Raw genomic sequence first — 72089 nt, forward strand, 5'->3', positions numbered from 1 at the left:
TGGGCAGTGTATCAGTGATGTCAAATAAGACAACAAATACAAATGTTTCTATGATTTGGACGTATTCTCTCATCTCATCAAAGCACGAGTACAATAACTGCAGCTATAAAGTGAAGCCATCATATTATTCATGATTCCTTTCATATCAACTATTTTATAATGTGGTCAACATCATTACATGAACGTAGGACCATTTAAAGTTGAACTGGAAATGTTTCCTCCAGTGAAGGATCAAAAACAAACAGTACAACAGTACTATTACATCAAAATAGTTCTGATCCACCACTGAAACAATGATTTCTCATGATATCGATGTTTATATTTGTTCATAGAAAAAAAATTCTGCACAAAATCGATATTTTGAGATTTTTTTTTATTTCAAACATTAAAAGTATGACAGAGTAAGAATAATGCAAAAATCCTGTGACTTCATATTTTTCTCATCATGAATGTTTTGACATTTTGTGCAGCTTCATTAAATAAAGTGATTGTTAAAAAATGATCTGAATGTAACAGGATCAGGTGGGAACTGTTTTCAGATTAATGTTATAGTATGAAGAAAGAATCCCACAGCTATTCCAGATGTTTGATCCTGAGGTAAACAAATAAGGAGGAGGGAGGTATACTGGTCCCATCTTTGGATAACAGGTGAATGTGACGATAACCTAAGAACACAAAAGGAAACAATTAGGAGGCAACGAGGTATATTTATACACACCGACAGATGAGAGACAAAATACTGCAAATGTCATGATATGGTTCTACTAGTGAGGGTTTTTCACCACATCTTTCAGACTCTTATTGTATTATGTAAAATAAACTGGTTCCCAGTAGTCCAGTTCCTTGGAATCGTTGGTCTGCCTGCCTATTGATCCCGCTTATCTGTTCCACTCTCACTACAATCAGCTGATTTGTGTGTCAGAGGAGGAAAATAGTGGTACAGTGTGGATATGGAAATGACTTATTATTGCACAAAAGGACGAGAGCACGACGGTAAAGTGCAAACTGCATCCAGGACAGAAAGAAATGTGTTATGTTGCTAACACAATCTTCTCTGTGCAAGCATCTGCACAGCATGCTAACACTAGGTTAGCTTTAACATCAGTCTGAGTTCTTGGCTCAGTGAATGGCGACTCAACCCAGCAGCCAGACCCTAAACTTCAACAGGTAACAAAAGCAGTGATGAGCCGTCAGGCTAAATACTAAGAGAAAGATCACATGTGTGTCCTCACACGTAGGGATGTGTGTATGTGGTGTGTAACTGTAGCCTCAGGTTCACATTGTTAAATGGTAATTATGAGACATTTCAGGTTATTTTATAGAGAAACGCCAAAGTAGCAGTTCTCCAGGGAGTAATTAATTAATGTACTCCATTACAAAAGTGTTCTGTGTAATGTGTGTAATATATGACCGTTTCTGAATAATGACCGCAACACTGACCACAAACATTTGCGCCCACATCATGCAGTAAGTTTGCATAAAGAATATAATGTGTTTGATGCTTCTTAGCAATGGTGATGACTCTCAAGGAGGAGCACATGAAAACCCAATGAGAACATTGGGGGGGGGGTTGTATCCTTGTAGGGTCTAGCTCACAATATTAACCACCTTGAGACAACTGTTGTTGTGATTTGGCGCTATACAAATAAAAATGAACTGAACTGATGGACTGGACGTTGTTTTAAATGTTAATGTGAATATGAAGTTTAAAGAAGAAACTGATCCGTACCTTGCTGCATGCAGCTCAGAGGGAGTGTGTACTGGCCCACAAAGTCATTCTTAGATGTCTTGTCATAGTCTTCCACTACAAAGCGCACCATGGCCAGCTCAGGTGTGTGAATGGTGAAATGCAGAGTGTCATACCACATGGGGTTAAACCCTGTGAAAAGGATGAACTGCTCAGCACCAGCGCTCAGACAGGGTCTAATATATCACATTTAAAATGGTTTCTGATGAAGTTAAACATAAGTGCAATAAAGAAGGCCTGTAATCACTCATCTACCTGCTTTCCTGTTCTTTACATGACTACTGCCGTACCACGCTGTCAGTGTCAATGCTGACATCATTACTAGTCTAATCTGAGCCAATCAGCCTCCGCTTTGCACGGTTTAAATCTGTGCTCTCCGTCATTCTCCCTTTAAGACCCACCTCTTCCCCATCTCCACCTCAGACACCTCAGCCAGAGCTCCTGGGGGGTCCGGTCCTAAACCTACCACGGCTGGGTTTCCATTCTGCCACGATGGGTAATCGCAGTCTAACTTTTCTATCTCTATAAATAATGTCCAATTCTTCCAAGTGATCTCTCCTTATCAAACTGAAGTCAGTGTGAGTATGTACCGTTGTTCTCAATATGTCTCGTCTCTTGCTTGGCCTGGTCCATAGGAACTCCATGGACCTCCACTCTGACCAGAGGATCCACTATAGAGTCTTCTTTGATGTTGACTTTGGGTAACTGCTGACCACTGATCACCTTCGTTGCATTTAATGAAAACACACATTTTGTTCAGCGTGTTAAAGACCTCACTTTTAAAGAGATCCATCGATTTTTTAATGAAAATATATATAAAAAATCTCTCTTTCACCTGTACGGTGAGGACAACAGGATGGTAGTGATCCCGTTTTTGAGGCATCTCAGGGTCAAACCTTACGTCCGCCTCTCTCATGAAGCTGGGCTTCAACACATAGCCACAGCAGCCGTTCTGACTAAAAAGTCCATCGTTCACATCCATCCCCTCCCCTGCTGTCTGGAAGTTTAAAGCAACTGAGTGGAAGAGGAGAAAAATCATTTTTTGTGGGGATTTTGGGGAAAGGTTTGGGTCTGTTCAGTTCTGATTAAGTGCATGATGTGCTGGGCCACTTGGCATTTTGTTGTTTTATTATTAAAGCTGCACAGATTTTAGCTTCAGCCAGGATCATTCAGTATAATAAGTGGTGACATTATGTGGACAGATATTATTTATGTTTTATTTGAAGGAAAAATATTTGTTTCATCTTAAAGTAATTTTAATTGTCCTTTCTGGATCTCCTTCCTCATCTCTCACTGACATTTGAATTTAAATGAATAAAAAGTGTTTTACGAAAGTCTCCTTACATTTGTATCAGTTTCTTCCTGGGACGCCCAACTGTCACTTTTTGTTTGTCAGCAGGCTTAGTTGTGAATTTAATTATATTAATATAATATAATTATATTAATTATGAAAAAACTGAACAAAAATGTGGAAAAAATAATTATTATATCCAAGCATATTTGTTAGAACTCAGAAAATCACAGTTTTTGTGTAAATAATAATAATAATAATAATAATTCAATACAATTATTTGTATAATTGTATAAGATAAATAAAGGGTTCATTTTGCAAAGCTGAGTTTCTACTATGGAAACTTAATGACCATTGACGCACAAACAATACTTTAGACTGTGCTGAGCCTGCTGACCAACCCTGTTTCTAACCCTTCAAACACGTCATCAGTACGTCATTATAAAAAGCTGGAAAAGTGCATCTTTGTAAATGTACACACAGAACTCAGATGGTGGCTGCTGCTAAACATAGTGTTAAAATAAGGACAATACCGACTTTCTGCTTTAGTTTTGCTTCAGAAAAGATCTAAAGACGCTGAAAGGAGCCTGATTTAGGGGATTCCTGCCAGCAAACCTGGTATTTCTGTATTTTACCTGGACTACCATGAAAATAAAACTCCTAACCATTCCAAATTAAGAGTGAAATTATATCATCAAGCAAAACATATCACAGTGAGAAGTGAGGCATTAATGTAAATGATCTGAGAGCAGCGTTGAAAAATGCTTGATATAGACTTAAATCTGTCTTATTGTTGCATCACCAATTTGGCAACCAGCATTCCACATTTCCTGAGGATTAAAATTGGAAGAGTCTGTTCGAAAACCACTGGGATAAACTCTGCTCAGCTGCCGTGAGTTATGGTGCACAAATTCAGCCCCTGAAATAGATATCAGAAAAGTTACACTCTCGTGTGGTCAAAAACAAAATCTGTATCAGAAAACAAGCATGTGAGTGAACTAACCGGCGTCTCTAAGGTGTTTCCGGGCTTTAGACTCTGTGAAAGAAGCCACCTCATAGAACTTGGAGTGAATACGTGAGTGTTTGAAGCTAGTGAAATGGACACTTTTGCAGTAAACAACACAGTCCGACAGCTCCTTAGAGAGGCGTTGCTTTGACTTCTGTGAAAAACACAAAGGACAAATGAAGTAAGACACTGAATGAAGGCATATATAGTCGTTGCTATGCAGACGATACCCCGTTATATGAAACCAGAAACCTATCACAAATCAGTCAATTGAAATATATAGCATTCTTAAAGCCGTGGGTAAACTGTAGTTTTCTAAATTCAGACAAAAGTTCTTATTGTTCTTGGCCTTAAAAATCTTAGCAACCTGATGTGTAACCAGATGCTAACTGTGGATGACCTTACCTTAGCCTCGAGGAACACTGTGAGGAACCTTGGAGTCATTTTGATCAGGATATCCTTCAGTGCACATATTAAACAAAAATGTAGGACTGCTTTCCATCTCCATCATCTGTTTAGTTGCTAGTTTTGCAATAGGTTGGGGTCCTCATTATTACACAAAATTAGAAGCATCTCCAAGTGTTGCTGAAAAAGTAGTTCATGCATTTGCTACTTCTAGGCTGGAGTCCTATAATTACTTTATTATCAGACTGTTTTAAAATCATAATTAAAATCAGCCTAAAAGTTGATCCTTAACACTCCAGTGAGAGTAATAACTACGTCTAGAAAGAATCACCATATTTCTCTGATGTCAGTTTCTTTTCAGGGGAACTACATGTATGTGAATGAGAGGGAAACGGGTCGAAAGGTGAGCATCAAGGACAAAAAACGGGGAAGATAGGTGAATTTAAATACCTGGGGTCACCCATTCATAGAAACGCACAGAGCACAATAGAGATGAAGAGAGTGCAGGAAGGGTGGAGTGAGTGGAGACAGGTGTCAGGGGTAACGTGTGAAAGAAGAACAACAGCAGGAGTGGAAGGGACCGTTTAAGATGGATATACTAAATAAAGGATTTTAAATATGGAGTTGGCAGGCAGGAGGAAAACAGGAAGACCGCAGAGAAGATTGATGGATGTAGTGAAAGAGGATATGCAGAGGCTTGGAATGACAGGAGGGTGACAGGGATACGGTGAGATGTAAGGAGATGATCGGCTGTAGTAACTCCTAAGAGGAGCAGCCTTTTAGGGGAAGAAGCTACTTCTCCTTGTTGGCATCTGTAAAGTTCATTTAAGATTATTTTCCTCCCAAACTAAATCTTGAATAATGACTCTAAAACACTGTATTATCCAAATAAAGCACCCTAGGAAAAACTGATGCAGGCTTATTTGTTTGTAGAAGTAGAATGGGAGGCGGAGCCTTCAGCTATCAAACACCTCTCCTGTGGAACCGGTTACAATTTGGGAGAAAAACACAACTGCTACATTAAAGAAAACTTAGAACAGGATAGGCTGATCCTGAACCATCTGTTTGTTATGCTGCTAAAGGTTGCTTTATCCTTGTCTATTTTCTTACCCATCTTCTCTTTGCCGAGCCTGGTTCTGCTGGAGGTCTCTTTGTTTTAAAAGGGAGTTCTTCCTTCCCACTGTCACCAAATGCTTGTTTAACAGGGATCATGATTGCTGGGTTTTCTCTCTTGCATTATTAAATACTATGTTTCAGTAAAAACCAGTCAATATTCATTCCTTCATCCTCCACGCTCATGAACAGTGCCCAGTCTCAGGTGGATACTCCTGCTACATGAGGCCTAGCTGGTTGAGGTCTAAGCATCCCCCCCAAGCATATTTCTTCCCAGATAATTAATGCCCCAACACAAAACATCTCATGCTGAACGACGTTACAGGCTACATGACTTTTGGGCTTCCCCTGACCCTTTCATGTCTGTCACTTGTGCTCAGGGTGAACCTGCTCTCGTCTGTGACTCTGTGAAGTCTGTTTCTGATTGTATGGTCAGAGGCAGGTCCAGCACCTCCTGCCCAGCTGTCCTACAGTAACTGCTGTCTCCTCGAATTTCCTCCATGCTCTTGAGACTGTGCAGGGAGTGAAAAACTGGTGAAAGAAGAAAAAAAAAACAAAATCCAGAAAAGATGATGTGGAAAAATGTGTTGCCTCCACCTGTGAAACGTTTCCTGTTTTGGGGTTGTTTCATTGCTGCTCCTCTGGTGCACTTGTTGTTAATTTTATTAACACCAAAGCAGCAGAAAATGAAGCAAGCTCCTGTGCTACTTAACTACCAGGTCAGTATCCCAACAGTTTAACTGACTTGATGCTATACTTTTTTAAATAGTGCTCCTTTTCATCTTTTTCTTTTTTCTTTTTTCTGGAGTAGTGAATATCATGGGGAAAACGAAAGAGGTCTGAGAACAGTGAGTTGTTCATGCTCATCAAGCTTGAAAAGGCTTACAGAAGCATCTCTAAGGACAGTTAATAAACTGCATTAATGAATGGATAAATGGTAAATGGACTGCTTCTTATTTTGCGCTTTTCTACCCTACCTGAGCACCTCAAGCTATTTATATAACATGCCTCATTCATTCATTCACACTCACTCATACAAGCATTTTTTCAGTTGCTTTTTCTATGTAGGTGATTTCTATCTACTGTTACTCTTCTAACAAAAGCCTAGCTCCATCTGTGAAATATGGTGAAGGCAGTTTCATGGTTTCAGCTTTGCTGTACCCCAGCCACTACGTCTCAGCATCAAAGACAGAACAAAACAATGTTGAATTACAACCACTTCAATTTCTTACATAAAAGCTGTCTGACAAAGCAAAGCAGGCTAAACGATCTCAAAAACAACATATCAAGTCATCATTTAAAGAAGCTATAAACTATAGAACAGAAAACGATAAAACAAAGTAATCGAGACCAACAGTCTGGAAAAGCTTACAAACCCACTGCTAAGACTCCGAGCCTCCAGTGAACCATGGTAAAAGCCATTATCCACAAAGAGCGTAAACTGGAACAGAGGTGAACCCTCGCAGGCCTACAACAATTATTCCAAGAGTGCATCAGCGACTCATCCTGGAGGTCACAGAACCCAGAACAATATCCAGAGAACTGCCCCTCTACTTCCCACTGTTAACACAGTTAAAGGTAAGTGTTCATGAATAAGAAAGACTGGGCAAGAATGGCATTCAGGAGTTCCAAGACGAAAACCACAGGTGACCAATAACACAAAGGCTCATTGGCCAATAAAACAACTTAACGATCGCCAAGACTTATGTGGACTGATGAGACAAAAGCTGAATTTTTTGGAAGGTTTCTATCTCATTCCATCTGGTATGAAACTAACACAGCATTTCATAAAAAGAACATCATACCAACAGTCAAACGTGATGATAGTGATATGGTCTGAGCCTGAATAGGTGTAAATGATGGATCATGTAATCCAGCCAATATTTGTCCTGGTTGTGAGAACTGGAATCGGATCCCTCTGATTGACTTACAGACTTTTAAGGATGACCAAATCTGGATATTTGGTACTCTAACTGAGATGCAACGAAAACGCTAAAAAAAATGACAAACAGATGGCAGCAAAAATTTGCTTTCTTAAATCTGCACACTACCGAAGTTTTAGAACACCCCAATCTTTCCAGTTATTTATTGCAATTCAGGTCGTTTCCCGTCCAATGAATAAATTGAAATGGTACAAAGGTAAGTGGTGAACTGCCAGACGTTAAAAAAAGGTAAGTTTAGTTCTTACCTTTGCTTTAGGGCAAAGTGGGGTGATTTGAGCCAGCGGGGAAGTTGTGCCACCCCTGTTTCTAGGGAACCATAGAAGAAATTGGTCATGTGACCACACATTTTTGCAGAGCCAGCCATTTCACTCATCCTGCAAAGAAGAGAGCCTCATTGTAGCTCAGAGTAGCTCACAAGAGATTTATAGTTTCATTCCACTTAACAACAACATTGACTGTGAGAGTTCAGACACCCAGAATGATGATGATTGTGACAGGAATCTATCTGCTGGGAGTTTGCCATGATTTGCTGGTGGCTAATTGCCAATGTTTTCAAAGTATATTTTGAAATGTTTGAGTGTCATGCACCACTCTTTTGAAAAAAATGATGTTTGGCTTCAATTATTGTGGTCTAAATGTGCAGCAGGGCCCCAAAGCAGAGTTGGATAATGTTTTGCATAGTGATGTTTAGGTTGAAGCCTAACATCAGGAAAAACCTCTAGCACTACCTGCCTATGATCATTGATTTTACACTCAAAGCAGCACGGTGCTGTAATTTTTGCCTCACAGCAAGAACGTCCTGAGCTTGATTCCACCCTCAGGCCAAGGCCCTTCTGTGTGGAGTTTGCATGTTCTCCTCATGTTTGCATGGGTTCCCTCTGGGTACTCCAGCTTCCTCCCACAGTCCAAAGACATGCAGTTAGTGGGGTTATGTTAATTGGAAACACTAAATTGCCCATAGGTGTGAATGTGAGTGTGAATGTTTGTCTCTTTGTGTTAGGCCTGCGACTGACTGGCGACCTGTCCAGGGCGTACCCTGCCTCTCGCCCTAAGACAGCTCCAGCACCCCCACAACCCTAACAAGGATAAAGAGAGAATAGATGGATGCAAGTTTCATCAGTACTTTCATCAGTAAATGTAGGGTGCAATGCCAACTCAACCACAGCCCGGTACTCTGTCTCATTCACCCTCACTGATGAATCCAATCACCGCAGAGTCATCAGAAAACTTCTGAAGATGGAGGTCTCTGTGCAGTAGCTGAAGTCTGTGGTGTAGAGGGTGAAGAGGGAGGGGGAGAGGACAGTCCTTGTTGCTGATCACCTTGTCAGGCACACAATGTTGAAGACACATATTGTAGTCAGCAATGCAGGCCACGGAAAAGGCATCCACCTGCATCGCTGTCAGCTTATCACCCAAGAGGGTCGGGCTGGTGGTGTTCAATACACTGGACAAAAACATGACACTCACAGTGGTCACCAGCTGGTTCAGCTGGGTGTAGATTGAGCCTCCTTAGCTCGAGGAGACTAAATTGGATCCTGATGTGGTCTGACTATGGGTCGGGGCTGGTCCAGGATGAGTCTTTCCAGGGTCTTCATGACGTGGAAAGTGGGGGCCACTGGGATGTGGCGTATTTGGTACAGGAATCAGGCATGACATCTTCCACAGCACTGGGACACTGTGCAGACTCATCATGAACACTTTGTGAAAGACTCCACAAAGCTGGGGTGCACAGGCCTGGAGGACTCACCCCGTCTGGTCCAGCAGACTTGCCTGATTGGAGTCTTCTCATTAGTCTCTGAACCTGGCCATGAGTAAAAGTGACAGGTGGGGGAGGGGTGTCAGGACTCTCACAGGAAGCTATGGTACAATATGGAGAGAGAGGGAGAGACACTGGAGTGGCTGTGGATTGCTGGCTGACTGCAGTATTGAATCTGTTGAAAAATACATCCAACTCATTTGCTCATGCTGTTCTGAGTTTCCACTCCAGCTTTCTCCAGTACTTGTCCTTAGCCTCTCTGATCGTGCCCTTCAAAAACATCTGAACCATCCTCACCTGCTCTCTATTGTCCATTGTTACACGGCTTGTCATCTGGGTAACAATGGACTTGGTACAGAAGTTTATGTAGTCAGTGATACTGTCAGTGGGCCCATTGATTTCCTCACCATAAGAGGAGCCATTTTGCCCCACCCATGTCTGAAACCATTAAAATATGTAAATTACCTCTAGACTTGACATGTCCACAAAGTGTCAGTAATTTTTGAGTATGTTAATGCCCCCCAGGAATAACACGTCCTATGCCAACTGGGTGGTGATGGAAAATACCATCTGACCAAATGGTGATGATTATCATGATCGTGTGTGACACCAGCAGTTAAAATTTCATATAGATTGAATGATGTTTACAACCTGCTCCGTATTTCCTGTTCCCACTAGGCGGCACTCTAACTACTGCTGACAGTGGGTATATTAATCTGTTTGGGGCTGCTCTCTCATCATGACTGTTAAGTTTGGTAGAGACTGGACAAGTTACCACAGTTTCATGCCTCATGCAACTGGCCTTTGGGATATGGCTCCAAGAAACCTTTTTCTACATCACGTCACTCCATAATATGGCCCATGCCCTGAAAATACAGGTAATCATGATAAAAGATGGGGAAAAATAGTTTGTTTTTTCAGATATTACTTAGAGCCAGCCTAATGGGTCTAGGACTGTGAATGATTCTCTATGTCTGTTTGAGCCCTGTAACAGAGTGGTAATCTATCCAGGGTGTGCACTGGCTTTTGTCAAAAGTCAGCTGGCAGAGGCTATTCAGTTGGATCATTACACAGAGAAGTCACATTGCAGCATTGGGTTTGACCAATGAACTGGCTCCGTATTAACATCAGCGCACTTTTATTTCAGCCCTGAACACATGATAGGGTAACTCCTTGTGATGCAAAGAATCCTGTCACAGATACAGCAGGCACGGTGAAACCCTGAACTGTGTAAGTGATACTTGACCACAACACCAAGCAAAATGAGGTGTGCTGCCAACTAACCTGCAAGGTACCACCGCTTGTTTTCACTGCTCCACCAGCCTTCAGAGAATCCCTCACTACCACCACAGTACAGTATTAGTAAGAGCACACACTATCACTGCAAGGCTGGCTTTACCGCTGCTGACCATATGGACAGGACTCTCTTTGTGGGGTTTCATGCTTCTCAGATACTTCACAAAAACGTGAGTTTAAGTGCCCTTTGCTCGATTCATGTCCAAGCATTCACCTTTACATATTACAACGCTGTCAAAATGGGCCCAGCTAGTGAATTAGAAAAATGTATATACTGTTTATACTGATGCCAATTAGAACCTAAAATTTCAAATCTATCACCTGTTGGCACTGATTGGACAGGCACCTATCTAACACTTGTAAAACTTCTTTTGTCCTTCACTTGTCTACTTTCCTGTTTGTTTTTAATAACACGCCGCTGAGACATGCCAGGTTTGGGGCTAAAAGTTCTCTGGGAGTAATTACATTTGTACAAAAATTGTGTTGTTTTTTTTTACATTCATGATAGATTCAAGAAAAAATGGCACAAAGCATATGTTTTTACAACAACAGGGTGCCTAAAATTACCATTTTAATTTGTCTGCAGTGTGCAAACAAAATACTCATTCATCACGTGAGTTAGGTGCCCTTTTTATGCTTGAATTTAATTTTAATTTTTTGCTGTTTATAGACTTCAGTTCAGCATTCAATACAATCCTCCCCTCACAACTCATCAGGAAACTGACAGACCTGGGCATCAGTTCCCTCATCTGCAAATGGTTACTGGACTTCCTGACCAACATGTCCGGCTGGATAACCGCTGCTCACCTACAATCACAATGAACACCGGTGTACCACAAGGCTGTGTGATGAGCCCTTTCCTCTACTCCCTCTTCACCCATGACTACAGGGAGGAGGTGGATCGTCTGGCTGAGTGGTGCGACACCAACAACCTGCTGCTCAAAACCGAGAAGACCAAGGAGCTCATCGTGGACTACAGGAGGAATGCTGACCCACATCCACCCATCTACATTAAAGGGACGGCTGTGGAGCGTGTGAGCAGCTTCAAGTTCCTGGGAGTCCACATCTCTGAGGATCTCACCTGGACGACCAACTGCTCCAAGCTGGTCAAGCAGGCTCACCAGCGCCTCTTCTTCTTGAGGACTCTGAGGAAGAACCACCTGTCCTCAGACATCCTGGTGAACTTCTACCGCTGCAGCATCGAGAGCATCCTGACCAACGGTGTAACAGTCTGGTATGGGAACTGCTCTGCCTCGGACCGGAAGGCGTTGCAGAGGGTCGTGGAAACTGCCCAGAGCATCGCAAGAGCACCACTTCCTGCCATACAAGACAGGAAGTGATGACTGAAAAGGGCTGGGAAAATCATCAAAGACCCCAGTCACCCATCACATGGACTCTTCACCCTCCTGCCCTCTGGGAGGCGCTACAGGAGCCTCCGGACTAAGACCACCAGGTACCGGAACAGCTTCTTCCCCACAGCTGTCAGACTCCTGAACTCTGCCTCCTGACCCACATTAAACTCATGGACTGGACATACACACACCCACAACCACCTATAACTGAACACACACACACAATGGACAAAACAAACAAATGACCGACTGTACCCTCATACACACAATAATAACATGGACTGAACCACCACTCACAACCACCAGCACTTTATATAATAACTGTACTGTATCCATATATCTCAATGATCTCAACTGCACTACTGTAACTGCTGTATAGACAATCATACTGTGCAAGACAATAATTATAGTTCTACACTGTTTATTAATTCTCGCAATTGTATATCTATAATTTGCTATAGCTTTTCATATTTATGACCAAACGTATAACCTGTTCATATCCTGTACATAGCTTGTACACTCACTACACATATAGTATATTCATAACATACCTTCATACCGTGTACATTGTAACACATCTATAATAGATCTATATTCTGTAATATATCTCTATGTCATGGCTAAAACACTTCTGGATGGATGCAAACTACATTTCGTTGCCTTGTACCTGTGACATGTGCAATGACAATAAAGTTGAAATATATTCTATTCTATTCTATTCTATTCTATTCTATTATATTCTATGCTACTGCATGGCAGACCCAGCAACAAGGGCAGAATGAGCAAATGAAGGGACTGTCACATGCAAACACAAGAACAAAACTGACGTGAGTGTACTTGCCAACTGTTTGCAGCACAAATGATCTCTTACAGAAATCCTCACGGCCGAGGCCGAACCCGACAACCAGAATCAAATGCAGATCACACAGAGGCACGGACGAGTGTAATATGTGGGGATATGTACAGGGGCACGGGGCAGGAAACATGGAGGCTTGAAGACACTGGCTTAACCTGAGAAACATTAAACACCGGATGAATCCGAAGGGTGGGACGCAGTGAAAGCCTGAGAGCCGTTGGACTGAGAACCCTTTCCACCTGAAATGGGCCAATGAAGCGGGGTGCCAGCATACGAGCGGTTGTGCGGAGTGGGATGTCTTTGGCTGCCAGCCACACCTGTTGTCCTGGAGCATACACGGGAGCTGGTGTCCGCCGCTGGTTGGCATAGTGACGCTGGCGGGATACCGTCCGTAAAAAAGTGTCACGAGTCCAAGTCCAGGCCCGACGGCAACGCTGAAGATGGTGTTGAACGGAGGGCACGGCTAGCTCTGCGTCCTGCTCAGGAAATAATGGAGGCTGATATCCGATAGAGGCCTCGAATGGAGAAACACCTGTAGCAGAGGAAACCAGTGAATTGTGTGCATATTCAATCCATGGTAAGTGAGAGCACCAGGATGCAGGATTATTCGAAGTGACACAGCGGAGTGTAGTTTCCAGTTCCTGATTAAGACGTTCTGTTTGCCCGTTAGTTTGCGGGTGATAACCTGAACTTAAACAGGCCTTTGCTGGCGATACAGAAAGCTCTCCACTCTTGGGAGGAAAATTGTGGACCTCTATCGGAAACAATTTCAGCTGGGATGCCATGGAGTCTGAAAACGTGTTCCACTAAGAGCTTGGCCGTTTCAGATGCGGTGGGGAGTTTTTGTAGCGCTATTAAATGTGCAGCTTTGGAGAAGCGGTCTATGACGGAGAGTATCACGGTCTTTCCCATGGAAGGCGGGAGTCCTGTAACAAAGTCAAGGGCTATGTGAGACCAAGGTCTATGTGGGGGTTGATAAGGGTTGTAAAAGCCCAGCAGGTCGCTGATTACGGGACTTATTTATGGCGCAGACGGTGCATGCTGCCACATATTCCTTAACGTCTTTATCTAGCGTCTCCCACCAAAAATGCCTTTTAAGCAAGGAGGCAGTCCTACCTCTTCCAGGGTGACATGCAAATCGGGCGGTATGGATCCATTCCAATACCTTCGCCCGGGCTGCCTTGGGAACAAACCGCCGGTTTTTTTTAAAACGACCAAAAAATAGTGACTAACAGGCTTGTCGAGCATTTAGTCTCTTTGCGTTACGTAGATAAGTTAAATTTTTGTGGTCAGTCCAAACAACAAAAGGCTGCTCAGTGCCCTCCAACAGATGTCGCCACTCCTCCAAGGTGAGTTTCACTGCTAGCAGCTCTCTGTCTCCCACATCATAATTTCTCTCGGCTGGGGTAAGTCAGCGTGAGAAGTATGCACAAGGTTGTAGTTTTAAGGACGGGCCTGCTCTCTGTGACAAAATCTGAGGCATCTACTTCAACAATGAATTGTTTGTTTGGATCAGCCTGGATTAGGATAGGTGCTGTAGCGAAAAGGTGTTTGAGTTTTTTGAAGGCGGTGTCTGCTTCAGGTGAACACGTAAAAGGGCACTTTGTGGAGGTGAGTCGTGTTCGGGGAAAAACAAACGTCTGAGCGTCTGTAAAAGTTCGTGAACCCCAAGAAGCTCTGCAGCTGTTTGCGTGTAGTGGGTTCTGGCCATTCTGTTACTGCTTTGACCTTAGCGGGGTCTGTCTTCACCTGCCCTCCTGCCAACACATATCCCAAGGATGTGACTGTTTGTGAATGGAATTCACATTTCTCAGCTTTGACAAATAGTTTGTTTTCCAGAAGCCGCTGAAGTACGGCACGAACATGGGCATGGTGCTCCTCAAGATTCTTGGAAAAGATTAGGATGTCATCAAGGTAAACAAACACAAATCTGTCTATGAAGTCCCCGAGGACGTCGTTTACCAGAGCCTGAAACACTGCAGGTGCATTTGCAAGACCAAAAGGCATAACTAGATATTCGAAATGTCCAAGATGTGTGTTAAATGCCGTTTTCCACTCATCCCCCTCTCTAATGCGAACTAGATGATATGCGTTTCGACGGTCCAAAACTGTTGCTTCCTGTGGTATGTCAAAAGCAGAGGTAATGAGTGGCAGTGGATATTTGTTCTTTACTGTGATGTCATTTAGACCGTGGAAATCTATGCATGGCCGGAGTGACCCATCCTTCTTTCCCAGAAAAAAGAAGCCTGCCGCAACTGGAGATGATGAGGGTCTGATGATACCAGTAGCAAGGGAGTCCTGGATGTATCTCTCCATAGCGAAGCGTTCAGGCTTGGATATATTATTAAGTCAGCTAGTTGGCAAGGGTGCGCCGGGGAGCAAATCTATTGCACAATCATATGGCCTGTGAGGGGGCAGTGACTGAGCTTTGCTTTTATTAAACACTTCACGTAAGTCATGGTAAATGGTGGGGACGCCTGTGAGGTCGGGTGACCTCTCACTCAAGGGAGTGGCCTCATTGGGCCTGGGCACACGTGCGGAGGTCAGACAGTTTGAATGGCAAAATAGACTCCAGCTTATCACCTTCTATCCCTCCCAGTCCAGGTGGGGATTGTGGAGTTTTAACCAAGGAAAGCCTAGAGTGAGGGGCGAGTCTGCTGAAGGGAGAACATAAAAGGTGACGTTCTCTCTGTGATTACCTGAGGCGACTAAAGTGACGGGTTTGGTGATGTGAGAGATCTGGGAGAAAATCGGATTATTTAATGCACACGCTGGAATGGCCTGCTCCAGTCGAGTCAGTGGAATTCCTAACTGTGTGGCAAGACCTGTGTCGACTAAATTCTGCTCAGAACCGGAGTCCACTAATGCCTGCAGGGAATGGAGAGCTTGATTACTTTCTAGAGCGACTGTCAGCACCAGTCTGGGTTTCCTGGTGAAGTGTGAACCGCCCACCCGTACCCCCGAAACTACAGGCGGGTCGCTCCATCTCTTCCTGAGGCAGGATGCGACTAAATGCTCCTGCGAGCCACAATAAAAACAGGCACGAGAGCTCAATCTCCTCTCTCTTTCCTCTGGAGATAACCGAGAGTGGTAACCCTGAATGGGTTCGGGCTTAATGTCCACGACGGAGGTGGACGTTCTGGCATCCAGAGGCTGAGAGACCATAAGCATGGGCGCCAGCGAACGCAGCGGGGTGCGGGGAAGCGAGTACTGTGATTCGCGGCTTCTCTCCCTCTCTCTTTCCTGCAACCGGTTGTCAATGCGGAGAGTGAGAGAGGCCAGCTCCTCAAAGGAAGCAGGCTCATCACGGGTAGCAAGCTGATCCTTAATAGCATCACTTAATGACTGCAGGAATACTCCCTGCAGTACTCGCCCTGACCAACCAGCCTCAGTGGCGGCAGAACCCGACAACCAGACTCAAATGCAGATCACACAGAGGCACGGACGAGTGTGATAAACAGAACTTTATTTCCTAGGGCCTGACAAATACTGTGAACTATGAGGAATAACATGGGACTTCAATTACGGTGGTAAACAGGAGTGACGCTAAACTATGAGAAATACTAGACTTACGAAAGCACCAGAGAATTGTGACGAGGGGAAACATGACCTGGAGGCTCTGAACACTAGAATGAGAGGAGACAAGTTTTAGTGATCGAGTCTGTAAATGAACCATAAAGAAACATTCTTACTTTGGCAGGTGGAGGAATGGCAAGGAAGGAGTGAGTGGTCCGAGTGAGCAGTTTTTGGTCTCCAGGAGATGGTGGTCCGATTGAGTACTGTGACAGGAGGGCAGGCAGGTGAGTGAATCCGAGAGGTGCTGTGACGCAAAGAGCTGCCAAGCACAAACCAGCTTCCGGATGAAAGTGTGTATTGCCAGGAGATGGAGGTGGCAGACAACAGGATAGTGTGGTTAGCTGAAGACTTGGCGAAGAGGAGTGGTGAGCGCTGGTCTTAAGTACTGGCAGCTCAATTGCCAGCAGGTGTGGAGACATGCAGGAAAGCAGCGACTCCGCCCTGGGGTGGAACTGTGACTGAGTGGAAAAACCCCAGCACTCACCCAGACCACGACACCGTGATGTTGCCAGACCTTTGCTGCTGCAAGCCTCCACAATCCGGTGGGATATCCTCTGATTAGACAGAGCTTTACAGAGATGGCTGGATTAGCAAGAGCAATCAAATAAATATATAATTTGAGTGTGGTCAATATAGGTATGAAGCGCATACACCAGACACAAACTGTGTTGGGAAGGTTACTTTTAAAATGTATTCCACTGCAGATTACAGATTACATGCCCCAAAATCTATTTTGCAATGTATTCCGTTATGTTACTCAATGAGAGTAACGTATTATGAATACTTTGGATTACTTAATATATTATCATGCTTTTTACAACTACATGAATGTACTACTGCTGTTATTACTATCACTGAAGGCTACTCACCATACCAATACCCAGTAGCGGCTTTTGATATGGGCAACATGGGCGGTTGCCTAGGGCGGCATCGTGGTGGGGGCGGCATCACAGGCATTGGCAAAAAAAAAGTTGCTCGTACTCATGCTGCCCTGACATCATGTCAGCAAACTTTGGGGATGTCATAGGCACCGATCGGTTTTCTATCGCCCATTTGCTGGGAGTAAGGGCGCCCTCCGTTTGCGAGGTGCGCCTGCTGCACAGGGAGGAGAGGGCGGGGCGGCGGGGATTCTCTGGCTGGCTGGAGCAGCATCTAATAACAAACTCGCAAAATAAAAACAAAATACAAACAAAACAACAAACACGAAAACACCAGACATCATGATACAGACTTATAATTTGCACCGATGTTTTTTCGAAATTCTGTACACGAAAAGTGAGCGCGAGAGCCCTCGGTGCGCCTGCTCGCTGCTGAAGTCAAAGTCAACTTTATTGTCATCTCCGCTACAGTCCAGTATATAGAGAGACGAGACGACGAGGCTCCAGTTACAGCAGTGCAAGTAAACAAACAATAAATATAAGAAGAGTAAAAAAATAAATACACACTTTAGGACTCGGGGTAAAGGATCAATAACAATTTAAAATTTATAATTTACAGTTTGATGATTTAAAGTCTCACACACAACCTGTCGAAAGGGGCGGGGCCGGCTGCTTCCAAATAGAGCACATTTCATTCATAATGTTGTAAATCCAAGCCCATTATGGATTCATGATTTCATTCCTGGGTTGTGTGAAATCCCAGAAATACAGCCTAGACAAAGTGAATCTGTGAACTGAGGTGTAGGTTTATTAGGTTATGTTGCGGGGATCCTCGGGTTGGGGGCTGGGTGTTCATACTTATTAAAACCAATGGAAGATGGTCAGTGTTGCTTTTTGGTAATCTCAGTCTCTCAGTGAACGTGCTCCTGTGCCCAGCCAGCACGTCATGGAGTAGCTGGGAGGAATTATCCATGACATCCAAAAACAGTCAGTGATCACTGTCGGCCTCTCTTGGTTTTTATTACCGCTAACCATTTTTAAGCTCAGTTTATAAAACCTTGTCATGTAACTACAGCCCAGCCCATGCAGCAGTATATGAATGACTAACCTCGTGTTGTGGATGGATTATCTCAGTTGTTCTCCTGACTGAAGTTTGGTCTGTTTACAGCATCCTGCCATGTGATTGTATTTGTCTCTAACCATCAGGAACCCTCACGTTAACTTTTATCGAGTGGAAAAAAGTTAGCGTTCATCCTCCAGCTTCACTGTGCTTATGTTATGCTAAGATAGCTGTGTCGCTAGCGATCTCGTAGCGCATCATTATATGCTTCCCAACAAGCTCATCTTGTAACCGGAAGGTTTATGGTTCGATCCCCAGCTCTGTCTGTCCTGGTCGTTGTGTCCCTGGGCAAGACACTTCACCTACCGCCTACTGGTGATGGCCAGAGGGGCCGATGGCGCGATATGGCAGCCTCCCTTCTGTCAGTCTGCCCCAGGGCAGCTGTGGCTACACCTGTAGCTGCCTCCACCAGTGTGTGAATGTGAGAGTGAATGAGTAGTCGAATTGTAAAGCGCCTTGAGGGTCTCGAAAAGCGCTATATAAATGCAATCCATTATTATTATTATTATTATTATTATTATTATTATATACCAGCTAGCCCAACTTCAGTAACCCTACAAATGTCACTGCTGTTTAGTTTTCTGTCTTCATTTATGTTGGAATAGCAGATAGAAGATAGCAGAGCTGTACATCTTAATTTGTTTCAGAAATCTCTCGGTCAGGACATGGTATATTATATTTAGATGGAAGCTAGCGAGCTAACTTCCTGCTAACTTCTAACTCCGTTAAATTTAATAAATTCTGTTTTCATGGATGCCTGGATGTTAAACTTAATTGTTACACCTGGTAAAGTAGCAACGCTGATCATTTTATTACAGATGAAAGGATTTAGACAGTTTTTAACTCCCTGTGATGCCCCAGTGATCGTGTGACCTGCAGCGGAGTTTGGGCCCAGGAACGGCTAATGACGACAGACTTAAGGACCGGATAGGATGGTCATTTGTTTCCTGGCTTTTGGAGTCTCAGTCAAAGGCGTATCCTTCAACTGAAGCTGGAGTTGCTCCTGATACATCTACTGGAGTTTGAAGCAATGACAGTAACGTATTCTGAATACTTTGGATTACTTAATATATTATCATGCTGTTTACAACAACGTGAATGTACTATTGCTGTGTGATTTATTACTGTTACTGAAGGTCCGCGACTCCGAACTGTAGTAAAGGGACCTCTGACTAATACGGCGGGGTCCCTGTCGGCTCGTAGCCAAAAAATAGCTTTACTTTGTTGTGTGGGTCAACTTTTCTTGCGAGAGACAGAGAGAGGCGTTGAAAGACTGCTCCAACGGAACTTATTGTTTTCGGAGGAAAACACGAACACGGTGTACAGTCGAGTCTTAATAGCTTACTTACAACTGGGCTCGTCAGGCTCTCTTCTTGGCTGCAGTGGTTATTATTATATTTACATGCTTCCAGCTCCCGTTTTTGCTCGATGACAACTCGTACCTTTCCACTCCCCTTTTTCTCCCTCCTCGCGCTCACAGACCCATAACGTGTATGGCAGTGCATTCTCCCTGCAACACGGACTACACTTTATCTAAATGTTAGAGAAGGCACTCAGGTATAGGAAAAAGCTTGCATGAATATGCGTGTCATTGGGTGAATGACACTTGTTGTAAAAATTACTTTTCAAAACATCAACCCTAGAAAAGGACAACATGCTAATCCTGGCAAACACTTGCTATTCATAAGCATGAAGGCCCTTGGTGGACGGAGCCCTTGCACTTTGGTTGCAGACATCTTATGATCACATTTGACCTCTAAAAAGACAAGACAGAAAAAGCACATTCGGATTGAAAGGGAGTGTCCCCCCGTTGCTCTATGTAACCACCGTTGGACTGTCTTTTCTTAAATTAGAACTGAACAGAAACATCTCTAGAGCTAGAAAAGTGTCTAGCAGCTCTAAACAGCTGATATGGAGCTTGCATTGTGCTGTGCCATCACATATCACATTTTGAAAATTTCCCTGGCCAGTTGCATTCAAAAGTCACCAAACTTTATTGATCCCCATGGGGAAATTCCTCTCTGCATTTAACCCATTCACTCAGTGAATCAGTGGGCAGCCATTGGGCGCCTGGGGAGCAGTGTGTAGGGATGCTACCTTGCTCAGGGGCACCTCAGGGTAGCCATTCAGTGGATTCGAACCCCCGACCTTCCAATCATGGTGGTGTTTATTTCCTCCCATAGTAATGCTGCTGCCTTGTCTTCCACAGGAGTGTTTGTTAATGGGAGGAAACATGGTGGCCTGACCCAGAACTGTAACCATTAACCTTGAGACAGTTCTCGCTGCCCACGGTGGGTGAGGGGTTGTCACTCCCTAATACATCTAGAGACAAAGAAGATTTGCAAATGCTATTTGATCTATTTAACTATTTAAATAATATGCAAATATAATACTGTCATATACTGGGATTTTTCCAGTGTTTTCTCCAGCCACCAAGTCCAGTCTCTGTTTTTCACCTCCCTGCGGGGCCATTTTCGTCCAGGCCCAGACAGATCTGCAGTTCATCTTCTGGACTCAATCGCAGGGATTTAAGGAGCAGCTTGAGCTGCCATTCTGTGCCAGATTTTCTGCTACTCTTTAGTGGTAACTTGGCTTCTCTATGTAATTTCTTAGATCTTTTGACTTCTCGTGGCTAATGATATTCTCTCCCTGTTTCCAGTCTGTCTCAGTTTGGGTCCAGGTTATATCACTTACCTGCTTGGTTCACCTGTTCACTCAACACTGCTCTTCTCTCCGCCGCACTGGTCTAAGCTCGGTCACTGTTTCATTACTCACCTGTCTGCCCTCCTGGACCCTGTCTCCCGCTGGAATCGGAGAGAGCGATTGTTGGAGCTGAGAGAGTCTAGCAGTTGCTTCTCCTCCCTGAAAATCACTCTACTCTGCTCAAGTAAGCAAAGTCCACCACCTCCAATCAGTGTAACTGGAAGGTTTTCCCCTGGACCAGTGACACCAACTCTATTTCCCTCTCTCCTTGTGAGCCCCCTCCTTGTGAATCCTGTTCTGTTTCCCTGGGTGGGTCTGCCTTTGAGTTCCATTGAGTGCTCATGGCTGTTTCAGCCTTGTGACAAACTTGTGTGAGGTGTTTGACACTTAGGAAATGAAAAACAGGAAGAAACCTCTGGCAGAACCAGGCTCAGGAAGGACTGTCATCTGCTTTGACCGATTGGGTTAAGAAGACAGGATAAAGACATGATGTGGAAGAGAGACAGAGATTAATATGATACAGTGCAGAGAGGTCTATTAATACATAGTGAGTGAGAAAGGTGACTGAAGAAGAAACACCCAGTGCATCATGGGAATCCCCCAGCAGCCTACACCTATTGCAGCATAACTAAGGGAGGATTCAGGGTCACCTGATCCAGCCCTAACTATATGCTTTAGCAAACAGGAAAGTTTGAAGCCTAATCTTAATAGTACACAGGGTATCTGTCATCCAAATCCAGACTGGGAGCAGGCTCCAGAGAAGAGTGCTCGGAAAGCTGAAGCCACTGCCTCCCATTCCCATCAAAGTCATCTGTTTGAGTGGTACAATGGCGGGTGACGGATGCAATTGGGAGAGGGTAAATTATTATATATAGCATATGTATTAATAGGGTTACACCCATGCACCCATGCCTTGGGAAACCGCAGGTGGGAAGCAAATACAATGTGGACAAAATTGGTGTTAGCACGTAATGCTGTGGAACTCCAGTTTGTCCATGTAAACAGGGAACCTTCTTCACACAATAAGGTTAATTATGGAGTCTATTATTCCATAACTGGTTGGAATCATATATAGATATGTCACTAAAAGTTCACAGATTTTAGCAAGGCTATCTCTCTGCTTACTGTAACTTCTCCCAAGGACTACTTCTGATAAGACTCATGGTTCCACCAGCATTTGACTTCCTCAGGAAACAGTTTTCAATGCAAGCGATTTATCGTAGAGATCAAAACAAATGATCTTGAGTAAATCCCGTGACCTCTCCTCCCATCTCTCGTGTAATGAATGGTTGGAACACTTAACTTCATTTTGAAAAAAGGTGAAACCCCACCTTTCTAGAGGATGACTTTCAGTGATCCCTGGGAGGATCTCCAAGGAGGGCAAAGATTATCAAGGAAGTAATAATTATAGACCTTTAATATTCATTAAATGGTTACATTCTTCAATGATTGGTTTGAAGTTGATGTTGATTTATGCTGGTAGATTTATTTTTCCATGAGGAGTATCTAATATAGTCTTGAACTAGATGCTACAGAAAAGCTGTTAAATAACTTAGACTAAACAATTTTAGCTCCAAGTCCTAGCTAAAATATAGTAAATTCAGTCTTTACAAGATTTTATTTAATCAAAGGGAGTGCTTCTGTTTTGAAGTTAGCTTAATCTAGTAATGGTTTTTATTCATAGACCATGGTCCATTTCCTGATTTGCCTTGAGGTTTTATCATCAGTATAAAATTGACTACTAGAGTTTATCCTGACAGGGTGGGCCATTTATATGGATACACCGTAATAACATGGGGATGGTTGGTGATATTAAAGTCCTGTTTGTGGCACATTAGTATATGTGAGGGGGCAAACTCCTCAAGATGGGTGGTGACCATGGTGGCCATTTAGAAGTCGGCCATCTTGGATATAACTTTTGTTTTTTCAATAGGAAGAGGGTCATGTGACACATCACACTTATTGGTAATGTCACAAGAAACACAATGGTGTGCTTGGTTTCAACGTAACTTTATTCTTTCATGAGTTATTTACAAGTTTCTCTTTGTTCACAGCCATTGACATGTCGAAGAGGTTAACACGTGAGGAGCTGATCGAAATTGTGTTGATATCTGGCGAACACAGTAACCGGGTCATTGCAGCAGATTTCAATGCAAGACACCCTACGAGACCACCCATCTCCCATGCTACAGTTAGCAAACTGCTTGCTAAGTTTCGTGAAACTGGTTCAGTGTTGGATTTGCCAAAATGTGGATGCAAGAAAACTGTCAGTAATGAAGAAACATCAGTGGCTGTCCTAGCTTCATTCAGCAAGAGCCCACAGCGACTCGCCACATGTCACTGGAGAGTGGCATTAGTCGAACATCCCTTCGGCCGATATTAGCTACTCACAAATGGCACCCTTACAAACTCCAGCTACTGTAGCATCTCAACGAGGATGACCCAGATTGGTGCACAGAATTTGCAGAATGGGCAAAACAAAAACTGGAACAGGACCCTCAGTTCACGCAGAAGATTTTGTTCAGTGATGAGGCAAACTTTTATGTGAATGGTGAAGTTAACAAACAAAACCACCGCTATTGGTCTGACACTAACCCACATTGGATGCATCCCTCCAAGACTGCTGGAACAACAAAAGTGATGGTTTGGTGTGGTATATGGGGCACAACGATAGTGGGTCCATTCTTCATCAATGGAAACCTCAAGGCCACTGGATATTTGAAATTGCTACATGATGATGTGTTTCCCTCTTTATGCACTGAAGCTGGCACGTTCCCTGAGTTTTTCCAGCAAGATGGTGCACCACCACATTATGGGTGCCAGGTCCGAGCATCACTAGATGAACAGTTTCCTGGAAAGTGGATTGGTCGTCGTGGGCCAGTTGAATGGCCCCCAAGGTCTCCCGATCTGACCCCTTAGACTTTTATCTTTGGGGTCATCTGAAGGCAACTGTCTATGGTGTGAAGATACGAGATGTGCAGCACCTGAAACTACGGATACTGGATGCCTGTGCTGGCATTTCTCCTGCGGTGTTGCTATCAGTGTGTGAAGAGTGGGAGAAGAGGGTTGCATTGACAATCCAACACAATGGGCAGCACATTGCACACATTTTATAAGTGCTCAGAAACTTGTAAATAACTCATGAAAGAATAAAGTTACGTTGAAACCAAGCACAACATTGTTTTACGGTGTATCCATATAAATGGCCCACCCTGTAGATCAGACTGGATCATCAGCACATGCACAGTGGGTTGTCTGAGAGTTGTGAGACTGTGTCAATCATCTAGACCCACCTTGAGTCTGCAATGGATACTCTCATGGTGTGGGTGATCTTCATCAATTTCAGCTGCCTCATCTTCATCGCTGACCTCCCCATTCAGAGAATCTTCCACCATCCCACTTAAACTCTGCTCTAAACCACCATCTTTCTTCGCCTTCACAAGAATCTTCCCCTTAAGATCCTAACATAGGGGTCAAAAAGTCATCTTTAACATATACCATAGGTGTTCGGGGTTTCTTTGAATTTAGCATTCTAGTAGTTGATAATTTGCATTTCTATCAAATGATATGGCATTAGAGTTGGACAACAGATTACTGCCCTCACCTCAGGAGAGGGCAGTCTGATGGGGGCCTTGCCATCCAGTATAGTTTTCAACAACCTGTCACCAAGAATGTGGTTTAGATGATGTGCCATAACTCTCTGTTGTTCAACACTGCAGTGGTTCTCAATGGACAGGATGACTGGATATTGTGATACCTGAATGGGGGAGAGGAGGAGGAAGAGAGATGGAGGGAGTGAGTACCTTTTGTAATTGAAGACTGGAAACAGTTACAGTGAAATGGTAAAAATAGTAAATGGCCTTTATTTGTATAGCGCTTTACTAGTCCCTAAGGACCCCAAAGCGCTTTACACATCCAGTCATCCACCCATTCACACACTGGTGATGGCAGCTACATTGTAGCCACAGCCACCCTGGGGCGCACTGACAGAGGCGAGGCTGCCGGACACTGGTGCCACCGGGCCCTCTGACCACCACCAGTAGGCAACGGGTGAAGTTCCTTTTCTGACAATGTGTTTACAGCTGTGTTACTTTTATGCCAGATGTAATGGGACACATGCCTTCCAATAAGTTCAACTTTTCTTCTCGTTATTCCTCAGAATATTTTCCCAAAAGTCTTGGGCATCATCAAGATGTTTTCTGGGAAACCTGAGACTAGCCTTTAAGTTCCTTTTGCTCAGCAGTGGTTTTTGTCTTGGAACTCTGTGTCAAGGTCTGGCTGTGTGGCAGCCAGGATGAGGACCCAAACGCAGGACTCTGGAGACAAAACCTGAACTTAAGCAGCTTTATTGCCGATAACTACAAACTACAAACTAAAAATACAAAACACTAAACTCTTGGCATAGTAGCTAGACACTAGAAAGCAAAGCATGGAGCACACAGCACAGGGGTAACATGACCAGAGGACTACCTGAAGACTGATGATGTGATGAGGAGCAAATACAAACTGAGGACTTAAATACACTGGATAACGAGAGGATGGGCAACAGGTGGTAACACAGGTCATAACAGACAGAGGAGACAAAGGAAGAAATATAAGGAGAGTAACATGGGAACAGGTAAGGGAGACGAAACAGAGACATGGCTAAGAAACAAAGAGAGAGGGAGCGAGAGACACAACAGGCCAGGGAGACTAAGGAGTGCGCTAAAGACAGAACACAGAGACAAAGACTGTGGGAAATGAGAACAAGACTGACATACACAGGAAACAAAGGGAAAGGAAAACACTCAGGGAACTAGACCAGAACCACAAGGGATAAACACAATCAGAAAATCTCAAACACATAAGAAAACTGAACTAGGAAATATAAGCTACCCTAGGAATACGACAATAATGAATAACCAAGATTCAAAAGTCTTCAAATGCAAAACACTGGGTAAAAACCCAGGACCGGGGTCTTTGTGACCTCTTCGCCATTTGTGGATAATGGCTCTCACTGTGGTTCACTGTACTCCCACAGCTTTAAAAATGGCCTTATAAGGCCATAATAAAGCCATATAATGGTTTTCCAGACTGAGAGATCTCCATAAATGTGTTTCATATTAATTCCTGAATTTCCTTGGATCACATCATGATGTCTGGCTTTTAAAGGTTCTATTGGTCTACCCCACTTTGTCAGGCAGGTCCTGTATAGTGACTTGTTGAATAAGAACAGGTGTTGGCAGTAATCAGGTCTGCGTAGAGAAACTGAACTCAGCTCTCCAAAGATGTCAGTTTATGTTAAAACGAGGGAGGGTCAGTCATTTTCACACAGGGCCACGCAGATTTGTTTTCTTTCCTCTTAATAATAAACACCCTCATTTAGAAACTACAGTTTGTGTGTACTTGTGTTATCTTTATCTAAAATTTAAATTTACTTGATTATCTAAAACATTTAAATATGACAAGCATGTAAAAAAATTGGAAATCAGGAATTGGAAAGACACTTTTTCACACCACTGTATGATAACAGAAAACTTAAATGTCTGCACATCATCTCGGGTTGTGCCTGACTGGCTGTAAGACCAGCAGATGGATGGGCAATATTGAGTTTCCAACAAATATGAAATTTGGAATTAGATTCCTTTCATGTCAATTCAACAACCCATGCGTATAGAATTCAGCAGCCTTGCATACAAAGAAGCCATCATGCATGGGACAGTGTCTGCTTTGCACACGCTGCTATACTCTTAGCTCTGGGTAGCTCCCCAACTGGGTCTAGACTGGGTCTAGAGAGTATTTTAAATTCAGGGAATTTAAAATAGAAAGTAGCTCGTCCACAGAAGGACTGGTAGCTCCCCTTACGATAAGGGTTCAGATCGCGCGAACAGGTGTGAAATGTGTGTGTTTAGTTAGTTAGTTTGTTTGCTTGTTTTAATCAATTTTAAATAATGCTTTTTATTTGTTTTGGTTTCTAATGTCTCTGTAAAGCACTTTGAATCACCTTGTTGTTGAATTGTGCTATACAAATAAATTTGCCTTGCCTTGCCTTGCCTCACAGATAGCTCTCTGCACCTTCTGCTTGTATGAATAAACTTACTTTTGACTGTCTGGAGGCAGAGCCCAAAGGAAGACGAGGTCTAATATGATTGGTCACTTTGATAGACATTTAAGGTTACATTAAACTGAATTATACTGTGGCAGCAACAGAAACCATCTTTTAAACTGTATTTGTTTACAATTTGAAAAATGAGATTTGCCAAATGAACTATTAACAATTATTGTTTGCTGTGCAGTAGTGGTAATACTGACAACTGTCACTGGGTTACTTTACTGTTGAAGAAATATTTTAAACCAGAGGCTTCTAAGGCAAGTTCTGAAGCCACTGCACTGCTGTCCCATTAATCTGTTATACAGTATAACATACAGTGGCTTGAAAAGTATTCGGCCCCCTTGAACTTTCCCACATTTTGTCACATTACAGCCACAAACATGAATCAGTTTTATTGGAATTCCAGGTGAAAGACCAACACAAAGTGGTGCACACGTGAGAAGTGGAACGAACATCATACATGATTCCAAACATTTTTACAAATAAATAACTGCAAAGTGGGGTGTGCGTATGTCCTGTGCGCCAGTGATTGTGGAGTGGCTCCCACAGACAGCCCACTGCAGCCTCTTAATGAGTTCAGAGTCACCATGGGTTACATTCTCCATGTAGCTTACTGTGCAGCTCTCTCTTTCAGCACGGAGGGATGTCTCTCTAATATCCAAAGGACAGGGAGGTAATGAATATTAGTAAGGAGTAAAGCCATGTGAGTGGTCTGGAAACAAACAAAGGTTGGTTTATGACTGTGATGACGGGGATGTATATGTGCAGGCAGGGCCTCACATGTGCCATTACAGGTCATCTGCTTTAAAGGTATGAGTAGATGTTTCTTCAGCCAGGACACATGGGGGTGTGATATCCTATACTAAATACATTGTACGTTGTTCTGTTTCTCAGGGAGCAGAGGTTTTAGGCAAAGCATTCTGCTTAAGCTGTAGGACAGCCATCAACCAAAACACTGCTATTCCCTTATAAAAGTGTAAAATAACCCACTCAGGTGATCCTACCTTGAAGGCATAGTTTCCAACTGCACTAACCACATCCTTGAAAAGTATCTTGGAGGTGAAAGTGTGTCCATGATATACAATGGGCTCTCCATTGGCACCATCCCAGCAGTCTACTTCAACACATCGGCAGCCACGATTCAGAGCTCTGAAGAACAAGGACAAATACAATCTTTCCTTTATTATTGATTCTGTTCTGGTTCACAGAAAGGTAAAAAATACAATGGCCATGAATATATCCTTCATCTTCTTCTTCTTCTTCTTCCTTCGATTGCTCCTACAGTGGATCATCTGCCTCCGTGTCACTTTATTTTTAGTATCCTCCACTGTCACACCAACCCTTTATATGTCCGTCACTACATCCCTGAACTTCCTCTGAGGTCTTCCTGTGTTCCCCCTTCCAAGCAGATCCATAATCATAATCCTTTGTCTAATATATCCACCATCTCTCCTCTGCACAAACCATTTCAACCTTGCTTCTCTAACTTTGTCTCCAAACTCCTCTACATGAACTATCCCTCTAATACACTCATTTTTTTTAAATGTCAGTGCCACTTTTTCCAAACCATACATCATAGTCTGTCTCACTATGATCTTGTACACCTTCCCTTTCACTCTTGCTGCTATCCCTGTGTCACACATCATCCCTAACACTTCTCTCCACCCAGACAACCCTGCCTACACTCACTCGACCCCGTCTGCCTTTTATTCACACATTCTGGATTCTGTATTGCTTCTACTGACTTTCTGACAGGATCCTGTGTGAAAAAAATCATTGCACCCCCCTTGTTATAACATAAATTAATGGTGGTGTATTATATCTTTGGAAAGCAGAGTTCAATTTCTCTAGCCACACCGAGACCTGATTACTGCCACCACCTGTTCTCAATCAAGAAATCACTTAAATAGGATTTGTCTGACAAAGTAGAGTAGGCCAAAAGATCCTCAAAATCTAGTACAGCGATGAAGATGTTAGAAAGACCCAAGAGAAACATCCAAAGACCTGAATGCCTCGCTTGGTTGAGGTCAGTGTTCGTGACTCCACCTTGAGAGATCCTTCATGGCAGAGTTCAAAAACCACTGCTGAGCAAAAGGAGCATCTCAGTTATGCCTGAAAATATCTTGATGATCCCCAAGTCCTTTGGGAATATACTCTGAGCTGACGAGACAAAAGTTTAACTTTTTGGAAGGTGTGTGTCCCATATCGACATCCAGTGTAAAAGTAACACAGCATTTCAGAAAATGAACATCATACCAACAGTAAAATATGGTGGTGGTAGTGTGTTGGTCTGGGGCTCTTTTGCTGCCTGCCAGGACCTGGAAAACCTGCTGTGGTAAATGGAACCATGAATTCTCCCTTCTAGCAAAACATCCTGAAGAAGAATGTTCAGCCATCTGTTTGTGACCTCAAGCTGAAGGACACTTGGGTTCGGCAGCAGGACAGTGATTCAAAGCACAGTTGATCTTGCAATGGCTTAAGAAAAACACACTGAACACTTTAGAGGGGCCTAGTGAAAGTGCTGCCCTGAATCTGATTGAGATGCTGGCAACAGGTTCTAATCCCAACGCATTATATACCGATTGTGACAAATCGTCGCTATTTTAGGCATTGGGAGTGCAAAGTCGTCTGCATTTTATGCATTGGGAAGGGCAGCGGGCTGTTGGGAATGAGAGCGGGTTGGAATGAATCTATACATGTGCTTTACGTGTGAAATGAAAATAATAAACCTAACAAAGTATTATGTACCTAAAATCTGTTGGAATTATTTGCAATCGCCATATTGACTATATGGGTTTCTTGGTCTGCAGTGAACATGCTTCCTCTGCCCCAGCATCTGGTCAGCTAGCAATTCTGTAAAGTAACAGTTTCAGTATTGTTACATCTATGGTATTGTTGTGTTCCTCATTAGCATACGGCAGTGCTACAAGTCTTAGTGCAAAGTGACTGTACTAACGATGCTCATTTCGAAATGTCCTTATGATGCTTGCTGCAGTGTAGCGGCTCGAGTTAGGCTGAACCCATTGGCCAGCTTCCCTCAGGGTCACTCCATGGTTGATTACATGGTCCACTATTGTAGCTCTGATGTCATCAGCAATTCTATTTCTTATTCTTCTTACCCTTCCTCTTCCCCCTCCTCATCCTCGTCCTTGTACTCTAGCTTCACCTCCTTGTCCTTGTTGTCCTCTTCGTCCTACTTCACGTCCTCTTCCTCGGCCTCCTCTAATTCTCACTCTTCTCACTCTTCCTGCTCCCTCCATTGTACTCCACACGGACAGCTTACCTGTAGCTTATTTATAGTGCGTAGGCTGATTGCAAAGTGAACTAATTATCTAACACAGTTTTCACATGAGACAGTGTGCCAGACAATTGGCAAAATACTGTAAATAACAGCCATAAATGTGTATAGTTTTGCTAGGAGTGTGTTGATTATTTGGAAACTGAGTGCAAAGCAGTGTTTGTGCTTTTAGTTTTGCAAACTCAGTGAGTGGTTTTGCTATAAATATTAATAGTTTTAGAAATTGTGCTATAAGAATCACAGTTAAGGTTTAAGCATTCAGAGAAAACTGTAATGCTTCAATCTTAAATATGATCAACCTATCTCTAATAACCAGCTATGTACCACAGGCCTTCAAGCTGGCTGTAGTTAAACCTTTACTTAAAAATCATCTCTAGACCCAGCAGTCTTAGCTAATTATAGGCCAATCTCCAACCTTCCTTTCATATCAAACATCCTTGAAAGAGTAGTTGTCAAACAGCTAACAGATCATCTGCAGAGGAATGGTTTATTTGAAGAGTTTCAGCCAGCCTGAGGTTAATTATGGAGTTCCACAGGGTTCAGTGCTAGGACCAGTTCTGTTTACATTATACATGCTTCCCTTAGGCAGTATCATTAGAAGACATAGCATACATTTACACTGCTATGCAGATGACACCCAGCTCTATCTGTCCATGAAGCCAGATAACACACACCAATGAGTTAAACTGCAGGAATGTCTTAAAGACATAAAGACCTGGATGGCCGCTAACTTTCTGCTTCTTAATTCAGATAAAACTGAGGTTATTGTACTTGGCCCTGAAAATCTTAGAAATATGGTATCTAAGCAGATTCTTACTCTGGATGGCATTACATTGGCCTCCAGTAACACTGTGAGGAACCTTGGAGTCATTTTTGACCAGGACATGTCCTTCAACGCACATATTAAACAAATATGTAAGACTGCTTTCTTCCATTTGTGCAACATCTCTAAAGTTAGAAATATCCTGTCTCAGAGTGACGCTGAAAAACTAGTTCATGCATTTATTACTTCCAGGCTGGACGACTGTAACTCATTATTATCAGGAAGTCCTAAAAACTCCCTGAAAAGCCTTCAGCTAATCCAAAATGCTGCAGCAAGAGTCCTGACAGGGACTAGAAAGAGAGCAGATTTCTCCTGTTTTGGCTTCCTGTTAAATCCAGAATTCAAAATCATGCTCCTCACATACAAGGTCTTAAATAATCAGGCCCCATCTTATCTTAATGACCTTGTAGTACCATTAGGTTATGGCGTTATTTTTGTGCCACTATTCTGAGCGCACGTAAAAAGAATTTGCAAGTACAAGTGTTGCATTTTGAGGAGAAATTTATTTTGAGCGAAGAAAAGCTAAACCTGAGCGAACAAAATTTATTGCTGCATGCAAAAAATTTATTTCAGTGTTTGCTATTATCCATATACACAGACAATAGCAGCCCCTCTCGCTCAGATCTCTGCAGACCTGCTCGCAGTGTGTCGCTCGCACTCTCAACATCTCTGCCCCTGCTCGTTCAACTCTTTATGCACACCGTACAGAAAACCAACAAAACCAACCAATCACAGACTTGGATGCAAAAAAACCTGATTGGCTGTTTTGGTCTCCAATCAGCTCGCAAGCTACTGTAGCCAAACCCAGGCAAATATCCCAGAATGCTTTTTGTCCAAAACTCAAACAAGGCAGTTGCGGAGGAACGCAGAGTGGCGGAGTTTGAAATATTACTCTTTCTGGGTCACAAAACAAATTTTTAAGATATTTTCACATCAAATCCCCTGATGAAAAATGTTCTGTTCTTATTTAAACAGCTGACTTTGAATTTAATCTAACATTAAAAAAAATATTTAAATTAAGGAGGAAACATTTTCATAATATCTTAATGACCTTGTAGTACCATATCACCCTATTAGAGCACGTCGCTCTCGCTCTGCAGGCCTACTTGTTGTTCCTAGAGTATTTAAAAGTAGAATGGGAGGCAGAGCCTTCAGTTTTCAGGCCCCTCTTCTGTGGAACCAGCTTCCAGTTTGGATTCAGGAGACAGACACTATCTCTACTTTCAAGATTAGGCTTCAAACTTTCCTTTTTGCTAAAGCATATAGTTAGGGCTGGACCAGGTGACCCTGAATCCTCCCTTAGTTATGCTGCAATAGACGTAGGCTGCCGGGGATTCCCATGATGCATTGAGTTTTTCCTTTCAGTCACCTTCCTCACTCACTATGTGTTAACAGACCTCTCTGCATTGAATCATATCTGTTATTAACCTCTGTCTCTCTTCCACAGCATGTCTTTATCCTGTCTTCCTTCTCTCACCCCAACCGGTTGCAGCAGATGGCCCCGCCCCTCCCTGAGCCTGGTTCTGCTGGAGGTTTCTTCCTGTTAAAAGGGAGTTTTTCCTTCCCACTGTCGCCAAAGTGCTTGCTCATAGGGGGTCATATGATTGTTGGGTTTTTCTCTGTATCTATTAGTGTACGATCTACTGTGCAATATAAAACGCCTTGAGGCGACTGTTGTTGTGATTTGGCGCTATATAAATAAAATTGAATTGAATATTGATTTCCAAAATAAGACTATTAGCAAATCCTTCATGGTATCCCTTGTATTATTCTAATATTTTCATTGATACATTTAATGGATGAGAAATAATCACTTAAAAATAACATGATGTCAAGGCCCTCTCTTTATTTTATTAAACTCAGCGGAGTATAGTGATAAGAATGTTTTCCAGTTAGAAAAGCTAGTCTAGTTAGACAAGCGAGTGCCCACAGTTGCAAAAACGAGTTTTTACCAGCTATGCCAAATTTCCAAGGCAAAGCCCTATATTCCACATAAAGACTTTGAAAAGCTTATCCACGCCTTCATTAGTTCTAGATTGGACTATTGCAACTCGCTATATTTCGGCCTCCAATTCTCTCTCCTCCAACGCTTGCAATTAGTTCAAAATGCCGCAGCACACCTCTTAACTGGCTCCAGAAGGCATGATCACATCACCCCTGTTCTAGCCAATCTACACTGGCTCCCCATCAAATACCGTATCGTTTTTAAAATCCTTTTGTATACTTTTAGAATTTTAAATAACCTGGCACCAAGTTACCTAACTGACCTCATCGACTTGTATAGCCCCATAAGAGCATTTAGATCCTCTAACCAACTGCTCTTAGTGCAACCAAGGCTCCGCTGAAAGACTAGAGTTAGACTTAAATCGCGCTTAAAAACTCACTTGTTTAATCTAGCCTTTTAAGCACATTAGTTCGGACTTCCACCTGGTCTGCATTTGTGCTACATAACTGTAACTGTTTTTGTTGTCTTTTGTTGTAACCTCCATTCCGGCACTTGTGTGAAGCACTTTTATGGACACTGGTCCTTTTTAAATGTGCTATAGAAATAAACATTGATTGATTGATTGATTGATTGGGAAGAAAATTCTGAAATCAATTAAATCATTGTCTACTTACTTTTAAAATTTAGAATTTTACATTTAAATTTAAAAAGTAGACGTTGTGGGAAGCATTAAGCCACTTTGCTCTGTTTTAAGTGTCGTAAATAGAATTGAATTGAATTGCCCTTTATTTCCATTGCACATGTAAAATGAAATTATGGGTGCTCCACACCAACTGTGGATAAATAAAACATAAATAGTAAGACAGCAGGTATAAATAACAAACAGGAGAAATATTTACAATCAAGACGAATCTATTAAAAACAATAGAAAAGGAACACATTGGAGAACAGGTTGCAAAGTGCTTGAAAGTAGAGCAAAGGACTTGGTCTGAGTAGTCTGTGTGTGATTGGCCTTAGTGATGAGAGTTACTCAGACCATGGCTCATATTGATGAGGTGGGTGGGCAGGGGTGGGCGAGGAAAGTGTTTGCTGATAGTGTTTGACCCCTGTGTACCAAACACCATAGCAGTAGGAGAGAACGCTTTCCATCGAGGAGTCGTAGAAGGCCAGTTGCATCTTCCAGTACAGGTTATTCTCCCTGAGGACACAGAGGAAGTGAATCCGCTGCTGGGCCTTCTTTACCGGGGCGATGGTGTTTGTGAAGCCATTCTCCATTTGTAAGGTGGGGAGTGGACCTGCCTGTGCCTCCCAAAGTTCATGAGAAGTTGTTTCAGGTCCTCCCTGGACGACCTGCTTGTGGTGTGCTTGTGTGCTCTCTCCCTTTTTTCCTTCTCCCCGCCCTCTGGGTCTGCTTCCGGGAGAGTGAGAGTGTGGTGACCCCTGACCCGGAAGTGTCTCCGCTCAGCAGCCAACACACCTGTACCTAATCTTCAACCCAGCTGTCACTAATCAGCCCCCATTTTGGGTTGAGGTAACGGTGTGTCTGGATGGCAGTCGACGCTGGTTTGTACTCGTAAGTAAAGTGTGCTCGTTATTGGTGATGTAGCTTTAGCTGGTTAACCTGCTCATCTGTTGTTGTCGCTTGTCTTTTAGGAAGAAAAGTACAGGGAGGAGGGTTGGAGAGAAGAAGCTTGCTAGGATTACCACTGGGGAGACTCACCTGCACCACTACTGGGAATTTGGAGAAAAGCACTGTTGGACTATTGCACTTCTTTTCATGTTTAAGACCGTTTTTTTGGGACTGTAAATAAACTCACTGTCTGCTTTGCATCCAGAGCTTCACGACTGAGTCTGTATTTCCCATTACCCGTGATAGGATGTTCAGTTTTTGGTTATTTTCTGAGCACCAAGGGGACAAGTTCTCCAACAGAAACCTGGACTCTCCGTAGCAAGTGTCCAGTTACCAAGACCCTCTGAAGGTCTACTAGAAGATGTGGCCTGGCTCCAAAATGAACAGCTACAAGAAGAAGTGCCCTCCATGGAGAAGGAGACAAGAAGCCAAGATCAAGCCATAATGGAGGTAAGTTAGCCAACTATCGGAGCTGTAGAAAGGTGCGATGATAAAAGAGGTACCTAAGAAGTGCTGTTCATAACTGAAGCCTTGGAAACTCCCAACCAAAGTACTCTTAGTGGCCGAGCACACTTAAAGGAAAGAGGAACAATTGTTTTGACTGACCAACGCGTTTCGGCTTGTGGCCTTCATCAGGGTCATAGTAACACATAGTAGAAGTGTGCTTCAGAAAACAGAAAAACTTCAAATGAACCAATCACATCTTCATAGATAAATCAGCTGACATATAACAGGTTGGTATTGGTTAATTGGTTAAGTCACGCCCAAGTAAATACTGGCCTAGATCATTAATGATGAAGACGGGGGGAGGAGGAGGAGGTGACATAATCCCCACCTGTCTTAAAATAATACATGCATGAAATACATAAGAAGAATACAAATACACAAAAATTATTACAAAGGAAAGCATTTAATTATTAATGATCTAGTCCAGTATTTACTTGTGCGTGACTTAAGCAAACCAAAATAATCAAAATTGATGATAATCCAACTCTGGACTACGAATACGAACTGATAAATCTCAACCTGATGAATTAGCTGTGAGCAACCATGTTTTGGCTTACTGTGCAATTTTACAAACCCCTACTCTTTCAAGGTACTACTCTCTAGAAGTATCTCTGGACAAGCTAGCATATTGCAGACACGCTTGTTAGAAGGAGTGGTTCACTAGCTACCCCAGCTCTTCATGTGCAACATATTTTAGAATAATGTTGGGGTGAATTTGATCAAAGCATGGTAATTTTAAGCCAGTACTGCTACCTGATGTATCCCTCCACACTGCTTTGTCCTCTGAGCTGGTCCTCCATCAGGTAGGTGTTGTGGGACGATGAGATGAAATAATGACAGAGTGGCTGAGTCATGTCCTGAAAGATCCCCCTCCGCTGTGGGTTAAAAATGGAGCCTTCAGCTGAGCCGAGGTACATCAAAAAGCCATCAAATGTCATGGCATTCATGCGCTTGGCTGGAATGACAGTAAGATGGTGTCAATGTCTTTTAACGTAATGTGCTAACTGTACCATAAAATCTCATGAGGGAATAGACTGATCCTAATGTCATAAAAATTAAATTCAAACAAAACATCAAGATGCAGTGTATTCTTTACAATGTGTGCACCTTTGTCCGAGGGTTCATAGCACTCAATGAGCTGCTTAGCATGCAGTTGGATATCATCCCCCTCAAGCTGTTCCTCTCTAAGGAAGTCCTCCAGGTTGCTTTGGGATAGCTTCTGACCATCAACAGAGTATTCCTGAAATACCTTCAGTACATCCTCTCGCTGAGTCAACATCTTGTAGAAGAGCACAAACTCATCATTCTCCAGGGTACCTGATTGGGACTTATCAGCCATCTGAGACAAGAGGCAAAAAATGTGTACTGTAGCCAGGTGGACAGATGCATCAAAGTGTAAGATCTTGTTGAGAAATAAATATATATTCTTAATGCTTATTTGCTGATTAGATTGTTTTATGAGAGGCCCAGACTTCAGTGTAAAACTAGGTCGCAGGCTGACAGGAAACTGCATGCTTTTGCAAAAATAGGAGCTGCAGGCCGAAAGTGAAACTAAGTGTTTGATCGAAACTTAAAGTGTGTGTGACGTCTAGATGAAGTATATAAACAACCAAGCTTCCTGTTTTTGCCTGAGACTTGAGCTGGCGTTGCTGTGTGTGCCTAGTCTCCATATTCTGGAATATGTCAAATTAAAGATCTTTTGAGTTAGACCACTTTGAGCCGTGTCTTTCTTGTTCGTTGAAGAATACAAAGAACTGGATTTAATAATCTCCTAATCCTAGTACCAAGAAAATTACAACAGAACCCAAACAACCTTAATACTGAATATTTAAATCACAGGAATGTGTATACTTTGTTAGTATACACATTTAGTACAGGTCTCTCACTGTAAAAAGGTGGTGAGCATGATGTTCATTCATGTCCACATTCATCATCTTCAGCAGGTCTTGCACTTCCTTAAAGTTCATCCTGCCATCATTGTTCTTGTCTGCCTTTTTGAACCATTCACCAATCCATCTGAGTACAACAATCAAGGAACTTTCTAATAAAACTTTTTTTTGCTACAGTAATGGTACAATGGTCACTGTAAAGATAGACAGACAGACAGATACCTTATTGATCTCACAAGGGAAATTGTTACCTAACAGCATCATGACAAAGAATAAAAATAGTAAAGTCACAATAAACACCACAATTAAAAGAGTCACAGGGGCCTGGTAAGGGCTTATACTATGACAAAGTGCAGTATGTATATCTATCTATCTATCTATCTATCTATCTATCTATCTATCTATCTATCTAGATAGATAGATAGATAGATAGATAGATAGATAGATAGATAGATAGATAGATAGATAGATAGATAGATAGATAGATAGATAGATAGATAGATAGATAGATAGATATCCCAAGGTCAAAATGGGAGACGCCCCCAAGGGTGGTGGAGAATGACCGAGCTAAGATCCTGTGGGACTTCCAGATACAGACGGACAAAATGGTGGTGGCTAACCAACCGGACATAGTGGTGGTAGACAAACAGAAGAAGACGGCCGTAGTGATCGATGTAGCGGTTCCGAGTGACAGCAATATCAGGAAGAAGGAACACGAGAAGCTGGAGAAATACCAAGGGCTCAGAGAAGAGCTCGAGAGGATGTGGAGGGTGAAGGTAACGGTGGTCCCCGTGGTAATCGGAGCACTAGGTGCGGTGACTCCCAAGCTAGGCGAGTGGCTCCAGCAGATCCCGGGAATAACATCGGAGATCTCTGTCCAGAAGAGCGCAGTCCTGGGAACAGCTAAGATACTGCGCAGGACCCTCAAGCTCCCAGGCCTCTGGTAGAGGACCCGAGCTTGAAGGATAAACCGCCCGCAGGGGCGTGCTGGGTGTTTTTTTTTTATATATATATATATGTACAGTACCTCTATTGCTTAAGCCACTGCACTGAGCAGCGGTCACAAGGTGGTTGGTGTCTGTCGTGGTGGTAACCCCCGAACCAAATGGTGGACACCAGAGGTGAAGGGAGCCACCAGGCTGAAGAAGGCTTGGCTAGCCTGTGGTACTGTGGAGACAGCTGATAGATACTGACAGGCCAAGCGGAACGTGGCTCAGGCAGTGGTTGAAGCAAAAACTTGGGTGTGGGAGGAGCTTGGAGAAGCCATGGAAAATAATTTTGGACTGCCTTGAAGAGATTCTGGCAAACTGTCAGGCGACTCAGAAAAGGAAAGTGGTGCTCTACCTGCACTGTGTATAGTGCGGGTCGAGCACTGCTGACTTTGACTGAGAAAATTGTAGGAAGGAATACTTTGAGGACCTCCTTAATCCCACTGGCACATCTTCCGTGGAGGTGGAGTCTGGGAACGAGGGGGGCAACTCGCTTATCTCCAGGGGTGAAGTCACTAAGGTAGCTAAACAACTCCTTGGTGGCATGGCCCTTTGGGTGGATGAGTTCCTAAATGATCTGGATGTTGTAGGGCTGTCTTGGTTGACATGCCTCTTCAGTGTTGTGTGGAGCTCAGGGGCGGTACATCTGGATCGGCAGACTGGTGTGGTGGAAAGGAAAGTCCTTGGATACAGGAGGAACAATGTGTTTTTTGTCCTGGTCGTGGAACACTGGATCAGCTCTTTATCCTCTTGAGGATACTTGAGGGTGCATAGGAGTTTACCCAACCAGTTTAAATGTTGTTTGTGGATTTGGGGAAGGCATTCAACCATGTCCCTCGGAGTGTCCTGTGGGAGGTGCTTCAGGAGTATGGGCCATTCAATCCTTACACAACTGTTGCAAGAGCTTGGTCCACATAGCCGGCAATAAGTCAGACTCATTTCAGGTGGTTGATGGACTCCGCCAGGGCTGCCCTTTGTCACCGATTCTGTCTGTAATTTTTAGGCCATGGTCCTCAGCTGGAAAAGGGTCCCCACTCCGGGTCAGTATCTTGGGGTCTTGCTCACGAGTGACAGGAGCAGGAGATGGATTGGTGGTGCGGCTGCAGTGATGCAGATGCTGTACTGGTCCATCGTGGTAAAGAGAGCACTGAGTGTAAAAGCGAAGCTCTCAATTTACCTGTCGATCTATGTCCCTACCCTCACCTATGGTCATGAGCTGTGGGCAGTGACCGAAAGAACGAGAACATGGATACAAGTGGCAGAAATAAGCTTGGCCGATCGCTCCCTTAGAGATAGGATATAGGAGGAGGAGTTCAGCCATCTGTGACGGTCTCAAAGTAGAGCTGCTGCTGCTCCTCTACATTGAAAAGGTGGTTTGGGCATTTGAAAATGATGCCTCCTGGGTGAAGTGTTCTGGGCATGTCCAACCCGGAGAAAGCCCCGGGGCAAACCCAGGACATGCTGGAGGGATTATATCTCTTTGAGGAGGTGGCCGGGGAGAGGGAGGTCTGGGCTTCTCTTTTTAGGCTGCTGCCCCCCTGACCTGGGCCCAGATAAGCAGAAGAAGATGGATGGATGGATGGATGGATGGATGGTGATAAAAATTAAAGAAAGGTAGAAATGAAGTTAGTTAAAAACAGTAAAAGTAAGACTGATAATTTGTAAGAGAGATGTGCAAATTGCATGAAGGTATAAATACAAAAATAAGTTTGGGATCTTATGTGTGACAATGTGGTAGTACAGGTAAAGCAAAGCCGGGAGCACTGAAGGTGGATTCAAGTACATCCATGGTGTAAATATGAAGAGAAATGGAGTAGTACTCTTGAGTATATGAGTAATACTATGGCGATGACAAGACTGTCAGAAAGAATCACAAGTTTGAAACAGGCCACCTGTTCCAGTTTGCCAAAAGGCACCTGAAGGACTCCTTGTGGGACACCACATGCCAGAGAGGCTGAGGAAGGTAGCCTCAAGGGCCGGTGTCCTGCAGGTTTTAGATCTCACCCTGGGTCTGCACACCTGAATCAAATGATTAGTTCATTACCAGGCCTCTGGAGAACTGCAAGACATGTTGAGGAGGTAATGTAGCCATTTGAATCAGCTGTGTTGGATCATGGACACATCTAAAAACTGCAGGACACCGGCCCTCGAGGCCTGGAGTTGGGGACCCCTGGTCTACTATATCAAAAGCAGCAGTCAGAGCAGGTCAAGGAGAAACTACTGCTGACCAATAAGGACATTAAAGGCTCACCTCAGTTTTGCCAGAAAACATCTTGATGATCCACAAGACTTTTGGGAATATATTCTCTGGACTGATGAGACAAAAGCAGAACTTTTTGGAAGGTGTTTGTCCCCATTATATCTGGGGTAAAAGTAACACAGTTGTAACACACCTTTTAAGAAAATGAACATCATATTAACAGTAAAAAAATGGTGATGGTGGTCTGGGGCTGTTTTGCTGCCTCAGGACGTGGAAAACTTTCTGTGGTAAATGAAACCATGAATTCTGCTGTCAAATAAAACATCCTAAAGGAGAATGTCCGGTCATCTGTTCATGACGTCAAGCTGAAGTGCACTTGGGTTCTACAGCAGAGTAATGATCCAGCAAGTCCACCTCTGAATGGCTTAAGAAAAACAAAATGAAGACTTTGGAGTGGCCTAGTCAAAGTCCTGAGCTGAATCTGATTGAGATGCTGTGGCATGAACTTAGAAAGGCGGTTTGTGCTCGAAAACCCTCCAAAGTGGCTGAATTACAACAATTCTACAAAGATGAGTGTGCCAAAATTCCTGCATCACGCTGTAAAAGACTCATTGCCAGTTACTGCAAACACTTGATTGCAGTTGTTGCTGCTAAGGGTGGCCCAACCAGTTATTAGGTTTAGGGGCAATCACTTCACACCGGGCCATGCAGGTTTGGAGTTTTTCCCCTTTAGGGTTTCCCCCTTAATAATAAACACCTTCATTTAGAAACTGCATTTTGTTTACTTGTGTTTTCTTTGTCTAACATTTAAATTGGAGGCAGATGATCTGCTGTTGCAATTGCCTCAGGTACACATAGAAATGAAGGCTACAGTACAACAAGCCTGACTGCTCATCACTTCCATGTTACCTGCACTGGCTGCTGGCTGAGGTCAGCATACATGCAGCTGTAAGATCACACTGGGTTTTTCGCCAGTTTTGTGTTCGCCTGCTATCTGTTCAGATGTTTGCAAAGAGCTGACATTTTGATAGCAGTATACTGCAGTTTCTTTCCTTGACATACTTTATTACTGTGTTTTCATGCAATAAAAATAAACCCCAAATCTCCACTCCCCAAACGTTGTAGACCCGGCACTATAGTTCTCCTCCCTGCACACAAAAGAGTAGCACATGTCTGCAGGAAGAAGAAGAAGATATGTTTGTTTTTTTTCTCTTTCTATCTGACATGCAAATGTGATTATAAGATTACTGAGTTTAGTACAGTAACTCATTACATTACTGTATTACTGAAAAATGTAATGCGATGTAATGTACACCCAACACAAATTCTTTATATATAGTTAGGTTGACCGCATATGTATGTAAACTGAGTGAAGGATACTGATCGAGTTTCTCCCTCTCACCCATGTTTTCCACATTCTCAATCAGTTTCCTCATGCCCCATATCCAGGACTGTGCTTCCTCAGCTGACTCGGCCACCAGGTCCAAATTGCCCCTGCGACCGCGAAAGACCAATGTGAAGCATCTGTCAGGTGGGAACTCATCTGCAATACTGAGGAGGACCTCGCTCTGGTGCCCCTCTCGAACTGCTTCCACATCATTCACAGAAACTAGGAACAAAGAAAATGGAATTTAGGAGGTTTTACACATGAAAATCAAGCAAAAAAAAAAACACCAAACAATATTGCTCACATGAAATTTTGCAAATATCATATTATTTAAATTTTTAAAAAAAACTAGAGAAAACAAAGACAAGACAAAAAACAATCAAAAACTAAAACAGCAAAATAATCAATCGATGAAAATCAAATCCTGTTAGGGGAAAAAAATGAAAAAACTGCCATGGTGGATGCATGGATGACATGTACACAACAGACAGGAAAGCAGTGAGAAAATTCAAACCTGTGTATTACCCAGATTGTGCCAGATTGTCAGCATGCTTAATGCCAAGAACTTGTGACCCGCACACACATGTACTTGTAAGTAAAACGCCCACTGTTGGATCAGGTCTATTAGGTCATTTTTCCACTGGTTCTTTAATTATAACTGTTCTCTTACATGTGGAGCGGACATTGCCAGTCTTCTTAGACTGGTACCAGATGGTCATGAAGTCATCCTCCAGCTTGAAATATCGTTGCTTCTTCCAGTTACGGGACTTAATTTTCCTCATCATCGCCCCCACCAGCATGGCCTGGAGGTTATCATCCCCCTGACTACCTGTGTAAAAGAGACAGTCATCACAAATAAAAAAAATAAAGCATGGTTCGAAGAAATTTAAATGCAAACATGCCATGTTTAATTTTAATTTCAAGTTTCTGACAGGCTAATGTGAAGTTCCATCACACATCCAAAGCGTTATGACACTGTCTAGACATCTACTACTGAATAGATATGCTAAACAAAAAAGATTAATATGCATCTTAAATGTGAATTTAAAAAAAAGAACATTTCATTTAAGTCAGGTTAACAAAATAAGATTCAGTTTGTTTCATCTGTGAATCAAATATTAAGCAGATATTCTACTCACATTTGTATCATTTGTGTTCTTTGATTATCTTTCTAAAATCAGAGTGACAAGAATGATGCTATAATGAACTGCTTAAAATGAATCAGATGTTCCAGTGTACACACACAGGAAAAAGGTCAGGGGGGGAAAGGAACATATACTTATTAATCAAACAAAGTTACCCCACCACAGCAGGCATAAACAAGACGTGAGCTGACTTACGGAGGCCATTTCCTGTGGAAGCCATTTGTTGTGTGGTCACTCTGCCATCTAAAGGGCATAACATAGCAGTCAGTGCAAGAAAAGGAGAACAGCTCTGACTGTAAAACATGCCTTGTTTCAAGTCACTCTTAGACGTCCTTTCTAGACGTCACATGTGCCGAGATGACCTCTGGCATCAACTTTATTGACATCCAATCACCTGATGTCCAGCCACACCCTGTTACCCTCTTTCTCTCTGATGTTTCAGCTACCAGGTCAGAGATTACTTCATTTAAATCATCTTATTACTCTGGTTACATTTCTCATGGACATAATGTGCAGACTCTCAGCGTTCATCCACATTCGAATTGGATCAGCGGTTTGGGTCTCTTTTTAAAGGGACGAAAATTAACTGGACAGTTGACTCAAAGGCCATTTTATGGGCAGGTGTGGGCAGCTCCTTTGTTATGTCATTGTCAATTAAGCAGATAAAAGGCCTGGAGTTGATTTGAGGTGTGGTGCTTGCATTTGTAAAATGTTGCTGTAAACTGACAACATGCAGTCAAAGGAGCTCCCCATGCAGGTACAACAAGCCATCCTCGAGCTGTGAAAACAGAAAAACATCTAAGAATTTGCTACGATATTACGAGTGGTAACCAGCAGTTTGTTAAAGCAAAGAAGTGGGATATTCTTGAATGGTCAAGTCACTCGCCTGATCTTAACCCAATGAACAGACAGAAAGGCCCTCAAACAAACAGCTCTCATTAGCTCAGTCACAGATAGATTCAAATGATTTTTTCAGCGTAATCATATATTTATATACTTGACATGACATGAATATACCGTTTCTCTTTATGATTGTATGATCTCTCAATACTTCCTTTTAACGCAACCCCATATGAATATCATGATTCCAATATGATTACGTTTTAACTCAGTTACATAGGAATACTTGTTCTCTTCATGGGTCTGTGGTTCAAACACAATATACTCTATATGGTTCCTTATATTAAATCATACATGGTAAAGTCAGACATTCCCTAAATGTAAAAGCTTGTCCGCCTCAGACAAGATGTGGGCGTTGTGCCATTGTTACGTTCTCAGTTAACACAAACAGAAGCACACACTGTCATGGTCCTGAGTCTGTCGACTCAGTGTTTTGTGTTTCTTTGTGCTTTTGTTATTCTGATTAGGTATCCCAGTATTATTCGCCGTTTTGTTAGGTTTCTGATTTGTGCCTGTCCTGCTCCCTCCTTCCATGTACCCCCTGTCTGTCCATGATGTCATTATGCCTGCTTATGAGTCTGCGTCTGTGTCTCTGTCTGTCGTGTGCAGTGTTGGGACTAACGCGTTATTAAGTAACGCGTTACAGTAACTAGGTTATTATTGTGGTAACGAGCACGGTAACTAGTTATTATGCCAAAATCAGGAACGCGTTACTCGTTACTGGGATTTAGATAGGCTCGTTATTCGTTACTTCGTGTGGTGGCATCGCGGAGCTTCCACAGATTCAGTAACATTAGCAAGTGGTGGAGGCCAGCAGGTGGATGAGGGAAAGGGGAGGCAGGAGGAGCAGAGACCCGAGGCGGTGAACTGAACTTCAGGTAAGAAGTTATGACCTGCAGTCTATCTGGGTCAGATATAAACCAAGTTTAGGTGGAGGAGGTCGCGCTAAACAACAGCACGTTTAAGCTTGATCAGCTGTTGTTAGCATTTATTTAATATTACTTTCTAGTATCAGCTGATGTTTGCTGGAGCCACAGCTGTAAAGCTGCTGGTCATGATGTCCGTTGGATATGTGGTGAGAGGGAAACATGCAGATGAAACCAGGAGATGTCTTTACTGAATCATCAGAGCTGAACAGGTGATGGAGAAACAGGTTTACCTTTTAGGTGACATGGATGAGTTGAAGTTATGAACTGTTTCTGAGAGACAAATAACACCAGGATCCTTTTCTAAGCAGCTGACAGCTGGTAACTGTGCAGGGGCGGGTCTAGCAAAGTGTTGCCAGGGGGGCAGGTAGGGCATTAACAGGGAGAGGGGGGCACAAAGAAATACTTTTCTTTCTTATTCTCATTTAAAATGTCTCACTTTAACAAATAATTATCTGAATCTTACAACAAACGATTGATAGATTGATACATATATACCATCAGAACAGTGTCCATCACTGTCACAACAGCGTTTGTTTGCATTCACACACACAGACAAAAGACCAGAACTCTGGTATCAGAAACATTTCATTGTGGTGATTCTAACTTTATTGATTACATTTTGATTAGATCTATTTAGTGTGTGAATGTGTGGATGACTGAATGTGTAAAGCGCTATACAAATACAGGCCATTTACCACTTATTCTATCATATTCTGATTAGATTTAAGAATAATTAACTATTAGCAAAACCACACACTGTACAGATAAACTCTGGTATGTCACTCTATATGACTTTAATCATAAAAGGCTGTATGTAAAGTCCTTTTGCCCTCCCTCAGATGTATTGAGAGATAAGCCGGAGGAACCTGTCTAATCTCTTTCACCTCTCTCTTAATAGCTGTCTCACTAGTACCTGTGAGCATTGCTACAGTGTTCAGCGTCCCATGCTTCATCAGAATTACTTACAAAATAAATGCATAGAACAGGCCTGGACAAAAATGATGGTTCCCACAACTTAATATTTTGTTGCACAACCTTTTGAGACAATCGCTGCAATCAAACGATTCCTGTAACTGTCAATGAGACTTCTGCACCTCAGCAGGTATTTTGGCCCACTCTTCATGAGCAAACTGCTCCAGTTGTTTCCGGGTTGAAGGGCGCCTTTTCCAGACGGCATGTTTCAGCTCCTTCCAAAGATGCTCAATAGGATTGAGGTCAGGGCTCATAGAAGGCCACTTTAAAATAGTCCAATGTTTTCCTCTTAGCCATTCTTGGGGGTTTTAGCTCTCTGCTTTGGGTCATTGTCCTGTTGCAAGACCCATGACTGCGACTGAGACCAAGCTTTCTGACACTGGCCAGCACATTTCTCTCTAGAATCCCTTGATAGTCTTGAGATTTCATTGTACCCTGCACAGATTCAAGACACTGTGCCAGATCAAGCAAAGTCTGTGAACATAGACCCGATGTGCCTTGGCAAAAAGTTCCATTTTTGTCTCATCCTTCCACAGGACTTTCTCTCAGAATCTTTGTGGCTTGTCAACATGTAGGTTGGCATATTCCAGTCTGGCTTTTTTATTGTTTGCTTTCAGTAATGGTGTCCTCCTTGGTCGTCTCCCATGTAGTCCACTTCGGCTCAAACAACGATGGATGGTGTGATCTGACGCGGATGTTCCTTGAGCATGAAGTTCACCTTGAATCTCTTCAGAAGTCTTTCCGGGCTCTTTTGTTACCAATCAGATTATCCGTCTCAATTTTCCCCCTGCAGCCACGTCCAGGGAGGTCGACTTCCACTCAGAAAACAATACCAAAAAGAGTCAGTCACAGAATGAGGTGTTGGGGATTGTCAAGGAAGTTTTTGATGGGAGCAACCCAGATAGTTAAAAGCTGCTCAACCCACAATGTCAAAGACAGTGTGAAGCAGGCAGGATTGGGGACCCAAAATGCAGACTCTCAGAGGCAGGACTAACTCAAAACACAGATTTATTTCTGATTACAAAAAAAAGAAGTATAAAATCTATGAACTAAACGGATAGGCAGCACACACAGCCAGGAATAGATGGAGAACGAGACGCCCGACAGAGGGAGACGCAGACACTATACATAATAGGGGAATAGGGCAGGTCCTGCCCCAAGTGGAGGAGTTTAAGTATCTCGGGGTCTTGTTCATGAGTAACGGGAGAAGGCACCGAGAGATCGACAGGTGCTGCAGTGATGCGGACGCTGCACCGGTCTGTTGTGATGAAGAGAGAGCTGAGTGTAAAAGCGAAGCTCTCAATGTACCGGTCGATCTACGTCCCTACCCTCACCTATGGTCACGAGCTGTGGGTAGTGACCGAAAGAACGAGATCAAGGATACAAGCGGCGGATCAATCAACTGATGAGATGTGGGAAGCACACATAGTACACACAGAACAAGTGACTGTCAAAGTAAAACAGGAAGTATGCAAAACACACAGAGACGCAGACTGACTAAGTACAGGCAACAGCAGGAGCAACATAGATACAATGCTGAACAAGGGAATAAACAAGACGTGGGGCATGGAACAGCGGGGATGCATGAAAACAGAAGCCTAAAGACTAGAGAAGTTATATAAAGCGAGCGATTGAGGCACGAGAGAGCAACACACAGAGACATAGGGTAAAAAGCAACATGAAGACTAGACTGACCTCACAGGGGAGGACAAACAGAGCCGAGACAAAGACAAACAGGACACGGAGATGAGACCAGGCATGAACAGGACCAAATGCCAGACAGCCTAAACTAGAAATACAGAAAACTAAACTAGGAACAAGTCACACAAAACCATAACCACAAAACACTGAGTCAACAACCCAGGTACCTTAACCCACAAATACATTTTCCTTACAAATGGCACTATTTAAGCGTAAATAAACAGGCTTTCTAATGGTATAAGATTTGTTGCAAAGAAGTATTGTTATGATAAAGAAATAATCAACCACACACAAATTTCCTTATATTTTGCCCTGTTTAGTGGTCCTTCTAGATGAATAGAGCAATATAAAAACTGTTTCTTTTTTTTATTTAGTAGAATGCATACTAAGTTAAATGTTAATTTCACTCTTAGCTTTAAGGGCTTAAGCATTTAAACCGAATGGAAAGTATTTGATGCTTTCATTCTGTATCTATCAATCAGCTCCACAGTAATATGCCTGAAGATCAAGTTATGAGCTACACTACCAGTCAAAAGTTTGGACACACCTTCTCATTTAATAATAATAATAATGGATTGCATTTATATAGCGCTTTTCGAGACCCTCAACGCTCTTTACAATTCCACTATTCATTCACTCTCACATTCACACACTGGTGGAGGCAGCTACAGTCGTAGCCACAGCTGCCCTGCGGCAGACTGACAGAGGCGAGGCTGCCATATCGCACCATCGGCCACTCTGGCCATCACCAGTAGGCGGTAGGTGAAGTGTCTTGCCCAAGGACACAGCGACCGAGACTGTCCGAGCCGGGGCTCGAACCCGCTAACTGTAATATAACAAGGAAACATCGCTTATTTTTAGACACAGGGCTGCTGATGGCTAAGTGAGTGATTGCCATTACTTGGAAAGAGGTGGATAGACCGAGAAGAAGTAAATGGATTTCAGAGTTAACATCTACTCTGCCCTTAGAAAAGATCACCTACGCAATCAGGGGTAAGCAGCGATACTTTGATAGCATCTGGGGCCCCTTCAAAAACTTCCTTGCTAATAAAGATTTGCCCCACTTGGTGGAAAATTTTGGGGAGGATCCATAGGTGGCCCTCTGCAGTCCATTTGGGAATATGTTTATTGCTTGACATTGAACAACTACTTTCTAATTTACATTGAACATATACCTGTGAGGGTGCATAATTTTTTTTATTTTTTTTCCTCGTTTGTTTTGCTTTTGTGTTGTATTGTGTTGTTTTTTGTTGTTTTGTCGTTGCTGGTTTTTTTTCTCATCCTCTCCTATATGGTGTTATGTGTATAAAGGCAGTATGTGTAGCTTGTAGTCTCTGTAAGTGTAGCTACTTGTTTGGTTACGCTTCATAGATGTGTACACTGCTATGTTCAAAATAAATAAAGACACTGCTGGAAAAAAAAAGAAGCAGAAAGTTAGTGGCCATCCAGGTCTTTATGTCTTTAAGACATTCCTGCAGTTTAACTCATTGGTGTGTGTTATCTGGCTTCATGGACAGAGCTGGGTGTCATCTGCATAGCAGTGAAAATGTGCACGGTGCCTATCAATCCTAAAAGCTTTTAGAGCAAAATATGCTCCCAACTTGCATAATCTGCAAAGACTGTGATAGTGTTTGCAGATTATGCAGTCCTTCTACCAACTGAAAACATTTCACAACTAGACAAGAGTGCAACAACATATCTCTCCTAAAAGTCCTGCAGCTGGTCTCCTCAGACATTTATGGACTCTTGTTTAAAGAACAGGGTGTGGTACGCTGTCCCAACTTTTGTTGATATGTGTTGCTGCCAAAAGAATTCAAAATTAGCCTATTTTTTTTCTTAAAATGGTACATTTTGGTGGCTTGATTCCAGTCTACATGCCAAATATCCTTAGGCTAGATAAGGATCTGGATGCATCCATTGGAGTGTGAACATTAGATAGAAAGAACATAGAGAAAGTGCTTGTGTGAATGAGGCAAGTTGTGCAAAGTGCTTTGAGTGCTCAGAGTAGAAGCGTGTTATATAAGAACCAGTCCCTTTACTTTTTAAAAGATCGGTTTTTGTACCACTGTATTAATACGATTCTGTAGGATTTTCTTATATTATTAATAAATAAATTATTAAATAAATCAAACCAGTTCCTGGCCCGCATATCATTTTAGGCTGTTAAAGAAAACAACAAACAGTAAAGTGGATGCTGAAGATAAACAATCTGAAGGTGTAAAGAAAGGCTTGTTTATCCATTTACCATGAAACAAAGTTGTTTTGTATTTGGAAGATCTGTGTTGTCCCCTCAAAGAAAGAAGGTCCTATAACATCAGTGGGAGAAACGTTTCATCATCATCCAGGTGACGTCTTCAGTCTCAGCTGACTGCAGGTTTCCCCAGCCTTATAAACAGTACATAATGACTGACACCAGCCCACTGAAGGAACAGTTTATAAGATTGGGGAAACCTGCAGTCAGCTGAGACTGAAGACGTCACCTGGATGATGATGAAACGTTTCTCCCACTGACAACGTCGAGATGAACAGAATCAGCTTTTGGAGATTTACTCACCTGGATGATTGAGCGTGGATCAAGACATCCTATTCACCAGCCAGCTGTTTTACTTCATGAATGAATGCAGACTCACTTTCTCCGAGTGCATATTCATGAGATGCCTGCTCCACGAAGAAGCTTTCTGCCCTGTGCTGTTTATGCTGCTGGGAGTTATTTTGCTGGTCTTTCATGGTTTCATGTCTCATAATACATTTTTCATACTGTCTTTGTTAAGCTCTTTAATCCAGCTACGCTTGACAAATCTCTTTTTTTCATTACCGTTAGTCATTTATTTCTTTAACCAAGCTCTTTCTGTTTCACAGAATCAGTTACAGTTGTCTCTGACATTAGTAAAGGCATTTGCTTTACCTAAACCACTGGCAGAGCTACACTATACTCTGACTACAACAAAAGCCACAAAGCTGCTGTGTTACATATTGGTAAGTGCAAGGTGTTGTTTTTTATCAAGTGATAAAAGGTAACATTTTACTAGAAAACAAAAAATATGGCAAAGATTCAATTCAAGTATTCAAGTATTTCAGCAAGTAAGTGAGCGTGCTCCTGTGTTTCTGAGGAGTATGTGTCCTTTATAGTTCATACATAAGGAATGTAAACGAAGCCATGGAAGAATAAAACTGAGGCTGGGAGGAAAACACTGGAAAATGAAGGTGAATCTGACCTGTTGCAGGATCATCCCGGTGTCCAGCTGACTGCTGCTGTGCTGTTAAAAGATCATAAAATCTGGGAGCCTCTGCTGCTGCTGTGTATCTGCATGCCACAATGCACTGATAAGAGAACAAGTTAAACCTGGGTGAGCAGGTGAGTGAGCTGCCCCTCCTCCTCACTGTTCCCCATCTGCTTCCTGTCCCCTTTCTTAAAGTGTTCTGCAAGCTGTGCATGCATTACATGTGGAGCTGAAGAAAGACTTCATTTGGATGCAAAAGTTCAGCTCCTAAAACATCATGAACAGCACAGAGTTGGGTTGAAAGCGCCGTAAATAGCCTGAATTGTTTGGTGGGGAAGGGTTTCAGTACAGTGAGTTTCACTGGCATTAGGAATCCATGTGAATACTTGCACCTTGTAGTTTTGACTCACCTTGATTGTGCTCATTTCACATTTAAATGTAATAAATGATTTTAAGAATTTTCAATGCCTATTTACCGAAAATGATTTACTGTGCATTTTAAATAAACATTTTCCAACTAATTGAAAGTTTTCAATATTTAGGAAGTTGTTGAGTGAGACTGACTCACAGCAGCCAGACTTGTTATATCTCTTGTGTTGAAATATTACAGTGTTTTATTTTTATTAAATATTTATTGTTGTCATTCCCCCAAACTCTTTGGCAGAGAATTACACACAGACTACGTTGTCTGTGATGGCAGGTTTAGGAGCAGCAGAACTCAAACTGATAGTGCAGCATGTGTTCTGCCCTGCGTCATGTTACTGATCCCCAATCATCAAAGTTTGATCAAGTCAGTTTAACGGCAGGCTTGTGGAGAGAATACATCAGGTAATGTTTTCCTATCAAAACAATAAACAATGTGACAGATTACCAGTTGCTTGATTACTAACATTACTTATGCAACTGAGAGCTGCATTACACATTTGCCAGTTTACAACATGAATATTCTCTCTGTGCTTTTCATCTGTGTTTCTGCTCAGGTTCAGGGGCATCAATAATTTGTGGCTTCAGATCAGCTCCTCACCTCAAATTACACTCACTAAGCCAATGTTAAAATGGACGGGCTCCCTCACATCAAGCACAAGCTGTAGAACCCAGCAGTGTTCTAGGTAGAAGGCTAAAAGAACTGAGACCATGCATCAGTGGGTTGGCTAGTTTATTCATCAGTAGAGACCAAAAAGAAAACTACGTTCAGAAAGCAGTGCATAACCAAATGCCTGCATACACCAATAAACTGGCAGTTACTGCTGGTAAAGGTGGTTCCATAAGTTACTGAATCATGGAGTCAACTTATCACAGGACTCTCATCATGGTAAAACCTTATTTTTAGATGGACTATAACTACAATAGCATCTTTAGAAATATATTTACTTAAAAAGGTAACTCGTTACCAAAGTGTCACACGAGAAATGATGGGTAAAAGCACTGAGCTCTCTCAAGACCTTTGCAATCTCATGGTTGCAAAACATACTAATGGCAGTGATTAAAGAAAAAAATTTAAACCACTGAAGATTTCCTATAATAAAAGTTCCCAGAGTTGTTAGACAAATGTAGATAATATGCACCACAAGCTTGAGCAAGCGGGCTGAAGTCTCTTTGGAGAGTTGGAGGACCATTTCCCCTGAAAAATCATCTTTATTTATTTTTAAAGTGTTTATATAGAGTGATATGTTTATTATTATTTATTTAAATTATTTTCTAATGGTACCATTTATAAGGCAACTTTAACTTTTACATTTTAGAGATCACCTTTTATCGCTCTTTCATTGGACCAGTAAATTGACATTGACATGATAGAATGTGACGATTTTGTCTCTCCCATTTTCAGTAAAACCTGTTGAGTAAAACTGGCAGGACAACCTATATGCTGAGGAATTCAGACAGGAACTATGGGACAGTATTCCCAAGATTCCAGTGCAATTTGAGCTCTGCAAAGTTAACAGACAGTGGCTCATTCTTCTGCTTGAAGAGGTAACACCAAGGCTGGACTGGGACAAAAAATCGGCCTGGGCATTTTGACTAGAGACCGGCCCACCAGGATAAAGATTGAAAATGTGACGTCATTCAGGGGTAAAACCGCAAAGGATTCTGGGAACTTGTGGCAAGAGGTACTAGCGCACGCAGGCTTTCAATTGAACTCAGTTACACAGCAATAAAAAGAAACCCAAAAAATGGCAAGAAGCTGTTGTATTATTAACTGCAATAGCCGGTCGCATGACAGCCACGGGAAGCCGACGGGTAAAGAGATCGTTTTTTTTTTAATCGGATTACGTCGTTGAAGAGAAATTTTTTAAGCCATGTTTCCGAAGTAAGAGCCAACGGATGGTCTGGATATACCAAATATAACGTCTCAGAACACTCCAGCTCACAGGTTAGTCTGCTCAAGCATTCCCACAAAGGTCAGAGTTTTGTAGTAGTTAATACGTCATTTTTCTTAACATAATTGGTGATATAGGTTACAAGCAAGTCTGGCGCTGAACAGAAATTGTCGCGCTATGCTCCTTTGTTTATTGTGCATAAATAGTGAATTGTCCTGACACAATATTGCGTTTCGCTTCTGTTATTATGGTACATTGACAAAAACATATACTTTTATTCACAGGATAAAACAGTTGTTTTGTATCACTAATTGTCCATTGCGATTACAACATACAATATTATTGTCACTGCTACATTTCTGTAATGCTACCAGAAATTATTTCCACTACTAATTAATTACCGTTGAGCTCAAAGGTTATATTAATAAACGGTTAACGAATGTGTATTTATGAAGACGATTTGTGAGACTGGTAAACTTACCTCTGTTCGTACGATGGTCTTTCGTTCTACACGGTGCATTTCAAGGTCCTGTACCCATCCGTCGGTAAACTGTACCTGGGCTTGTTGCAGTGACCTGAAGTTACTAAAAACTTCATGAGTGTATGCACTCACTCCAAGAACCGTATAATTATAAATCTGAGCGTGGTGAAAGTTGGGCAGCACGCTAACGTCTTTTGTCCACTCTGTGTGCTCGTAAGGGTCTGACCCTTTCACTCCTTTGATTTTTTCCTCGTATCTTTTCTTTGTCTGTTCGTCGAGTCTGTCTTTGTATGGACCGGCATTGTTCTCCTTTTGTTTTGTACATTCCTTTTTTTGTGCGGCAAAGAAAAAACAAGAAGATATTGGAACCGGAGAATGAACGTTTTGCGGTGCTGCAAATGCTTGCATTTGGTACTTGGATTGTTTTGCCACGAGTTCCCGGCATGCAATGCGCGAAAATCACGTGATTGCTAAACAAGGGGGAAGGTGCATCCGGCCTCCTCGGCTGTAATTGGTCCAGCCCAGAGTCGATCATGACCAACTGGCCAATCCAACACCTTTCATTATATATACCCTTCCTAAAAAAAAGGGAAAAAAAAAAATCCATCGGCCCATAAAAACAAAAGATCACCAGCGGCCCACCGAGCAAATGCCCGGTATGCCCGATGGCCAGTCCAGCTATGGGTAACACCCAGAAAAACTGGAACCAGAAACCTTCTGGGTCGCTGTAATCCTTACATCTGTTTAAATGTTTTCAAATGTTTCACTCAGGTGGTTGATATGGCAACATAATTTATTGTTATTACACTTACTGTAACTCAGTGGCTCTCCAGTCAACAAAAAATTGTCTGAGCCATTGTTTAAAATGTCACTGTTCAGAATAGTAAATGCTGTGATGCCCATAAGACTTTCAGACATTTCTCTGATCACTCAAGTCTCAGAGAGACAGCAGTGTATGAACATACTCTGCTCAGACCACGCCCCGCTGCAGCCGCCCCAATAAAAGTGATTTGATTTGATATATATATATATATATATTAGGGGTGCAACGATATTCGTATCGATATTGAACCGTTCGATACAGTGCTTTCGGTTCGGTACGCATATGTATCGAACAATACAACATTTGTAATTTATTTGATCAATTTTCCTTCTGACGATGCTGTCTGTGTTGAGCGCTCAGTGAATCTGTGTTCGACTACTCCGCCTAGGCTGCACTGTCGAGCGCAGATCCACTGAGCACTCAACACAGACAGCATAGTCAGAAGGAAGAGCGCAGGGCAAGCTAGCGAGACAGAAGTTAAGCTCTACTTGCAACATTCAGATCTGGCGTTTGGAATTATTTTGGTTTTCATGTGACGTATGACCCTGAAGGTAAGCGAGTCATGGACTAAAGTAAAACAGTATGTTGGATGTGCCATGCAATGCTCAATTACATTGGTGTGAACTAGTGTGTTAGCGCAGTTAGCTCGTTAACGTGTTTGCCGTCTAGCCCCATGCACGGAGCGATCGGCGGTAGCTCGTTAACGGAGATTTGCCGTGTTGTGGCGTTAAGGTCATTTCAACGAGATTAACCTGAAAGCACTAGTGGGAACACAACGAATATGACTGCACATTTACTCCGACATCATCCTAGTGCAAAGACAAAAACAACAAGCATGCTACTAACTTTAGCCGAGTCATTTAGACAGCTGTTAGTACATGACCCTAAAGTTATGCTGCTGAGAATATAGCCCAGAAGAAGCGTATAGTATAGCTTTTATTTTGGAAAGAGCCATTTCTCTGTAATAAACTCTCTTTTCCAAAGATGAGTGATTCCTCAATCAGATACAGGGCTTGCAATATCGCTAGCCCGACGTCCCGGAGCTAGCGATTTTTTCAGTCGGGCTACCAAAATCTATCTCTTCCCTGCCCGTCGGGCTATTGTAGGAAAAATATATGTCAATGCTTTTGCATTCTTTCAGAAATGTAGCTGGGTAATTATGTCATTGGCATCGGTGAGCCACTGTCAATATGTGACATATTGAAGTCGCGTTTGAATTTGCGCTTGTTTTTTTGCTTTCACTTTGCAATCGTGCGAACTGTGTATAGAGAGCGACAGCACTGATCTGTGAGTGATGATAATTTGTGCACCAATTCCTCTGACATTGTCTTATTAATCGTTAGCTTACTATGCAAACATGACAAGTGAAATCTCCCGCAGCAAGCTTAAACATGTGAGAGGTTGATCGCGCAGAGAATCGCTGAGCTTATGTGAGTGAGCGTGTAAAAGCATTTCAGTTCTGCTGAGCCAAATAAGACAGGTCAGGGTGAAGAAGTGACAGCCAAAGAAAAGCTTACCACAAAACGGAGAAGTTATGACAAATCAGACTATAAGGCAAAAAGAAAGTGCAGCTTTATGGTTTCATGGACAAAAGAATTTCTGTGGCTGCAATATGACGAGCTAAATAACCAGGGCTGCACATAAGTGGTCTGCAGGTGCGCATTTGCTGTCAAAATAAAAAACACGCACAAGGGTTAGGGTTAAATTTAAAAACTGTACTTTTGAGTTAAAATATATATTTATAATTTTAATAAATGACAAATTAAAAATGCATGAACATTTTTTTGTATCGAAAAAATATCGAACCGTGACACCAAAGTATCGAACCGAACCGAACCGTGAATTTTGTGTATCGTTGCACCCCTAATATATATATATATATATATTAGGGGTGCAACGATACTCGTATCGATATTGAACCGTTCGATACAGTGCTTTCGGTTCGGTACACATATGTATCGAACAATACAAAATTTTAAATTTATTTTATCAACTTTCCTTCTGACGATGCTGTCTGTGTTGAGCGCTCAGTGGATCTGCGCTCGACAGTGCAGCCTAGGCGGAGTAGTCGAACGCAGATTCACTGAGCGCAGGGCAAGCTAGCGAGACAGAAGTTAAGCTCTCCTTGCAACATGGCAAATTGAACCTCCCCTACCCTCATTCAGATCTGGCGTTTGGAACTATTTTGGTCTTCATGTGAAGTATGACCCTGAAGGTAAGCGCGTCACGGACTAAAGTAAAACAGTATGTTGGATGTGCCACGCAATGCTCAATTACATGGGTGGGAACTAGTGTGTTAGCACAGTTAGCTCGTTAAGGTGTTGGCCGTCCAGCCCCACGCACAGGGCGATCCGCGGTAGCTCGTTAACGGAGATTTGCCGTGTTGTGGAGTTAACGTCATTTCAGATTAACGCTGACAGCACTAGTGGGAACACAACGAATATGACTGCACATTTACTCCGACAGCATCAAGCATCAGATCAAGCATCAGCAACAAGTGGAAGCAGACAAAAACAACAAGCACGCATGCTACAAACTTTACCCAAGTCATTTAGACGGCCGTTAGCACACGATTCTCCTTATGGGGACCTGATATGTTTAATATGCTGCTGAGAATAGGGCTTTGGAGCATGATGTCACGGGGGTGGGCGTGGAAAGGATTTTGGCCCGATCCACCATTTTGGGGGTCTAGCGCAAGTGAAAAGGGAGCGAAGTCACACACAACAGCCATGGTTCGTATTTGCTGTGTGGTCAACTGCAATGTTCGATCACACGACCGGCAAGAGAATAAGGTTGAAAATGGTTTATCTTTTCATTCTTTCCCAACCTGGAAGCAACATGAGGCAGCTCGTGTATCGATGTTACCAAACGAAGGCGTCCAGCCTGGATAGCAGCTGTGAGACGAGCTGATATCCAGCTTACGAGTCGTCTGCTTTAGGGTACGTGTTTGAGAATTATACCACGGAGTCAGGTACTTCTGATTTGAGACCTTAGTTTTCACTGGAGCTACAGTATCCAGAGTCGTACGTAGTGAGGAGGTGAAATTATTATTAACAAGATAATCGACCTCTGTTGGGGTAGCGTTCAGATAGCTGCTCTGCTCTATGTTGGTACAGGGCATTGAAGATGATAACAGTGGGTGGATTATATGCTTAAACTTAGTTACAGCGCTTTCAGAAAGACATCTACTGTGATAAAGTCTACTCTCCACTGCTGTGTAATCAATTATTGTAAATGTAAATGTTATCAGGAAATGATCAGACAGGAGAGGGTTTTCAGGAAACACTGTTAAATGTTCAGTTTCTATGCCATATGTTAAAACAAGATCTAGAGTGTGATTAAAGTGGTGGGTGGGTTCTTTTACATTTTGAGAGAAACCAATTGAGTCTAATAACAGATTAAATGCCATGTTGAGGCTGTCATTTTTAGCATCTACATGGATGTTAAAATCACCCACAATAATTATTTTATCTGAGCTCAGAACTAAATCAGATATAAAGTCTGAGAAATCAGACAGATCAGACAGGGTCTGCTGGGGAACAGCTAGCGGGGCCTACGCTACCTTCGGCTGCACCAGCTACAGGGGCCTGGCTAGCTACGGGTGAATGAAGGATGCGAAGCCGAGTCTCCAATTCAGTAATCCTGGCCTCCAGAGCTGCAAATATGCTACATTTGTTACAAGTATCATTACTGCTAAAGGAGGCCGAGGAGTAACTAAACATCTGACACAATGAGCAGGAAAGTGCAGGAGGGACAGGTGAAGAGGCCATGCTGCTAGCAAGTCGGCTACGAGCTAAGCTAAGCTAAGCTAGCGAAACAGTACAGAGACAGTGAGTGAATACTTTGGCTATAAGTTAGGTAGTGAGTACACAGAAAGTGTGCTTCGGATGACGCACGTGAAGATTATACTATGAAAAAAGAAGTTATCTAAAAGTTTTTAATTAAATTGCTAAGCAGATAAGCTACTCAGAAACACCACTGTGTTTGAGCAGGAACAGGAAGTGATACTCTACCGCAGAGAGAGCGAACACCAAGTGACAGTCAACTTAATGCTTTATTGTTCAGGAAAAAAACCTCATACATCAGCTTGAAAACTATAATTCTTATGCAGTAAGTGTGGTGTGTATTAACAACATATAGAAAGTACTGTATAAAGATTTAAAATATCATGTCACATTTGACCTCTTCTCTAGTCAAAAGATCTAGGGTCAATGTGATAAAAGTCCTATATAAAGCTATTTAAAGCTGTTTGTCTTTGTTTGTATTGACAACATATAGGCATATAAGGTAATTTATACATGGAGATTTTGAAGATAAACTTACTTTCTACCACAGCATGCAGAGGTTACCTGCACTGGATCTCCATCTCAGGAGAAGTGCTTTTGTTTTAAATAAATGTAATTTCATACACAGACAAAAAATATCTTATTTATTTATAAACAGAAAGGGTCTCCCAAGGCAAATTGATCCTGGGTGAGGGGCCAGACAAAGAGCAGTTCAGTTGACCCCTAAGGAAAGAATAAAATCAAGGGACCAGTGTATCCTGCCTTGCAAAGCGTTACCAGGGCCCTACCCTGGAGCCAGGCCTTGGGATGGAGCTCAAGGGAGAGGGTCTGGTGGTCAGGCCTTAGCCCATGGGTCCTGGCTGGGCACAGCCTGAAGAAACATCCTACTGGGAGACTTCAACACTAAACATGGACAGCAACAGTGAAGATGGTGGAGCAGACCTGCCTGATCTGAACCCGAGTGGTTTTCTGACTTTTGTGAATAACAAGGACCATGTTCGAACACAGGGATGTCCATAAGGGCATGGGACACCAAGATGCCCTAGGTCGCAGGTCGATGTCTGATCTTTGTAATCATACTGTATCATTGGATTTGTGCCCACATGTTCTGTACATTTGGGTGAAGTGAGGAGCGAGCTTTCAACTGATCGCCAGGTGGTCAGTTGCATCAGGTTTCAGAGAAGGAAGCTAGATAAAGCTGGTATGCCTAAATATATAGTGAGGGTGCTCTGGGAACACCTGGAAGAGGTGCCAGTCTGCAAGATCTTCAACTCTTTCCTCTGGCAAAACGTTGACAGCATTCTGGGGGAAGTTGGGGACAAATGGACCATGTTCTACAACTCCATCGCTGAAGCAGCTGCAAGGAGCTTTGACAGCAAGGTGGTTGGTGCCTGTCATGGTGGTAATCCCCAAAACCAGATGATGGACACCAGAGCTAAAGAGAGCTATCAGGCTGAAGATGGAGTTCTGTTGGGCTTGGTTAGCTTGTGGGATTTCAGAGGTAGCTGATGGGTAGTACAAGTGCAACATGGCGCAGGTGGGGAAAGCAGTGCTGCCCTTACATGGTTGTGCAGTAGAGGTGGGGTGGTGCTGACTTCAACTGGGGATATAGTTGGGCAGTGGAAGGAATATTTCAAGGACCTTCTCAATCTCACAGACACGCCTTCTGTAGAGGAAGCAGAGTCTAGTGACAAGGGGAAGACCCGCCCATCACTGGGGACGTGATCACTGAGGTAGTTAAACAGCTCCTTGGTAGCTGGGCCCCTAGGTTTGACAAGGTTCCCCCTGAGTTCCCCAAAACCTCTGGATGTTGTAGGGCTGTCTTGGTTGACATGTCTCTGCAACATCACATAGAGATCTGGGGTGGTCATGGTCTTCAGCCAGAAAAGAGTATATAGTGCTCACTTCAGGCCAGGAATGACTTGCTGCCCCAAGTAGAGGAGTTTAACCATCTGAGGTCCAGGGTATACTTGGCTGTTTTAACTACTTTGATTTTACCTCTATATTTCACCTTTAAAAACTATTTATCTTGCCTTGTTTGGTATCAACACAACCTCACATGTCTGAATTTACAGCAATTTTTTCAATTTTGACAAATTTTATTAACACAGTTGATCTAAAATCAGACATAAAACATAAAATCAGTGTAAAAAAATGTATATATTTTATTGTAAAAACCACAAACATGTTTAATGAATTATTTTTTGTTAAAAATGAAAATAGAAATTGTACATTTTAAAAACCTATGCACAAGTTTTGCAGACAACAAAGTTATATGCAACTATTTTCCTAAAAATGCAACCAAGGCATCAGGCGTTATTTTTTTTTGTAACCATTTAAAACAATTTACAGAACAATCAGGTGTTTTGTATCAAATAAGATGCTGCACAAATTATTTGTGCCACTCCAAAAAAATCATTTCTGTCCACCATAAGACAGAGGAGCACATAACCAGCCTGATACCTGCAGGCCCGGAAGCAGGAGGTATTTTGACACACAAAACAAAACAGACAACTACACTAAATACTAACTACACAAGACAACAGACTAACTTCACACTCCAAACACACTAAACGTCACAAACCTCTCACATTTCAAAACTCGCTATCTCGCTCTTTCTTTTGCTCTTATGCTCTTCTTCCTGCAGTAAACATTACGATAGTATTCAGGAAAAAACATTTATTTTTATCATAACTCTGGTTTTACCTGGTCTATCAACACAATTTAAAAACTGGTATATAGTTTGAAGTCCACATTTTCAACACAAGCTGAAATGGAGACTCAGGGTGGCTGCAACTTATTGCTCTGTCATCTTAAATTGGTCATGTGATTTGGATGCGCTGGCGCATCCGTGGACCCCAAAGGGTTAAATATCTTAGGGTCTTGTTCGTGAGTGAGGGGAGAGGGAAACAAGAGACTGACAGAGCGATTGGGGCTATACCAGTTTGTCATAGTGTAGAAGGCTAAGCTGTCGCTTTGCTGGTCGATCTACATCCCTATCCACACCTATGGTCACAAGCTCTGGATGGTGACTGAAAGAAAAACAAGAACGCAGAAACAAGTGCCAGAAATTATTTTTTTCCAAAGGGTAGCTGGCCTCTCCCTTAGAGAGAGTGTGAGGAGTTCAGTCTTTTGAAAGGGACTCAGAGTAGAAGCATGGAGCCAATTGAGGTGGTTCTGGCATCTGATTAGGATGCCTCCTGGGTGAGGTGTTTGGGCATGTCCCAGCAGAAGAAGGCCCCAAGAAGACCCAGGACATGCTGGGGGAGATTACATCTCTCAGCTGGCCTGGGAAAGCTTGGTGTTCCCCTGGATAAGCTGAAGGAGGTGGCTGGGAAGTGGGAGGTCTTGGAGTCTCTGCTTAGAATGCTGCCCACGTGACCCATGCCCAGATAAACAGAAGATGATGGATGGATGGATATTTATGAACATAGAACTTACATGAACTGTACAAATTGTACTCATGTTTAAATTTGGTCTACTGACAAAATGAACTTTGAAGATTTCCACTTGGGTAACTTCTGAAGTTGAAAGCAAACAAAAAGAAACAAATCAAGATTTCATGGGCAAATTTTATAGCAAAATAATCAGCATGTATGCATTAAAGAGTAGAGAGAAGTGACCTGAAGAAAGGATTCTTGAGATCCAGGGTGTTCCCAGATCTGAAGCCTGATTGGTCCACTGTAGCTGTGATGTGGATGTCATAGCTTTGTCTGGAGTAAGAAAGATAAGGGTTGGTACAAGTTGAAATCTGTAACCTGGGAAAAACTTGTTGTTGAACCTTTATTGATCCCCAACCCCACTGACTTGTCTGCGATAAGTGCCTTTATTTGCCCACAAAGATACATAAAAAGTGATTAGGAAGGCAACTGACAGATAATTAACTGGCAAATATTGTATCATTTATATTTGTAAGTAACAAGACAGTCTGAATTTGCTGATTATGTATTTTTCTGTGAGTTTCTCTCTTTTCTTGTGAAAACTTGTCCAACTGGCAACTCGAGCACTTTAAGCACCTGTGGAACTAAAGCAGGGTATTAAAGCTCCTTTGCTTTCCCTCTTTGCCCTATTGGTAATGCAGTCCTATGGACAGCACAGCTATACCTGTTGTTAGCAGCCAGTTGGACTGTCCCAGACAAAGTCTGTCCAAGCTTGGCAAAGAGCGGCGTCTGAAGTAGACATCTGACCTGGAACCAGCGGGTCAGAGGCTCTGTGGGAGCAGTGGAGAACCATACTGTGGCCCTACAAAGAGAGTGAGAGAGATCACCTCCACACTGAACGACTTCAGGTGAATATACCTATTGAGGGGGACATGGCTTAATCTTTTGTTTGTCAGATCAAAATTTTCTGTGTGCTTGAATAATCAAAGTTTTTCTGTTGCTATAACATATTTTCGTTCCATGCATCCTTCCATTTGGTCTGCATTGAAAATCCTTCATTAAATCTTAGAAAGAAAGCATTGGATTACTTACTTGGATCCCAGGTAGGCCACATCAAACCAGAAGGCAAGTCCATGGATCAGACCAGACTGGAGCAGAGTAAACACAAAGGGAATCTCTATTCTGTAAACACAGATTTTGTTTTTCAATTTTCATCAAATAGTTAAAAACATTATAAGAAAAGTGTTGCACACAAAGGTTTTGGCATCCAGTGTTCGTTAATATGTCATTAACTTGTGTTTTTCTCAAACTGTTTGGACTATCTAGCATCACCTTACTTTCCAACCAGAAAAAGTAAAACATTAAGTAGTAACTTATGTAAAGTATAATAAAGTATTAACTCATAAAGTAAGTCAATAATTCAACTTTGAACATTAAAAAAATGAAATGGCAAAGCTATCATTTATAGCACACTATAACAAAACCAACAGGAATTCTTAGAGTTAACTGATGTACGCTGTGTTTTTACTCAGGTGTGATTCTTTTATTTATATAACCACTCATCTGTTTTCTGCCTATAAGTACATTCCAGTCACATCTTAAATCATCAATAATGTGACATAATCACTGCATGGATGAGGTGTAGATACAATGTTTCTGATCAGGCATCAAATATGATTCAGCGTATAACCTGAGTAAATCCTCTTCTTTAGCTTCCATGAAATTGATGCAGTGCTTGACAGACCTGGCCATCAGGATATGAACATCAAATGTGTCCTGGAACAAACGTTTAAATTTATTACAAGCTTTTGATAAGAGTATAAGATTTAGGAGGAAAAAGAAACTACCCAAGCAACAATGCCAATTATCACACAGAGTGATGACAAATTAAAAGAGCACACATTAAAAAATGTCACAGTAAGTGTTCGTCCACAGCAGCTCCAGGGCTCCTTTGCACTGATTCTCTTTGTCCCTTTAGGCTGGAACTTGAACTTCTGGCTCTGTGGACGCATTCGTCCAAAAGACATTTCCTTGTTTTCCTGTTTTGATGTCATGCACAGAGAGTGCTCAGTTGTGTTGAGGAACATATTATTCATGGTCCTGGGTGAGTTCACGCAGCATTTTGCATCACTTTGATGTTTTTGTTTTAAATTGAAAAGCTTATTGTGGTTGCTGCTTTGTGTAATGTTTATAATAACTTCAGGAAGTCCTTAGTGTATTTAGTTCCCAGTTCCTAGTTTCCTTAGTTTTATTCCTTGTTTTGTGTCCTTCCTTCTGGTGACAGTTCTCTTGTATTAAGTTTATGAATATGTGTTTTCCCTCTTCAGTTTTCACTCCTCCTGCTTTATTTTGTGTTTGTTTTGTGTACCTTGCCTTCAGCTCCCTTTGTCAGACCGCCAGTTTACCTTCCCCTCATGCAATGTTCCCTCTAATGTTTCACGTGTCTGAGCGAACACACAAACTCCCTGAGCGTCCCTTGGACCACTGTGAGCAGCAGCAGACGTGTGCACTGTGGTCACGCCAGCATCCAATCCATCCAAGTTACATGTTTATTAAAGTAATCAAATTACAGCATTTATGTTAGATGACTTTTAACTAACTGCTTTAGCCCACTTACAATGAAAATGTAAAAAAAGAATCTTGTTCATGACCTGTAGCATGTTAACACTATTGGAGGTAGAAATAACTTGAACTCCAATTTTGAAAACACAACTTTCTTTTTTAAATAAAGCTCTGACTGTATTATGAGTCTGAGTCTGTGGTCTGGGAGAGAGTCTGTAACTCTGTCTGCAAATACAGTAAATAATGACCAATGTTGGGCAGTTAATTATTTAGTTACTTCTTCAAAAAAGTAACTGAGTTATGGAAACAACCAAGTTTTTGCAGCTGTTTACCTAAAAATGCAGCCAAGGTGTTTTTAAACAAACATTTCAAACTATTTACAGAACAATCAGCTGTTCTGCATCAAATCTGATGCCACACAAATTATTTGTGCCGCTCCACAAAATAATTTCTGTCCACTATGAGATGAAGGAGAACAACAGCCTGATACCTGCAGGCCTGACAGCAGCAGATGTGTCACTGCTGTAACACCTGTAACACTCAGCAGTCGCCTCATTGTTCTGACACACACAACACAACTACTGACTACACTACACGCTAACTACATGCTAACTACACACTAACTACACACTAACTACACAAGATTTGTGCTAAACATCTCAAATCTCTCACATCTCAAACACGCCGTCACTCCTAAAACTTCCCCCTCCCTAAACAACTAAATGTCATGTTGCCATATCATTCTTTGATTGGTCCACATGGTACATTTTTCCACCAATAGGAAAGGCTGGGGGGTTTTTTGGTGTTGTTTTTGCTCACAGGCTTTCGAGTGTTTTCCTTATAAAACGCCGTTTTTACCGTTTCTTCCTGCAGTAAATATGAACAACGACAGTATTCAGGAAGAAAACCAAACATTGCAGATATTTTATCATAACTCTGGTTTTACGTGGCCGATCAACACAATTTAAAAACTGGTATAAAGTCCACACTTTGTCCGTCAGTTGTTCCGTCTGTCCTGCTCACATCTCCAATGGTTGTACACGCTGTCATTAACATGGCTTCACTCCACATCAGCCGCTTTGCTAAAACACCGGTGTCGCACATAAGGACGCTGTCATAGCCTGTCAGCGACGTGGATCAGCTGCGTATATACGAGTGTGAATCGCATCATTGGCTGGACTGTGGGATAAGGTGGCATCGTTCTGATCCCATACTGGAGCAGCCAGTCACTGACTAACACTGCAGAACAGGATTGTTAAAGTATTTATTTTAATTTCAATTCAGGTGAGATTTTTCATCTGTGCGCAGAGACCGTGCCTGCAGTCCGCAATTGTGCTGGACTCCACAATTCTGACAATATTATGTACATCATTTTGATCAAAACCATCCAATGAGCCCTCAATAAAACAGCTTTATCTTTTGTTTTTATCATAACATGACGAGGAAGACAATCAAAACAACTGGGAACTGATCTGCAGTCAATTGAAAAAACTAATCACATGTTCCCGGTCATGCTGACCACATTATTCCCTGCCTGGTTTAGCCTGTTCAGTAAAACTCATGATGGTCTCTGGGTTCAAGCCAATGACCCATCTGTGAGAACGATTTTCATTGCTAAAAGTGGAGTCAGTTTAACACAGAATTTGGCATTGATGACCATAAAACTCTGAGCATGATTGATCTTGTCCAAACTCAAATGCTAAATACGATCAGGCCTGGTTAGTACTGGAATCGAAGAGTACTTTGATGCCATGAGCCAACCGCCATAGGCAGAATCTGGACTCAGTGCTCATGGACTGTCTCTGACACCTCCCATTATATGAAACTTCACCTTCAATTTAGAGATGGTACTAGGGCTCACTTGAAACAATGCTGCTACTTGATTTTGCAGAAGACCAAATTGTAGTTGCCAGATCAGCCAAATGTGTCATGCTTGGATAAGATATCTATTGACTGTTGAAACGGGGTCCATGCTAACAGGTCCTGATAATCAGGCACCAGTCAGCCACCTGATCATCAGCTCTACCAGAAGCTCAAAACAAGAGTCAATCATACAACAAGCTGACTGGAAATGGTAGCGCAGATTTGGCACGTTTTTCATGGGTGCAACCCACTAATACATTTTCCTTACAAATGTGGCACCGTTTAAGATCACAAATATCCTTAGTTTTTGTGCTAAGTTTAATGTTCATTACACATTTTCTATTCATCTACGTGTATGTTTTGTATCATACAGTGCACCATACCACTATAGGCTGCCTGAATAACTCTTCCACCGCAGCATTGTGAAGAGCACTCAGGTTCACACCATAGAAGCTCCTCTGCTGCCTAAAGGGAAACATGTAAAGAGCAGAGATCAAGTTATTTGCAGTCAACCGATTGGCACAACTGGTGGTTAACACCGTACCTGTAATTTTACCCCTCAGCTTCTAAATGCGCTCAGATGGCAGCTTAATTAGTCTGAGCAAAATATTTAACAATAGCTTATATATACTGTGGTGTGAAAAAATGTTTGCCCTCTTCCTTTTTTCCCATTTAGATAAAACATAACAAAAGTAAACACAACATGCAGTTTGTGAATGAAGGTGTAAAACAATCTGCATCTACAACCTACAAAAGTAATTACCCCCCCTAAACCTAACGAGTGGTTGGGCCACGCTTAGCACCAACAACAGTAGTCAGATGTTTGTCATAACTGGCAATGAGTGTTTTAGAGTGGAATTTAGACCCACTCATCTTTGCAGAATTGTTGTAATTCAGCCACGTTGCAGGGTATTTTTAAGGTCGTGCCACAGCATGTCAGTCGGATTCAGGTCAGGATTTTGGATGGTTGAAGAAAAACAAAATGAAGACTTTGGAGGGGTCTAGTCAGAGGTGGACTTGCTGATGTGTTTGGATCGTTATCCTGCTGTAGAGCTCAGGGTGACGAGCAGATGGTCGGACATTCTCCTTCAGGATGTTCTGGTAGACATTCATGGTTCCGTTTACCACGGCCAGTCTTCCAGGTCTCGCGGCAGCAAAACCGCCCCAGACCAGACCCCCAGGGCCATGAAGGTTTTGATTTTTTTTTCCCCTTAATAATAAACGCCTTCATTTTGTGTTCACTTGTGTTAACTTTGTCTAATATTTAAGTTCGTTGGATCAGAAATGTGTATGAGAAATACACAACCCCCACCCCCCAAAAAACAGGAAATCATGCAGAACTTCAGAGAATAATTAATGTTATTGTAAATGTGATTACAAAGATTAAAATTGTCAAATGTGTTTCTTCTACTGCTGAAAAGTGAGGGAAGTAGAAACTGATGGAAAACGTTTACAGTTTACATTCATTCCTCAGTACCGACGGAGCCTGACCTGCACATAGTGGTAAAGCAGTGAGGGGAAGAGAGCATAGCAGCACTCACATACACACACATGGTGGTATGCATGCATGCACATGCAAACTCCAAAACAGAGGTGGTATTGTTTGCAGGCTGAACACGTCAAAGGCATGGAAGCGATCGTCACCAGAGCTGTATTTTAAAGGAAGTCAGGAATCTTAAAAACCTGTTCTGTGAACTGGCCAAAGCATGCTGGCACATACGAGCAGTGATCAGGCCTGAGAGCCCAGTAATTAGGGCTGTATCCACATGAGTCAGGTGCTCAGAGTCCCCTGTATGACCTCTGGTCTAGTATGCATGCCGTTTTCCACTTTGTCCAATATCACATCAAACAAATGAATGACAAATGTTATAAAAACAAGAAAGGCATGCTGTCTCATCATAAAAGTTCTTTCTGTTCCTTTTTTGTTGTGTTTCTTCAAAGTATATTTCTCCCTGTGTTAAGATGAAATGATGGGTCCAGGTGATCAGAAATATTCCTGCCTTAGCTTAAAAATCAGAAGGTCAAGACTAGGGTCCAGTTGTGTTTCAGAGAATAAGGTTTAAATACTATTTTGAGAAAACAATTCTATTTGGGAATTTGTGCTAATATGCAGATTACAGTTGTTGTTTCAAGATAAGCTGCCATGGATACTACACCCTCACGCCTTATGTAGATGATTAGCCGTCTTGTGATAGAACATACGTCCTTTATTGCACGAGGGTGGAACCGTTGATAACCTTGCATCTGTGCATCACCAGCCATTTCATTTTGTACAAATCCACTCGTCCTATTTGTGAGGTTGACCAAATGGAGCTTTTTGCACCATCTGATTAACCACACTGTGTCTCTGTGCAAAAAGAGAGATCATTTCCGTCCTTGCTACTAAAACCGATTTCACTCACTCAGAGGGTACAGCAATATTACTTTCTATGTGTTATTTAGATTTTTTTTGTGCCTTGCATTTGGTTTTACTTCCCCTTCTGTCTCGTTGGTCCGGTTCAGTTCACCAGTGCATTGTTTTCCCAGCTGTGTTGCTTCTCTCTAATCACCTCCTGTGCATATTTAAGCCCTCAGTTTGACTTGTTTTTCCCTCGTTTGCACCCTACTATATGTCCCGTACCTCTTCAGCTTCTGACTTTTTCCTGCTTTCTTTATGGACTTTGACTGATACAAAAAAAACCAAATCTATTTTGTTTTGCATGAGTCAGGACTGGACTAAATGTTTCACAGCCTGACTGTCAAACGTGCGAGATATAAAAAGGAGCCAGTGTGTTCGTGTCCCCGGGCATAGAGTTATGTCTGTGCATCTGTGCGTGAGTGACAGACCAGAAATTGGCCCGTGCGTAGTGCTCAAAGTACAGCTGGTCATCACTGAAAGGAGCCACGTGAATGTCTCCATAGGAGGGAAACATCACACCTGGAAATTGAGAGAAGTGGATAATAATAGAAAGGCAGAGAAAATGAATAAGTGAAAGACAAAAACGCTAACAGAGGAAGATATAGTCGCTCCTGTTCCACTGCAGAATGTCGGGGCAGGCTCAAGGTGCAGTTTCATAAAACTGCTTCAGCCAATGAGCTTCTGTCACCATAAAATCGAACCAAACCTCGTCAGCAGAGGAAATCAAGATTTCACTGCATTGCTGTTTATTACTTCCACCAATAAAGTGACAGCAGCAGTTTTCATTTGTTATTCCTCTCATGTAAAGAAAATGCACTGAGCTGAAGAGCTGAACTAATCAGTCCAGCCCTGCTCAGTACTTTTTGAGGTGCCACTTGGAACAAAGTACCTTCTTACTCAGAACAAAGAGAATTCCTGCAGTTGGAACTCAATTAAAGGTGTTCTTTTTCTCAATGTTTTTAATCACATCCATAGTGGCTTATACAAATGATGCCTCGTTACATTAAAACATAGTTTAACCTCAATATCTGGATTCCTACCATTGGGTTTGAGCCATCTCCTGGCAAACAAGAAGTTCTCCATGAGCCTTTCGTTAACTAACATATAACCCATGGGCTCAGAGATGATGACATCCACCATGTCAGGAAGATTGACCTGCTCCATCTCCCCCTCAAAGACCCTGATGTGCTCAGAGAGACGGTTATCCTCCACCAGGATCTGAACAGGAGACAGAAAATATCTCCTGCGTTAAACAACTCACTGTAAGACTGCACGACTATTAAAGAATATTAACTTCACTCTATAGCACCAGGACACTGTACCACATACTATACTGTACTGTGCAACACTCTGGGAACATGTTAGCAGACGTTCCTATTTTGTCTTATGTTTGTATCCCAGTCATTATGAATTTGTTTCATAATAAGTAATCATTTTAGCCATTGTGAACCCCGCTTTTTAGAGAAGTTTGTCTCCAAATAAACTTTCATGTTTATGAGAAATAGTTTTCTCGAGTTTTTAACAGGACTTTAGCTAGGGTTTATTAAACTCATTTGACTCAGGAATGGACTTTTGTAGTCTAAAGCCTGCAGTACTAAAGTACTTTATCCTACAAGCTACAGTTGCTTGTGTGGCAAGATCTGAAAACTGCTGTTCACAAACGCTGCCCATCTAATCTGACTGAGCTGGAGCTGTTTCAAAGAAGAATGGGCAAAGATTTCAGTCTGTAGATGTGCAAAGCTGGTAGAGACAGACCCTAAAAGACTGGCAGCTGGAACTGCAGCAAAAGCTGGTTCTACAAAGTATTGACTCAGGGGGCTGAATACTTACGCACACCCCACTTTGCAGTTATTTATTTGTAAAAAATGTTTGGAATCATGTCTGATTTTCGTTCCACTTCTCACGTGTGCACCACTTTGTGTTGGTCTTTCACGTGAAATTCCAATAACATTGATTCATGTTTGTGGCTGTAATGTGACAACATGTGGGAAAGTTCAAGGGGCCAAATACTTTTGCAAGCCCCTGTACATGCCAATATGTAATTACCAGTCCACCTAACATGAATGTCTTCTAACTGTGGTAGGATGGCAGAATATTTGGAGGAAATCCATGCAGACACAAAGGAAGAATGCACACACAGAAAGTCTCCTGTTGTTAAAGTTTGCATTATTTATTTAACCCAAAGAGTTTTTACAAATAGCTGTTCCTGTCTGTGTTTAAAAGCACTTTTGCATGACAGTAGTATTGTTTCAGTTACGAATGTATCATTTCCAGCACTGGTGTAAGTCTGTACTGTGTGCTTCAGCTTTCTGCAGCCCCTATCCTACTAAACTCTTGGCCACATGTTGAAGCAATCCATTAACTCCTGAGAATGCCACGCTCTGCATCTCATGTATGTGCCCTATGTGCTTGCACGCATGACTCTGGTCTCACTTAAGACTTTATCAAAGCCAAAATGCATGTAGACTGTAATCCAGGCCCTTCATTTCTTTAACTCTTACACACCAAAACTTCAAATTATGCTTGTAGGTTAGTTAGAGAATGCTAAACAATGGCTTCATTATTGCAAGAAAGGTTTTCAAACATAAACAAAGAGTTAAACCTGCACAGTTAAGGAAAACAATATAAACGGTAAAAGAATGAACCACGCTGACCTGTGTATACTTGGCCATAGGGCTGGACTCAACAGCATACACTCTGGCAGCCCCTGCCTGCACTGCAAAAAAAGACAGAATACCAGAACCACAGCCCACATCCAGAACCACCTACAGAGACAAGAAAGCATGCAGGCGCCAAGTCAAACTTCCCATAGAATAAAGTCAAAGTGAAAACCTCAGACCAAAAGTGAAAAGGAAAAGAACTGAAAGTGTCACAAAGCAAAAACTGTAGACAGCTTTTCAGCAAGAGCACAAGATTTTATATGGAAAACAATAAGAAACCAGGAAATGGGAAAACACGTTTCACAGCAGTGTAATAGGTAAACTGTACAGACCTTATAGACATAATTAAGGAACGTGCTATAACACTATCCATTCATAGAAGTGCACCTTGTCTCTGAAGTCAGCCTCATTGACTAAAATGGCTTTCTGATAGGTGGCGTTCCTCAAGTAGTCCTGAAGCAGGCTCTGCTGCTGGGTGAGACAGCTGTGGAACTGCAAACACGCAGAAGCATTAAACCATGTTCGAGTGTCAAATTTAAGGTTCGAATTCTTGGTTCGCTTACCTGGTAGCACTGTGCAGGGTTCTTTTCAATCCTTCTGTTAAACACTGTTGGTCCTCTCTCTGCATCCTTATTGCCTCCCTGATGTACTTCAATCCAACCTTTCCCCTTCTCTTCATTTTCCTCGGTCTTCAGTAATCTCTGGAAGTTCTGCATATCTAAAGAGTCAAAGACAAGTTTCTTTCAGCATTCTACAAATCAGAACTTCTCATGGTAGGAATTATTATAGAATATACTCTACAAACCAGCTGGAGTTTTGAATTGCAGCAGAAGACTGAAGTTGTTGTTGTTGGTGACTAAGAAGGACTGACCTCCGACCTGGCAGCAGTCCATCTCCTCGGAAACAGTGAACTGGAAAACCAATGCTTCGTTGGCTGTAAACACGTTCCACACATAAAGAGGACATTTAAAACAGTAAGATTTGTATCCACAGGGTTTTTTAAGTGCCGAACGTCACCGAGATCAGCAGCTGTGAGTCATTTAAAGAACACGTCATAGCAACTGCATTGACACCAGACATGGTGCAGTATTCAGCTTCTTCAGATCATGACATCTCCCCTCTGGGACTGTACAGAAGCAGGGGCGACCTT

The 72089-nt window shown here is 42.4% G+C and overlaps 2 protein-coding genes and 1 long non-coding RNA gene across 5 annotated transcripts in view; 1 reads left to right on the forward strand and 2 right to left on the reverse strand.

The window, feature by feature from the left end:
• Positions 1-400: 400 nt before the first annotated feature.
• Positions 401-50898, reverse strand: plcd4a (phospholipase C, delta 4a). The gene is made up of 16 exons (XM_040014846.1): positions 50664-50898; positions 43142-43189; positions 42472-42630; positions 41795-42023; positions 37223-37352; positions 36444-36675; positions 36090-36291; positions 28138-28282; positions 24647-24799; positions 24336-24503; positions 4042-4198; positions 3841-3957; positions 2583-2761; positions 2338-2470; positions 1730-1879; positions 401-665 (listed from the first exon to the last, which is right to left on the reverse strand). The coding sequence occupies exons 1-16, from the start codon at positions 50881-50883 to the stop codon at positions 574-576; spliced, it is 2514 nt and encodes an 837-aa protein (XP_039870780.1). The 5' UTR covers positions 50884-50898; the 3' UTR covers positions 401-573.
• LOC120723416 lies at positions 34666-35035 on the forward strand. Its single transcript, XR_005693738.1, has 2 exons — positions 34666-34772; positions 34853-35035. It is a non-coding gene; the product is annotated as an uncharacterized LOC120723416 (long non-coding RNA).
• Positions 50899-60781: 9883 nt separating the features above from the next.
• Positions 60782-72089, reverse strand: part of LOC120723424 (histone-arginine methyltransferase CARM1-like) — a 13391-nt gene continuing 2083 nt past the window's right edge. The window contains exons 3-15 of one of the 3 annotated variants that reach the window (XM_040014856.1): positions 71745-71873; positions 71503-71657; positions 71327-71431; positions 70934-71044; positions 69320-69497; positions 68708-68798; positions 66265-66346; positions 63147-63232; positions 62549-62638; positions 62181-62318; positions 61700-61789; positions 61563-61597; positions 60782-61445 (exon numbers count right to left, since the gene is read on the reverse strand). In XM_040014856.1, coding sequence (XP_039870790.1) covers positions 61438-61445; positions 61563-61597; positions 61700-61789; positions 62181-62318; positions 62549-62638; positions 63147-63232; positions 66265-66346; positions 68708-68798; positions 69320-69497; positions 70934-71044; positions 71327-71431; positions 71503-71657; positions 71745-71873 — 1298 coding nt within the window. In that variant the 3' untranslated portion in view covers positions 60782-61437. Of the gene's footprint in view, positions 61598-61699; positions 61790-62180; positions 62319-62548; positions 62639-63146; positions 63233-66264; positions 66347-68707; positions 68799-69319; positions 69498-70933; positions 71045-71326; positions 71432-71502; positions 71658-71744; positions 71874-72089 lie in introns of all 3 variants that reach the window. The other 2 variants (XM_040014857.1, XM_040014855.1) reach the window with 2 other exon arrangements.

Source organism: Simochromis diagramma, unplaced genomic scaffold (assembly GCF_900408965.1).
Source record: "Simochromis diagramma unplaced genomic scaffold, fSimDia1.1 OVJJ01000165.1, whole genome shotgun sequence".
Classification (NCBI taxonomy): Eukaryota; Metazoa; Chordata; class Actinopteri; order Cichliformes; family Cichlidae; genus Simochromis; species Simochromis diagramma.

Coding starts and splice junctions, on each gene's coding strand:
- plcd4a (XM_040014846.1), bottom strand. CDS start 50,883: ATGCACAGCTTGCAGAACACTTTAAGAAAGGGGACAGGAAGCAGATGG. Junction 24,800..28,137: donor TTGGAAACTATGCCTTCAAG/GTAGGATCACCT, acceptor TCCCCCATTCAG/GTATCACAATATCCAGTCAT. Junction 1,880..2,337: donor GAGACATATTGAGAACAACG/GTACATACTCAC, acceptor TCCTTTTCACAG/GGTTTAACCCCATGTGGTAT.